General features: G+C 47.3%; 2 protein-coding genes across 3 annotated transcripts; both read right to left on the bottom strand.

Annotated features, from left to right (window-relative positions):
• Positions 1 to 4,546: 4,546 nt before the first annotated feature.
• C7H1orf216 (chromosome 7 C1orf216 homolog) lies at positions 4,547 to 10,070 on the bottom strand. 2 transcript variants are annotated; one of them, XR_011390785.2, is made up of 3 exons: positions 9,833 to 10,070; positions 5,086 to 7,205; positions 4,547 to 4,966 (listed from the first exon to the last, which is right to left on the bottom strand). XR_011390785.2 is itself a non-coding variant. In XM_002720692.6 (2 exons), exon 2 carries the CDS (start codon positions 7,198 to 7,200, stop codon positions 6,526 to 6,528), a length of 675 nt encoding a protein of 224 aa, XP_002720738.1. In that variant the 5' UTR covers positions 7,201 to 7,205; positions 9,833 to 10,070; the 3' UTR covers positions 4,547 to 6,525. The 2 variants fall into 2 exon arrangements, 1 of the variants encoding a protein (XP_002720738.1); XM_002720692.6 differs by having other exon boundaries at positions 4,547 to 7,205.
• Positions 10,071 to 25,465: 15,395 nt separating this feature from the next.
• CLSPN (claspin) lies at positions 25,466 to 63,443 on the bottom strand. Its single transcript, XM_002720690.6, has 25 exons — positions 63,284 to 63,443; positions 58,425 to 58,530; positions 57,479 to 57,921; positions 56,061 to 56,222; positions 55,335 to 55,412; positions 54,966 to 55,038; positions 52,762 to 52,870; positions 52,014 to 52,585; positions 46,751 to 46,942; positions 44,665 to 44,930; positions 42,526 to 42,704; positions 42,360 to 42,424; positions 40,304 to 40,500; positions 39,813 to 39,967; positions 38,991 to 39,217; positions 38,328 to 38,439; positions 36,345 to 36,423; positions 36,036 to 36,139; positions 31,256 to 31,420; positions 31,028 to 31,149; positions 30,652 to 30,779; positions 30,234 to 30,339; positions 28,553 to 28,635; positions 28,144 to 28,302; positions 25,466 to 27,841 (listed from the first exon to the last, which is right to left on the bottom strand). Exons 1-25 carry the CDS (start codon positions 63,305 to 63,307, stop codon positions 27,731 to 27,733), a joined length of 4,017 nt encoding a protein of 1,338 aa, XP_002720736.4. The 5' UTR covers positions 63,308 to 63,443; the 3' UTR covers positions 25,466 to 27,730.
• Between the last annotated feature and the right edge of the window lie 7,280 nt (positions 63,444 to 70,723).

The following is a 70,723-nucleotide window of genomic DNA, read 5'->3' as shown; positions in this document are numbered from 1 at the left end:
CGCTGATCCGAAACCAGGAGCCAGATGCTTCTCCTGGTCTCCCATGTGGGTGCAGGGCCCAAGCACCTGGGCCATCCTCCACTGCACTCCCTGGCCACAGCAGAGAGCTGGCCTGGAAGAGGGGCAACCGGGACAGAATCGGCGCCCCAACCAGGACTAGAACCCTGTGTGCCGGCGCTGCAAGGTGGAGGATTAGCCTAGTGAGCTGCGGCGCCGGCCACCCCTTGGGATCTTATGCACTGGATCTTCTCAATGCCTGCAGGGCACCGGAAGATTGCAGGGTGAGGAAGGTGGAGTGTAGACCAGGTCTGCCTCATGCAAGAGGCCTAGCAGTAGCCGCAGCACATCCCACAATCGGGAACCAGCAGAACTGACGGGAACCGCAATGCTAGATGGCGTTGCCTCAGCCACCGGGGTCCTGCCTCAGTTGCCCTACCCCAAATCCTGATGTCCTGGCTGAGGCTCTGACTCTCTGCCCATGCCAGTCTCCTTCCAATCCCCTATCCCAGGGGCTGGGCTTAGCCTTGGACCCTCAGAGGCTAGCAGGGGTCCTGTGGACATCCAATGCAGCACACTGTTCCCTGGGTCGGCCTGCCTGCCTTCAGCTCAGTTCAGAGAGCTCTTTTATGGAAAGGAAAAATCAGGCAGCTTTATCTTTTTAAAGGTTCTTAAATTTTTGTTTGTTTACTTTCATTTTATTTGAAAGGCAAAGACACAGATCTTCCATCCACTAGTCTATTCTCCAAATGTCTACAACAGCCAGGTCTGGGTTGGGTGAAAGTCAGGAGCCAGAAATTCAATCCAGGTCTCTCACATCATTGAAAGGGACCCAAGTGCTCGATCTGTCACCTGCTACCTCCTGGGGTCTGCAGTATCAGGAAGCTGGAAGTGGACAGAGAGCCAGGACTCGAACCCACACTCTGATGTCAGAAGTGGGGCTCTCAGGCAGGGTCTTCATTGCCACACTAAATGCCTGCCCCAAAACTCTTTTTTTTAGATGCTTTTCAAATTTTAGATTCAAACTCCTTAACGAAAAATTAGATGAATTTTCTATGAAATAGTTAAATGTGCATCACAAAAGCACTGTAACAATAATAATCAGAAGTCTCATCATTATAGCTTACTCTGTCAGCACAGTTCTAAATATTTTACACATTATATATTCATTTAATCTTTGCAACAACCCTATGAGATGATAACTACCATCCCCATTTTTAAAAAGATTTCTTTTATTTATTTGAAAGATTTCTTTATTTATTCTACAGAGAGAGGAAGAAACAGAGAGAGATGTCTTCCATCCACTGGTTCACTCCCCAGATGGCCACAATGGCCAAAGATAAGTTGATCCAAAGCCAGGAGCCAGGAGCTTCTTCTTGGTCTCCCATGTAGGTGCAAAGGCCCAAGGACTTGGCCCATCCTTTGTTGCTTTCCCGGGCAAGTTAGCAAGGATTTAGATCGGGAGCGGAGCAGCCGGGACTTGAATTGGCACCCATATGGGATGCCGGCACTGCAGCTGGGGCTTTAAACCATTGCACCACGGCACCAGCCCCGACCATCACCATTTTAAGATGAGAAAACTGAAGCATAGAGAAGCTAACTGACTTTCCCAAGGTCACAGAAACAAGAAACGATGGAGCCAAGACTCTAATCGGGGTGGTTTGGCTGCAGTCTGTGCCGTAAGCAGCCGTCGTGCTCAGAAGAGCCCTCACAGTTTAGGAAAGGGGCTCCTTCAGAAGCGTCACTTTCTCATGTTCTGAGAGCTTGGTGTTTCTTCATTGTTAGGAATCTCCGGGGGCCAGCGCTATGGGTTAAAGCCCCAGGTGCAGTGCCAACATCCCATATGGGTGCCGGTTCAAGTCCGGGCTGCTGCACTTCCGAGCCAGCTCCCTACTAATGCACCTGGGAAATCAGTGGAGGATGGCCTGAGTCCTTGGGTCCCTGCATCAGTGTGGGAGTCTCAGAAGAAGCTCCTGGCTCCTGGCTTCCGATCAGCTCAGCTCCAGCACTTACAGCCATCTGGCAAGTGAAACCAGCAGGTGGAAGACCTCTCTCTCTGTGTAACTTTCTTTCAAATAAATAAATTAAAAAAAAAATCTTCATAGGTAACTTAGCCACAGCCCTTTGCCAGAACATCCCGTAGTAAGTGATTCTAGTAAGTATCACATATGTTCTGGGTCACTGTTTCAGATTTCGTGAGGCTTAGAATAAATATGCCTGGGGCAGGCATTTGACCTAGCATTAGGACACCTGCATCCCCTATCAGAGCGCTGGGGTTCGAGTCCCAGCACCAGGTTCTGATTCCAGCTTTCTGCTAATGGGGACCCTGAGAGGCAGCAGTGATGACTCAAGTAGTTGGGTTCCTGCTACTCATGTGAAAGACATGGATTGAATTCTGGCTCCTGGCTTTGGACCCCCAGCCATTGTGGGCATTTAGGAAGTGAGCTAGTGGATAAGATCTGCCTTTCAAACTAATTAATTACTTAAAAGAAAAAAAAAAAGGAGCTTTACCTGCTAGTGCACTTGGGAAGACAGATGATGGCCAACTACTTAGGTCCCTTCCACCCAAGTGGGAGACCCAGATGGAGTTCTGGACTCCTGGCTTCAGCCTGGCCCAGCCCCAGCCATTGTAGCTATTTGAAGAGTGAACCAGCAGATGGATCTCTGTGTCTCCCTCTCTCTCTCTAATGCTGCCTTTCAAATACATATACATATACATATAATTATTTTTTTAAAGGGACTCAGGGCAGGTATTATAGCACAACAGGTTAAGCTGGCTCTTGGGACACCCGCATTCCATATCAGAGTGCAGATTTGAGTCCTGGCTGCTTTGCTTCTGATCCAACTTCTTGCTAATGCATCCTGGGAGGCGGCAGATGATGGCTCAAGTGCTCATGCTCCTGCCACCCATGTGGGAGACCCAGATGGAGTGTAGGCTCTGAGCTTCAACTTAGCCCAGGCTTACATGTTATATGGCATTTGGGGGAGTGAACCAGTGGATAGGAAATCTCTCTTTCTGTTTGTCTCTCTCTGCCTTTCAAGTAGATGGAAGTAAATAAACTTTAAAAATAAAATACAAAGAAGCCCGTGTAAGAATTTTTAAAATTGGGTTGGCACTGTGGCTCAGAGGGTTAAGCCACCACCTGCAATGCTGGCATCCCATGTGGGTGTGCCTGGGAAAAACAGAAGACGATCCAAGTGCTTGGGCCCCTGCTACCCACATGGTACATGCAGATGGAGTTCCAGGCTCCTGGCTTCAGCCTGGCCCAGTCCCAGCCATTGCAGTCATTTAGGGAGTGAACCAGCAGATGGAAAATTTCTCTGTTTCTCCTTCTGTAATTTTGCTTTTGAAATAAATAATCTTTTTTAAAAAAGGAGTTTTTAAAATATACAATAAATACACTTTATTGGAAGGCTAAAAGAGAACTTAGATTGCTCTGAAATGTTTAAATTCTTATAAGTAGAATATAATCATTTGTAAGACAGTTAACCAGTAAAATGTACCTTTACTTAACCAACATGTGCCTTCAGTGGTGGGTAGCCCCTGCCTCCCGGTACCCATAGCCTTGCATAAGAGCCTCAAGGGACGGGCTGCTAGCCGTGGGACCCTGAGGGGTGGCACTTCTGTGACGAGGCTGCAGAACACTGGGACTTCTGTCCTACTAGCTGTCACTTGGCCCTTTCACGTGCTTTCAGGAAGCAAGGGGATATGCTGGAAGGGCCCACGCGGCCAGGCACTGCAGCACACGGCTGAGGGCGAACAACGGAGACCTTAGGCTGACACCTAGCCAGCAGCCCTGGGATAGACCGCGACCCTGCAGACCCAACAGCTGTGCTCCGGCGCCCAGCACATGTCACATGTGTGTGTGACATCACACATGTGGACTGTTTTAAGTGCTCCCTAAGTTTGAGGGTAAGTTGTTATGCAGCCGTAGATAATATACTTTCTTTATCAAAATAATGATTTTTTTTTTTTTTTGAGAAGAGGCCAGACCAGCTATGGTGAAAGCTGGCTGGCCTCGGGGTCTGGGGGCTCCAAGCAAGGCTGGGGCCAGCAATGGCCTTGGACCTGGAAGATCTCAGACTTGGGAGCTGAGAGTGCTGCAAGCATGGGGGAAAATTAGAAATTATTAAACCATATGCACTAGCGTAAAACAGGAGATACACTCTCTGGTTCCTACCTCAGTCTCTCCCAGTCCAGGACCCTTAAGGGCAGTGGGGACTCCAGGCTATGATTGAATAGCAGTGTTGTGTATGTGATGGTGGGAGGCCGGGTGGGCAGAGTCACACACCTTACAATCTATTCGGCTCCAAGGCGACTTAGGACAAGGACAACCTCATGCAGAGCTCTCTCAGGCAGGGCCAAGGCACCCTCATCAGACTGGGAAGCTGCTGAGACACCGCCATCAGATCGCCAGGCCCAGGAGGCTGAACTCCTCCCCAGTGTCTCTCCTGACCACCGCCCCCTACCTCCCAGCACAGGCCCCTGCCCAAAGGGAGGTCGGTGAAGAAGAGGACACCAGACAACAGAACAGAGACACACACTTGCGAAGTTCCACTCTTGGCCCCAGTTTATTCATCCTGGGTTAGGCCAGGCAGCAGGTTCACGCTCAGCATGCAGGAGCTACAGACACCAAGAGCCCAGGGTCCACATTTCACGCCCTCTCCCTGTACCTTTCCCCCACCCACTCCTCGGGATGGAACTCTTTCGAGATGGACAGCAAGATCCTCTATGCACGGCAGACATGGAGACTGAGGGCCCGACGGCGTAGCCTCACCCACAGCAACCTCACATTCTCTCGGCTCCCAGGAGCAGAGCCGAGAGTTCAGCTACCTCAGTCGTTGGTCCTGCCCAAGACATGACCACTCAACAGCTCTCGGAGCCTCTGCTGGAGCCTGTCCCTGTTGAAAGGCCATCCAAGAGCTGCCCGAGGCTGGGCTGATGCTGCCTCCTGCCCACAGTCTCGCCCTGCAGAAAGGGACCAACCCAATTAACAGGCAAAACTGCGAAAGCCAGAGACGCACAGCAAGGCACAGGCACAGAGGGGGCAGGGAGAGGTTTTTCCCCGACTGCCTTGGAACACCCACCTATTTCTTGCAAGCTTGTGAGCGCACGTTCCTTCTCGGCAGAAACTTAAGTCAATGCTTCGGTCGGTTAGGGACCTGCTATGTTAGAATTTCCACTCTCCTGTTCCTCAAAGGGCTCTGCCACTGTCATTTCCCTATCACCATGTCCAGTGTGTCCAATGGCAGAGCCCAAGAGGAATAGTCCCCAACCTTCCCTGCCACCTCCTGCCATGAGCTGCACCTTCCCGCTCCCAATTTCCTTCCCTCAAGCCAATTCTCCACCAACTGCTCTGAAAAACTGTAGATAACATGCTATGGCAGGGGGCTGGTGTTGTGGCGTGGCGGGTCAAGCTGTTGCCTGCAATGCTAGCATCCCATACGGGCGCCGGTTCAAGTCCCAACTGCTCCACTTCTGATCCAGCTCCCTGCAAATGCACCTGGGAAAGCATCAGAAAAACGGCGCAAGTCCCTGGGGCCCTGCAGCCACATGGGAGACCCAGAAGAAGCTCCTGGCTCCAGACAGGCGACTTAGGACAAGGACAATCTCATGCAGGGCTCTCTCAGGCAGGGCCAAGACACCCTCATCAGACTGGGAAGCTGCTGAGAGACCACCATCAGATCGCCAGGCCCAGGAGGCTGAACTTGCCTTATGGCCATTTGGTGAATGATTCAGTGCACGGGAGACCTCTCTCTCTTTCTGTAACACTGCCTTTCAAATAAATAAATAAATATTGTTACAAAATGCTGTGGTAGGCCAGAACAGCCTCTAAACCCCTCACAGCAAAGCCAGCATCAAGGACAGTGAGCGAGAAGAGCAAGGTATAGGATAAGTGAGGGGAAGAGATGAAGAGAAATGGTCTGGAAAATTCTAGGAGAATGGATCAGCCACAGATAGATGACAGCAGGGTACATCCTTCAACTGACAGCAGGCCAGCCATTTTTCATTGGGGGACAGTGAGACCCAGAGGAAAACAAAGGCTGGTGTAGGCCACGGGTAACACAGGATGTGTGCAGATGAAATCAGTAGGCACCTGCTCACCAGTCTGTCTGCAAATACATATGCACCCCGACATATAGGCCTGCACACACAGGGGTTCACTCACACACACCTAGCACATGCCTACACATTCACACACACACACACACATCTTGTGCATAAACATCCTCACTTATGCACATACACACGCTGTTGGGTACCTGTCCACACTTGCATATACAAATTCACTCCATTACATACATGCTACATACATGTTCATTCTTACATACTCACATGTAACAGCACACTCAAGCTCATTCACACATACCTGCACACACCCGTTTTTATGTTAGCACATACACACTCATTCATTATGCTTACCCGCACTCAAGCTAGCAAATAATCATATACTTATTTGTGCACAGCCACACACATGCCTGCAAACATACACATATATACCCTCGCACACTTGTGGGGGCACAGCCTTAGCCCTGGTCCTGGGGCCTAGATGGTGCTGCCTTCTGCTGGAAACGCCGGATAAGCTCCTTGCGATTGTCTAAGATGGTATCGAAGCTGTCCTGCAGCCGGGCCTGCTGGTCAACCAGCTGGTGCTGCAGGCCCCGGATCCACTGGAGCAGTGCCAGGCGCCGGTACATCACCAGGTGCACATGGTGCTTCTCCTTCTCCCGCTCTTTATAGCGCTCCTGAGCCTGCAGCTGTTGCACAGCCTGGGCCACGGAGGGCAGAAGAGGATCCGGGGGGCCCAGGCCTCGAGGGGTCCCACAGGCAGACTCAGGACTGCTGCTGCGGCTGTCGATACTCAGGGAGCTGCTGGTATAGCCGTTGTCCTCCAGAGGGGAGCAGAGTGTGCTGGTGCCCCCCATCTTCTCAGGCTCAACCCCGGGAATCTCTGCTCCCTCCGGGGGGCTGCGGACGCCCTCCTCGGGGGCTCTGGGAGCCTGGTTGTTGGAGGGCTGCTCGGGGGAGCTCCTCCTCAGGACGGGCTCCACGGTGCCTGGCATCCCGTGCCAGTTCTCATTGGCGTCCCTGGGATTTGCCATGAAGTTGGAGTTGCTGTCTGGTTGGGGCTGGCATACTCCGGGGGGCGGGCCCCCCAGGAACGGGCCCCCCTCAGCTAGCCCTGGCTCCATGGCGAACATCTGGTCTGCAAAGGGGAAGCAGAAGAGTCACACAGGACAGAGCCACAGCAGCCTGGCCACAGGGCAGCAGGCACACGCCTGGCAGCTCCTTGTCATCCCCTCCCCTTGGCTGGGCTCGCACTGCCCCTGCTGGTCCCCACCTCCCTCACTGCTCCTTTGCAGTAGCCTGCACAGCGTGTTTTTCAGCGCTCCGAGGCAGGCTGCCTTTTCGTTCTACACGCTTCTCCCCAGATGACCCGGCTGTGGGCTGCAGCTTTGGGAATCATCATATGCTGGTGACTCTCCAATCTGTCTCCAGCCCAGATCCAACTGTTACCCAGCCCTGCAGCCACCCACAGGCCCCTGGAAATCTCCCAGTCCCAGCCAGCTCCCATCTTCGTGTCCTCAGCAAGACGGCTCTGCTCCCTGTTCAGCCACCCCAGCCAGAGCCCGGAAGCATCCTGGAATAAGCATTTTCCTTCCGTCCCTCATCTCTTATCAATCACCAAATTCAGACAATTCTTCCTCTTCAATTTCGTTTGGCTCAGGCCATTTTTTACCTGGACTAGTGCCACAGCCTTTTCACTAATCTCTCTTCCTGTGGCTAAACATGTAAATTTGGGGGCTCAACGTGGTTGCACAGCAGGTGAAGCTGTTGTGGCAATGCTGGCATCCCATATCAGAAAGCTGGTTCAAGTCCCAGCTGCTCTACTTCCAATCCAGTTTCCTGTTAATGCATCTGGGAAGGCCGTGGAAGATGGCCCAAGTACTTGGGCCCCTACCACTCACATAGGGACCAGGATGGAGTTCCTGGCTCCAGGCTTCAGCTTGGCCCAGCCCTCGCTGTTGCAGCCATTTGGAGAGTGAACTAGTAGACAGAAGATTGGTATTTCTCTCTTCTCTCTGTCACTGACTTTTTTTTTTTTTTTTTTTTTTTTTTTTTTTTTTTTTTGGACAGGCAGAGTGGACAGTGAGAGAGAGAGACAGAGAGAAAGGTCTTCCTTTTGCCGTTGGTTCACCCTCCAATGGCCGCCACGGCCGGCGCACCGCACTGATCTGATGGCAGGAGCCAGGTGCTTCTCCTGGTCTTCCATGGGGTGCAGGGCCCAAGCACCTGGGCCATCCTCCACTGCACTCCCTGGCCACAGCAGAGAGCTGGCCTGGAAGAGGGGCAACCGGGACAGAATCCGGCGCCCCGACCGGGACTAGAACCCGGTGTGCCGGCACCGCAGGCAGAGGATTAGCCTAGTGAGCCGCGGCGCCGGCCATGTCACTGCCTTTCAAATAAATAAATGAATTTTTTAAAAAAGATTTATTTAATTATTTGAAAGGCAGAGTTAGAGAGAGAGAGAGAGAGAGACACCTTCCATCCGCTGGTTCACTCCCCAGATGGCTGCAATGGCCGGAGCTGTGGCAATCTGAAGCCAGGAGCCAGGAGCTTCTTCCAGGTCACCCATGAGGGTGCAGGGGCCCAAGGCCTTGGGCCATCTTCCACTGCTTTCCCAGGCCACAGCAGAGAGCTGGATTGGAAGTGGAGCAGCTGGGACTCAAACCAGCGCCCATATGGGATGCTGGCACTGCAGGCGGTGGCTTTACCCGCTATGCCACAATGCCAGCCCCATAAATAAATGAATTTTAAAATGCAAATTTAAAAATTGAGTGAGTACTGTTCCTGAACTCCTCTCAAAGATCTACATGGCCTAATGGCCCTGAGCACCCGCACCCTGCCTCCCATCACATCCGACTGCTCCAGGAGCTCAAGATCCACTATTGTTGCGCTCCACTATGGCTCTGGCCTGCAGTGCCTGCCTCTCCCTTCCCCTCTAAGCTCCTCCCTCTCCACCCGGCAAATGCTCTGAGGCCTGCCTGAGAATCCCCCCTCCATCTGCCCCGCCCTTAATAAATGTAAACACAGTTCCTCATGCCTTCCTCCAGCTCCCCCCATCATGCTCCTGGAGCAAGCACTGAGGTGCCGCGCCCGATGCGCCATCCCTCTTCCCCCACCACCTGCATCCTGGCCCTAGTTTGCCCCATCCGGAGTTCCAGGAGGGAGTGCAAAGGGCATCCCTCTTCCTAGCAGGGCTTCCACCAAAATCCCGGTCTGAACTGAGAAGAGGTTTCTCCCGACCACGACCACACACTTACTCCCAGGACAGGGAAACCGGAGGGTCACTAAGGGGTACAAGGTAAGGGCAGCAGGCCCCAGGGGGACCCCTAAGGTGGCACAAGCTCTTCCCACAGTTGGGAGAGGGCAGAAGGCCTGGAAGGATCCAGTGGGAACGATTCCCGCGGTGACCTGCGGACCCCCAGGCCTCCCACCAAAGTGTGCACTTAGGTGCCTGGAGCCTCCCCCGAGTCTTTTTCCTAAGCAGGCTGGAATGGGCTGGTGGTGGCGCTGAGGATCCTGGGTTCTCAGCGATAGTAAAATGGGGATCAGACCCCGGCCCCACCCCCAGTTAATCCGCAATTTGCCAGGGCCGGGAGCGGCGGCTGCCGCCCTTCCTTCCTGGCGCTGCCGGAGACGTCCCCGGGGAAACAGGGCAGAGGCCGTCCCCGCAGAGCTCCGCGGAGGGGCCGCTGGGCGCGGGCTGCAGCCCCCAGCCCCCGGCCCCCGCGGCGGGGCCCCCAGTCCTCCCCCTCGGCCCGGACTCACGGCCTGGAGGCGCCCGCTCCGGCGCAGCTGGCTCTGGTTCCGGCGCGCCCCGCTTGGCCTGGAGGTGTCTCGCCCGGGCTTTCCCGCGGCCCGGGCCCTGACTGCGGCTGCTGGCGGCGTCTGCGCGGCGGGGCGGGGTTGGGGCGGCCCACGTGGGCCGGTTCGGTTCTGCGTGAGAGCCTTGCGCGGGGCCCCTGCGCCGCAGCCGCCTCCCCCGCGCCGGCTGCTCAAGGCCAGGCCTTCCAGGTCTGGCTGTCGCCTAACGGCGCTCGCTGGGCCCCTCCTTCCTCGAGGCTGTGGCACGCACCGCAGCCTCTGCCTGAAATGTTGTCTCCTGGCTAGGCTTCCCCACATTTCAGATCTGAGAAACCTTCTGTGATCCCCGAGACAAGACTGGTCCCCCGCTTTGTATCATCTCAGAGCACTTATGTTCCTTTGATCAAAATCTGGAATTTTATATTAATTGTGTGCACATCTGATTCATCATTAATGAAAGCTACTTTAAAAAAATTATTTAGGGGCCTCAGCGGCCATTTGGGGAGTGAACCAACGGAAGGAAGACCTTTCTGTCTCTCACTATCATTCTGTCAAATAAATTTAAAAAAAATTTAAAAAGTGCACGCCCCATATAAAAAATTATTTATGTATTTGAAAGGCAGAGTTCCAGAGAGGGAGAGAAGAGATCCAGCCCCCAAATGGCCGTGGCTACAATGGTGGAGCCAGGAGCCTGAAACTCTATTTGGGTCTGCCACTTGAGTGGCAGGGGTCCAAGCCCTTGGGACATCCTTTGCTGCTTTCCCAGGTACATTAGCAGGGAGCCTGATCTGAAGTGGAGCAGCAGGGACTCCGCCAGCCTTCCTATGGATCTTGGCATTGCAGGCCTGGGCTTACCCCACTGCACCACAAAGCCAGACTGAAGGCTACTTTTTTTTTTTTTTTTTTTTTTAATATGCTGTGGCGTATTGGGTAAAGCCACCGCCTGCAATGCCGGCATCCCATATAGGTGTTGGTTCGAGTCTCCGCTGCTCCACTTCTGATCTAGCTCTCTGCTATGACCTGGGAAAGCAGTAGAAGATGGCCCAAGTCCTGGGCCCCTGCACCCACATGGGAGACCCGGAGGAAGCTCTTGGCTCCTGGCTTCAGATCTGTGCAGCTCTGGCCATTGCAGCAACTTGGGGAATGAAGCAGGAATGAAAGACACACACACTCTCTCTCTCTCTCTGCCTCTCCTTCTCTCTCTGTGTAACTCTAACTTTCAAATAAATAAATAAATCTTTAAAAAAAAAAAAATAGAAAGAGTCCCCTGGGACAGAGCTCAGGTTGCAGAGAATTCCTGCTAGGCACAGACGCCCTCCGTGGCGCCTGCACAGTGGGTTCCTGTGCAGTTGCCCATGTGCACAGATGTAACTGGATAAGAAAGTCCTCGGTCCCAAGCTGGAGTAGCTTGTCAGAGTTCCACTCACTGACCCTGATCCCCGTCACTCCCTTCCTCCTTGTAGTACGTGTGTAGAGAGCTCAGTTTGCAATTAGAGAACAGAGTCATTTCTGACCCTAGGAAGCATCCTCTTCCGGTTCCCACGTGATTCTGACTCACCATTCTACAACCTGGAGACCCGATGGCACATCGCCCGACACCAACAAACCTACATGCAGAAGCAGGGGAACTGGAGAGAAAAAATTATGATCACAACAACTGCAATTTTAAAACAGAATAGGGGATAGAAGGCAAAAGTCAAAGTTTGGGTAACAGCTAAGAGAATATAGGTGGTGACTTCAGCCCCATTCATACCCAGGCCCTAAGGCCATGTCTCCTCCCCTTTCCCTCCCCTTTCCCCTTCCCCTCCCTTTCCCCTTTCCCTCTCCTACTGCAAGATCCCCTTGCCGGGCTGGCACTATAGTGTAGTCGGTAAAGCCACTTCTGGTGCCAGCTTCCCATATGGGTGCCGGCTCGAGTCCCAGCTGCTCCACTTCCAATCCTGCTCTGTGCTATGGCCTGGGAAAGCAGTAGAAGATGGCATAGGTCCTTGGGTCCCTGCACCTGCGCGGGAGACCCGGAAGAAGCTCCTGGCTCCTGGCTTCGGATCCGCCCAGCTTGCACTGATTCAGCCATTTAGGGAATGAGCCAGCAGATGGAAGACCTTTTTCTCCCTCTCTTTCTCTGCCACTCCTTCTCTCTGTGTGTAACTCTTTCAAATAAATAAATAGAAGATCCCCTTGCCATCAGCCATCAGTTTTCTTCCTTATGAAGTGACCCAGACCCAAACTCCTCAAGGCTCTGAGCTCTTGGTCATGAAGTCATCCGATTGTTTGGTCTGCGCAGAATAGCCTCTCCCCACCTCTCCTTGGGCTCTGACCCCCCAGCTCTAACCACGTGAGTTAAACAAGAGCTTCATAAGTTCAAGAAGAAGCACGCAACAATGCTGGCCCCGTAAAATAAATAAATAAAATTTTTTTTTTTTTTTTTAAAGAGTCCTCTCGGGATGCTGTCTGGTTTCAGCCCCGACTCCTACACTTCCAATCCAGTTTCTTGCCCTGGGAGGCAGCAGTTGATAGCTCAAGTACTTGGGTCCCTGCCACTCCCAAGAGAGACCCCAGTGGAATTCCTGGCTCTTGGCTTTTGCCTGGCCCAGCCCTGGCTGTTGTGGGCACTTGAGGAGTGAACCAGCAGATAGAAGACATCTCTCAGTCACTCTGAATTTCAAATAAAAAATACATATTCTTTTCTAAAAAGACAAATAATTATATGTTGATCATTGTCTTAAAGCCTGCAGGGGGGTGGGTATTTGGTCTGGTGGGCTGGGCTGCCTGAGATCACATTGGAATGCCTGGGTTTGGTACTGGTTCCAGCTTCTGACTCAAGTTTCCTGCTGATGTGTGCTGGGAGGCAGTGGTGATGGCTCTAGTAGTTGGGTCCCTGTCACTCACATGGGAGAACTGAATTTGGTTCCTGGCTCTTAGCTTTGGCCTGACCCAGCCTTGAGCCATTGTGAGCATTTGGGCAAGTGAACTGGCAGATGGGAGATCTCTCTCTCTCTCTCTCTCAAATTAAAAAAAAAAAAATAGTTTAAAGCCTAGGCAAGCAGTATTCCAACCTGACATAGCTGAGTCATCAATTCCATTGTGTTCTGTAAATCTAGTTGCATCTAAATAACATAATACCTGATAAGTGAATTCCAAGATCTCCAGACTGTAACCTCTCTTTTCTAAATCAAGGACAGCGTTATGTGGGATACTCTACCACTGCATAATGAACACAGCCAACGCATGGGCAGTGGTCCTGGGCCACTCCATAATTTTCAGAAAGCAGGGAGCCTGGAGAAGAAAAGGCCCAGCAAGGTAGGGCTGTCTGCCTGAAGACAGAGAAGTAGATGCAGAGATGTCTGTTACTCATTCACCAGCCAGGACACCAGGGAACCAGTTTCCCCAAGTGAAGGGGTAACTATGGCTATACCACATATGCCAGAGACTTAACTGGAAGGGACACAGACATCACCAAGGATGGCCAAGCAGGACCAGCCTGCATCGGGCTCTGCACAGGCCAGGCCTCAAGAAGATCCAGCCATAGGCAGTAAACAAGAATCTGGCAGACAGGGGCCAGAGCCAAAAGAGGCTAGCAGTGAGGCCCAGAGCCAGGCCCAGGGTCTGGGGTGTCAGGCAAGGACTCACGAAAAAGGAAAAGAATTTCTACTCCAGGAAATCGGACAGGCAGGAGTTCCTCCTGGGTGGATGATTATGCTAACTCTCACAGGAAGAAAGGATGGGAGGATCGGCCGGCACCACGGCTCACTGGGCTAATCCTCTGCCTAGCGGTGCCGGCACACCGGGTTCTAGTCCCGGTCGGGGCGCCGGATTCTGTCCCGGTTGCCCCTCTTCCAGGCCAGCTCTCTGCTGTGGCCCAGGAGTGTAGTGGAGGATGGCCCAGGTGCTTGGGCCCTGCACCCCATGGGAGACCAGGAAAAGCACCTGGCTCCTGGCTCCTGCCATCGGATCAGCGCGGTGCGCCGGCCGCCGCGCGCCGGCCGCGGCGGCCATTGGAGGGTGAACCAACGGCAAAAGGAAGACCTGTCTCTCTGTCGCTCTCTGTCACTGTCCACTCTGCCTGTAAAAAAAAAAAAAAAAAAAAAAAAAAAAAAAAGGATGGGAGGATCAAGGGGTTTCTTTCTTTCTTTTTTTGTTTTTTAAAGATTTCTTTGAAAGGCAGAGTTACACAGAGAGGGAAAGACCGACAGAGACAGAGCTTCCATCTGCTGATTCACTCCTAGATGGGCTGGCTCAGGCCAAGCGAAAGCCAGGAGCCAGGAGCTTCATCTGGGTCTCCCACGTGGGGAAGGGCCCCAAGGACTTGGGCAGTCTTCTGCTGCTTTCCCAAGAGCATTAGCCGGGAGCTGGATCAGAAGTAGAGCGGCTGGTCCTGGTTTCAGTCTGGCCCAGAACTGGCTGTAGTGGGCATGTCGGGGGGTGAACCAGCGATGGAAGGTGTCTCTCTCTCTCTCTCTCTCTCTCTCTGTAACTCTGCCTTTCAAATATATAAATCTTAAAAAAAAAAAAAAAAAGTAGTGGAGCAGCCAGGACTCAAATCAGTATTCATATGGGATCTGGCATCACAGGTGGCAGCTTAACCCACTGGGCCACAGCACAGTCCCAGGATCATGTGGTTCAGCCTCAAAGCCCTTGCCCCTCGCCAGATTCTGTCCCGGTTGCTCCTCTTCCAGGCCAGCTCTCTGGTGTGGCCCAGGAGTGCAGTGGAGGATGGCCCAGGTCCTTCGGCCCTGCACCCCATGGGAGACCAGGAGGAAGCACCTGGCTCTGGCTTCGGATTGGCGCAGCATGCCGGCCGTGGCGGCCATTTGGGGGGTGAACCAACGGAAGGAAGACCTTTCTCTCTCTCTCTCTCTCACTGTCTAACTCTGCCTGTCAAAAAAAAAAAAAAAAAAAAAAAAAAAGCCCTGGCCCCTTCCCCAAATCCATTCACTCACGTGTAGCACGCAGTTACAAACAGGATGCTTCCTCTGCGCCCAGTCCTGAGATGGGGATTCAGTGCAGAATCAAAATTACAGTTTTCTAAAGGGAGACAGAAGAGGGGGCTCTACAGTGTGACAAGCCCTGCAACAGAGCAAGGGGACAAAACTAACAGACACAAAAGAGGCTCCAGAGAGGGGTGTTTTTGCCAGGTCCCCAGAGCTGACCAGGAGCTCATCAGGAGAAAGCAGACACAGGAGAGAAGCTCTCACACTGCAGGTATTGCAAAGATGTTGTTTAAAGAAAAACAAATTATTCCAAGCCTGAAAAAAAAAAAAAAAAAAGAATCAAGCTTTCAGAGTGAGTTCAAGGAACAGAGTAGGCCAGTGTGGCTGGAGTTTGGGGGGTAATGGAGGCAGGGAACAAGGCTGAAGGTGAAGTTGGCCCAGTTGTGAAAGACCTTGAGCACCATTCCAAGGGGCTTGGGCCTCACCCTGCGGGCAGCAGGGCAGTAACTGAGGAAGGCAGCAGGACCCACATCAGAACAGCACAGGTCCCGCGTTCTGAAGCACGTGGGGTGTACTCCACGGCCACCGGCTTTCTTCTCTTCCTGAGCTCCCAACACATCCCTGTCAACTGCTGCATGTGGCGTTGAGCATGTAGGCAAGTCAGATCATGCTAACCTTCAGGCTAAGTAAAGGTCATCTGCCTTGAAAACTGTCCAGTCACGTTACCGTGGTGAACCTTGTTAGAGCTGGATCAGAGGTCCCGTCTTTGCACAAGAATCTCAGAGGCGAGACAGAGAGTAGCACTAAGCGTGCCAGCACCTGACAGGCCAGGTGAGCAGCTCAGGAAAGAACCCAGAGCCCAGTCTGCATTCTGATTAGTTTCTATAGATACTGGCCCGCCTTTCCTCCTCCCAGCCTCCACCCTCCTCCCTTTCTGGGATATTGCTGGCCAGAGGGCTTTATGAGCATGAAACTCCTCCCAGGACTGTACCAGAACACTGTTCTTAGACCCAATAGACTCCCCTGGTGAAGGCTGGGGCGGGTGGGGGGAAAGTCCCCTAAGGTACCCCATGGAGAGGGCTGCCCCCCCCCCCCAAGAAGGTTGAACACAAGCAAGACTTTGGCTTTGCGAATGCTGGTTGGCTTCCCAGGCACGGGTCCCCATTTCTTTCCTTTTCTTTCTTTTTTTTTTTTTTTTTGACAGGCAGAGTGGACAGTGAGAGAGAGACAGAGAGAAAGGTCTTCCTTTGCCGTTGGTTCACCCTCCAATGGCCGCCACGGCCAGCACGCTGTGGCAGGTGCACCGCGCTGATCCAATGGCAGGAGCCAGGTACTTCTCCTGGTCTCCCATGGGGTGCAGGGCCCAAGCATTTGGGCCATCCTCCACTGCACTCCCTGGCCACAGCAGAGAGCCGGCCTGGAAGAGGGCAACCAGGACAGAATCCGGCGCCCCGACAGGGACTAGAACCCGGTGTGCCGGCACCGCAAGGTGGAGGATTAGCCTAGTGAGCCGCGGCGCCGGCGGGTCTCCATTTCTTATCTCATTCAACGGTGCAGTGTTGCCAGTTGCGCTGTGCACCCCCTCTCACGCACATAGGCTAATGTCTTCCCTGCCACGCATGGTCCTCGGATGTTCTGGAGAGATGAGAAGGACGCTTACTCCCTAGAATCTGCTCATCTCAGGGAACAGGGGCCCAGGAAGCTGGTGACCTACTTGTTTTGTTCATCTGTTTTTCACGGCCTTTTTTTTTTTTCTTTCTTTTTCTTTTTTTGATAGGCAGAGTTAGAGAGAGAGAGGGACAGAGAGAAAGGTCTTCCTTCTGTTGGTTCACATCCCAAATGGCCGCTACAGCCGGCGTGCTGTGCCGATCTGAAGCCAGGAGCCAGGAACTTCTTCCGGGTCTCGGTCTCCCATGTGCCATCTTTGACTGCTTTCCCAGGCCATAGCAGAGAGCTGGATCAGAAGTGGAGCAGCCGGGACTCAAACCGGTGCCCACATGGGATGCCAGCCCTGCAGGCGGCAGCTTCACCTGCTACGCCACAACGCCGGCCCCGTGGACACAGTTTCAAACCCGCTCACCAATGTTCCTAGGAGATGGATCCTGCACCCACCCACCCCCACCACATACTGCAAGGTATAAAGAGGTAAGTGGCCTCTTTCACCAGGAGATGGGAAAAGCCAAGGTCCCCACGCTGTTGAACATCGCAGAGCCCAGGGAGGAAGCAGGCTAGATGGAGAAGCTGAACTGAAGGGGAAATGAGAGAAGGGGGCGCCTACTCCACCCCCTTCCTAGCAGCTGCCTCTGTGGGCTCCATAATCCCCAGGCCCTCTGGCCGCCCACCTCTCCTCCACCCACCATTCATCAGTAGGAGGGCACCGTATCAGCTCAGCCTTTCAGGGCCTGACAAGTCCTTTCTGGGTGCCCCCACATGGAACCACTTAACCCCCAGCACAAAGGGCTGAGCTGAATGGGCTTGGAGCCGGTGGCTCGTGCGCAGGAGGAAGCCTCAATAGGATTTGGGGAGCTGGGTGTATACACCGCCCTGCTCCAGCAGCCCTCAGTGAAGAAGCTGGAGTCAGGGCATGTGCCGAGGGGAGGAGCCCGGCAGCTGCAGCCCGCCCCTGAACAATGATTTATTCATTCTCCTGGTACCCACAGAGAACACCCGCTGCAGAACGCGGCCCCACAAATCGCCCCGGGCCTCAGCTGGGTCCCACTGCAGTCACAGAGGTCCAGAGACTCCTCCCACCCATTAGGGCCACAGGCTTGCCCTTCCTCACCCCTGCAAGGAAGTGGAGTACATAATGGGAGGCCTACAGGGGCCTGTGGGTCAGGCAGGCATCCTGCGTTGAAATGGCTGCACCCAATCTCCATGGCTTTGGTGCAGACTGCTACCACCCCCTAAAGCAATGGAGCACACAGGATGGCCTGTCTCAGGGCCGCCCCAAGAGGACAGGGCCAAGAAGGGAGGAAGGAGCTGGGGAGCTTAGCCAAAAATAATGGTGGGAATCCAAGTAGACTAGATGAATTCGTGGCTACTAACGGAAGAGATCATTCTTGCCCCCGCCTCCTCTTTGTACCCACATCTGACTCCAATTCCTAGAAGAATCTTTGGCAAAACTTGGTGTGTAGGGGACTGAACGAGGACAGGTAAGCAGAGAGGCTAAAACCAGTAGATAAAAAACAGGGCCTTGGGCCGGCGCCGTGGCTCACTAGGCTAATCCTCCGCCTTGCGGCGCCGGCACACCGGGTTCTAGTCCCGGTCGGGACGCCGGATTCTGTCCCGGTTGCCCCTCTCCCAGGCCAGCTCTCTGCTGTGGCCAGGGAGTGCAGTGGAGGATGGCCCAGGTGCTTGGGCCCTGCACCCCATGGGAGACCAGGAAAAGCACCTGGCTCCTGGCTCCTGCCATCGGATCAGCGCGGTGCGCCGACCGCGGCGGCCATTGGAGGGTGAACCAACGGCAAAGGAAGACCTTTCTCTCTGTCTCTCTCTCTCACTGTCCACTCTGCCTGTCAAAAAAAAAAAAAAAAAAACAAAAAAAAAAAAACAGGGCCAGTGGGTGGGTGGTTTCAAGAAGCTAAAATGTGACAAGAATAAATTTGCTCGTGCCCTCCTACCTCCATACCTCATGTCACCAGGGCCAGATCTCACACACGCATGAACACACATACACACACAATCATAAATAAAAACTAAAAATCAATAATGTGAGCAGAACAGGGAGAGCCAGATTGAAATGACCATTCTCAGACTGGCTCCTGGGCCTCCTGGCCCCGAACTCGTAATTACCTTGTCACACAGAAAACAAATCTACTGTGGGCAGTAAGTGTGAGAGGTGGGAGATCCCAGGCAAGGAGGTTGCCCAGCTGCAGGGGTTGGGGGAAGACTGATGGGCCTTCAGTGCTGGTGGTGGGGGACTTTGAGACCGACAAAACTAAGGCCTAGACAGAGTCAGAAAGTTTCCTCCCCTTGGACGTGGGGGTGGCCACACCAAGGGAAATGATCCTGCTCCTAATGGCAGTCGGGAATGGGAGGAGGCCCAGGGAGCATTAGGAGGGCACCTTGCTATGATGCTGCTGCCCTCTGGTGGTCACAAAGAGACACCACAAACACAACACAATTGTGAAGGGAGTCTCTGGCTTTTCCTATGCTACAGCCTTAGCCAGTGGGGCTTGCACTCACAGGTTCCCAGGTTCAGGAAGTGGACTGAGCCAGTTCAGCATGCAGAGTGTTTATTTTATTTATTTATTTATTGACAGGCAGAGTGGACAGAGAGAGAGACAGAGACAGAGAGAAAGGTCTTGCTTTGCCGTTGGTTCACCCTCCAATGGCCGCCGCACCGTGCTGATCCAAAGGCAGGAGCCATGTGCTTCTCCTGGTCTCCCATGCGGGTGCAGGGCCCAAGCACTTGGGCCATCTGCCACTGCCTTTCCGGGCCACAGCAGAGAGCTGGACTGGAAGAGGAGCAACTGGAACAGAATCTGGCGCCCCGACCGGGACTAGAACCCGGTGTGCCGGCGCCGCAAGGCAGAGGATTAGCCTATTGAGCTGCGGCGCCGGCCTATGCAGAGTGTTTATTAAGCAGTGCCTGCCCTTGAAGGGCAGTGTTTAGCCTAGCATTTAAGACACCTGTTGGCCCATACCAGAGTGCCTGGTTTGGTACCCAGCTCCAGTTCCTGACTCTAGCTTCTTACCAATGCAAACCCCAGAAAGCTGGGCTGTGAGCCTCAACCAGCCCCACAGAAAACTCTGAAGTCAGAATGGCCTGGAATGAGCTGAGACGGCCAGGTCTTTTTTTTTTTTTTTTTTTTTTTTTTTTTTTTTTTTTTTTGACAGGCAGAGTGGACAGTGAGAGAGAGAGACAGAGAGAAAGGTCTTCCTTTTGCCGTTGGTTCACCCTCCAATGGCCGCCGCGGCCGGCGCGCTGCAGCCGGCGCACCGCGCTGATCCGATGGCAGGAGCCAGGAGCCAGGTGCTTTTCCTGGTCTCCCATGGGGTGCAGGGCCCAAGCACCTGGGCCATCCTCCACTGCACTCCCTGGCCACGGCAGAGGGCTGGCCTGGAAGAGGGGCAACCGGGACAGAATTCGGCGCCCCGACCGGGACTAGAACCCGGTGTGCCGGCGCCGCTAGGCGGAGGATTAGCCTATTGAGCCGCGGCGCCGGCCCGGCCAGGTCTTTATATGCCTGTTGTCACTGGATGTGGGCTGGGCTAGGAAGATGCCTGCTGTCACTGGATGTGGGCCGGGCTAGGAAGAGGGATGGCCTTGGGCAAGGTGCCCTCGGCAGCTGGGTCAACAAGGTCTTCCTCCAGGGCTCCACCCCACATGCCACAGAAAATGTACAGCAGGTTTAGATGACGCCTCAGGCTCCAGGCTCAGTGGACGGTCCACAGGACTGTTATTTGGGCTGTTACACACTCTGATCTTGGGAATGGTCAGGGGAGTCTTAGTGCTCAGATTTATTTATTTATTTATTTGAAAGGCAGAGTTACAGAGAGGCAGAGACAGAGAGAGAGGTCTTCCATCTGCTGGTTCACTCCCTAGATGGCTGCAATGGCCGGAGCTGCGCTGATGCGAAGCCAGGAGCCTCTTCCGGGTCTCCCACATGGGTGCAGGGGCCTAAGGACTTGGGCCATCTTTCACTGCTTTCCCAGGCCATTGCAGAGAGCTGGATTGGAAGAGGAGCAGCTGGGACTTGAACCGGCGCTCATATAGGATGTCAGCATTGCAGACCATGGCTTTAACACACTGCGCCACAGCACCAGCCCCCTAGTGCTCAGATTTGTGGAGTCTTTCATTCAACAAGCATTCACTGAGGTTTACCATGTGCTAGGCCTTGAGGCAGACACTTTGCAAATGTTTTCTTATTTAATCCTCACCACTGTGGAGCTGGGATTAACTCATGTTATTCAGATGAGATCAAATTATTAAGTGGCTTTCACAGTCCAGTGGTGCTTTAAAAATGACACTCAAAATGGGACAGTGCTGTTACAGCAGCCAAAGATTCTCCAGGCCAGAAAAGGTCTTGGCTGTGTGTGTGTGTGCGCACGTGCATATGTGAGAAAATGGGATGGCCTGCTGTTCTCAGCGAGAACATTTCCTCTGTCACAACCAAGAGTTGTGCCTCTCTTGTCTCCTGCTGCAACCCCTTCCTAATAATGCTGCTGCCTGGAGGGAACAGACACACAGGCTTAAAAGATTCCTGGTGGGAGGGGTCTGCATTTGGCGCAGCAGGTAAAACCGCAGCCCGTGATGCTACCATCCCATATGAGTGCTAGTTTGAGTCCCAGCTGCTCTACTTCAGAGCCAGTTCCCTGCTAATATGTCTGAGAAAGCAGCAGCAGATGACCCAAGTGCTTAGATCTCTGCCACCCACCTGGGAGACTAGGACGGCTTCAGTCTGACCCAGCCATGCCTGCTGCAGCCATCTGGGGAGTGAACCAGCAGAAAGAAGATCTCTCTCTCCCTCTGTAACTCTGCCTTTCAAATAAATAAAATACAATCTTAAAAATAAAATGAAATAAAAATTGTTGCTTATAGCTACGAGCAAGCCCCTGTTACCCAGAAGGGAGCTGGATTTGAGTGGAAAGATAACCCTCAACCGCCCCCCACCCCGGTTCTTTAGCCATCCAGTCGTCACAAAGTTATGAGAGGTTAAATTCTTCCCTAAGTGTTCTTATCTGCTGCAACAATTTCGGTACAATAATATTAAAGGGACAAGAGGAAGAAGTTTCTGTTGCAGGGGCCAGCATTGTGGCGTAGTGAGTAAAGCTGCCACCTGCGACACTAGCATCCTATAATGGGTGCTGGCATCCCAGGTGCTCCACTTGTGATCCAGCTCCCTGCTAATGTGCCTGGGAAAGCAGTGGAAGATGGCCCAAGTCCTTGGGCCCCTGCACCCTCATGGGAGACCCGGCAGAAGATCCTGGCTCCTGGTTTCAGACCAGACCAGCTCCGGCTATTGTGCCCACTTGGGGAGTGAATCAGCAGATGGAAGATCTCTCTCTTTGTTAACTCTGCCTTTCAAATAAATAAATAAATCTTTAAAAAAAAAGCTTCTGTTACAGAAAATCTGTGTACCCAGCACCTCTCACTCACCTACTCACTCTACTGAAGTGGGTAAGAGCTAGAGAAAGCTGTCAGCCACTGTCTTACTTTAGCCGAGATGTTCTCATTGTTGGTCAATTAAAACTTGCAGCACACTCAGCCAGCAGCATTAAATTTAGATTTCTCATTTACAGTCCAATCATAAAGAACTTAAAGGAAAAAGAGGGAAGTGGGATGTCTGGAGGTCATGGAACAGTTTCTGTGTCTGACTGTAGACATTCACTCAACACTCCTAGCTCCCCTACTCTCTCTCTCACACACACACACACACACCCCTCCTGGGCCCCCAGAACCTAATTTTTCACATTTGGAAAACCCAGATGATTTTTGCCTGGGTCCATCTGGTTTTCCAAATAACCTGTCTTTTTGATAAATAACGTAAGTTAAATTAGACAAGACAAACGGAGGGGTAGTCAGTCAGTTTCTTCCCTTGCCTTGGCCTCTGAGAGAGACAAGGGCTGGAAAACCCAAACCACAGCTCCCTCCCAACCCTGCCCCAGCACTCTCCACCTTGCACCAGGCCCAGTGATTCTCCAGCCCGGAGCTGGGAGCTACCTCTGGCCCACTGACCATTAAGAAAACCACAGATTGTGGTTGCCTGGAGAACCCAGGTCTCCAGCCCCACAGCTCCCTCCAATCACCCGTAGGCTGTAGTTACTCCAACCCCTTTTCCCATTATGGATCCCACCACAGGGAAGAACCAAATCAATAAGCTGAAAATGAAAAATCTTTAAGGTGAGAGAAGAGAGGACAAAAAGAGATGGGAAGGACATGGGTAGCACAGGTGACGACGATGCAGCTACACAGGGACCGAGGGATGGGGCGCCTTGGTCTCTATAGGCGAATCCTGAGGTTGATACCAGCCATACACAAAGCAGTGCCTACCTCTCCGGTTCACAACAGCCCAGGCATACAAGCAGGCCTCCATTCCTATTGTTGTCACAGGCTCCAGCACACAGCTGCGACAGTTGGCTGCTGGGAGAGGACTGTGGGCTGGTGGACTGGAGCCTTGTGGAGACTCGGCCTCTGCTTCCCACTCAGCCAGAGCACAAGGAGGCATCAGCTCCACCCGTCCTTAGCAGTGGGTTCGCCTGTTAGTGCAACCTCTTAAAGAGGCACATCATCTCTCCTTCATTTCTACCTTTGATCCTAACCATAATCCTGTAAGCCAAACCACATCATTTCACGTGAGCCTCATCTTCCAGCAAGGAGAAAGTTCAGTGAGAATGACTCATCCAAGGTCATGCCCCTTGTAAGTTGCAGAGAGCACAAGGACTCAAAGCAGCCACCTGTTCTATCACAACAGAAAGCTCTGTTAGAAATTCTGCTCTAAGCTTTTCACCATTAGATTTTATTTAAGGTTTATTTATTTAGTTGAAAGGCAGAGCTACAGAGAGGCAGAGAGAGAGAGAGAGAGAGAGAGAGAGAGAGAGAGAGAGAGAGAGAGAATCTTCTATCCGCTGATTCATTCCCCAGATGGCTGGAACTGAGCTGATCCAGAGCCAGGAGCCAGGAGCCTCCCCCAGGTCTCCCACATGGGTGCAGGGGCCCAAGGACTTGGGCCATCTTCTACTGCTTTCCCAGGCCACAGCAGAGAGCTGGATTGGAAGTGGAGCAGCTGGGACTCAAACCAGCATCCATATGGGATGCCAACACTGCAGGCAGCAGCTTTACCTGCTACGCCACAGCACCAGCCCCCACCATTAGCTCTTCCAGGTTTCCCATCACTCATGGCTCAGAAATACTGACTACTTCTATGTGCCAGGTATGTCCAAAGCATTTTTTAAAAAATATTTATTTATTTATTTGAAAGGCAGATATAGAGAGAAAGAAAAGAGAATGAGATCTTCCATCCACTAGTTCACTCCTCAAATTGCAACAACAGTCAGGACTGGGCTGGGCCAGGCTAAAGTCAGGAGCCAGCAGCATCTTTGGGGTCTCCCACATGATTCAGGGGCCCAAGCACTTAAGCCATCTTCCACTGCATTCCCAGGTACATTAGCAGGGAGCTGGATGGGAAGTGGAGCAGCCAGGACTCAAACTGGCACCCACATGGGAAGAGGCTTAACTTTCTATGCCAGTGCCAGCCCTCAAAGCATATATTTTAAAAACAAAATAGATATGGTCTGTTTTCAGAGCTTATGGTCTAATGGGGAAGGCAGACATTAACATTCAGGTGGCAAACTGATAAAAGACCTAAGAGTTAACAGAGGTTGACTAATTAAGAAATGGTGGTAACAGTCAAAGAAAGCATCTCTAAGGAAGTTAGTTTTAAGATATCTCAAAAATTAAATAATAGACAAAGAGGGAGGTTGGTGAGAGGATTCCAGGAAAATAGAAGGACACTTTTCTTAAAAAAAAAAAAAGACTTATTTATTTTAAAGTCGGAGAGAGGAGAGGTCTTCCATCCGAATGTTCACTCCCCAGATAGCCGAAATGGCCAGAGCTGCGCTGATCCGGAGCCAGGCGCCAGGAGCTTCCTCTCGGTCTCCCATGTGGGTGCAGGAACCCAAGGACTTGGGCCATCTTCTACTACTTTCCCAGGCTATAGCAGAGAGCTGGATTGGAAGAGGAGCAGCCAGGACTAGAACTGGCGCGTGCTTCAGGCCAGGTGTTAACCTGCTGCGCCACAGCCCCTGGAAGGATACTTTAAGAGGCCCTGAGTTGGGACCCAACCTGTGATACAGCAGGTTAAGCTGCCACCTGCAGTGCCAACACTGCATATGGGTGTTGGTTCGTTGTCCTGGCTGCTCCTCTTCTGATCCAGTTCCCTGCTAATGTGCTTGGACCCATGTGGTACAGATGAAGCTCCTGGCTTCAGAGCTCCAGCTGTTGTGGTCATTTGGTGAATGAACCAGTGGATGGAAGATCTTTGTCTCTCCTCCCCTCTCTGTAACTCTGCCTTTCAAACAAATAAATAAAAAGAAAAAAGAGGTTCTGAGGCCAAGTGTAATGAAATAGGAAAACAGATAGCAGGCTGGAGGCAGAGCTGTCAGCACCGCCTTGTAGGTCACAAGGAGTTTGATTTTATTCTGAGTACTATGGAAGATACTGCAAGGGAGTGGCATCCTCCCAATTATGTTAAACAAAGGTCTCCCTCTGGCTGCTGTGGAAGCAAAAACAAGAGCAGGGAGATCAAGTGGCTACTGCAGTACCCACGAAAGAGGAGTCCTTGGGCTCCTGCGCCCACATAGGAGACTGAGAGGCTAAGGAGCTGAGAGACAGGTGTTTCAAGATACAACTTAGAACCACAAGTAACAGGACTTGGAGACTGTGTGATTATGGGAGTAGGCAAGGAGGTATCACGGACGCTCTTTGGGTTTCCAGCGTGAGGGCCAGGGTATGCGATGGAACCTTTCACTGAAACGGAAAACACAGGAGGAGGAAGAGCAGGTTTCTCAGGAAGGCATGAAGTTTGAGATATTTGTGAAACAAAGGGCCTTTAAGGAGTGGACAACACCATACGATGGAACTCTGAAACCAGCAATTTCTTACACCTGTATATAACATTTGACATAACACATTACAACTCAGAAACAGGCACGAATCATTATCGTTATTCTGCAGACATAAACACCCTAAAGGGAATGGCATTATTTATTCAACCTTTACTGGGCACCGCTACATTCCAGGCTGGATTGATCCAAGGAGGATCCACAAATGCTCTCCCATATCCTTAGTGCACAAGTCCCCGGACAAGAAGCCCTAAGAGTTCTTAGACATCCTTTAGGAACTCAAACCAAAAACAGCCTCTAAAGGTCTTCCAGCCTGATGGTTAGGAATTCTCAAAGTGCAGAGAAGTCTATAGAGCCGCAGTTGAGCTGAGGGACCCTGCAGAGAGCTCAGCACCTTGTCTCCGAAACCGTGGTAAACGTGGCCTGACGGTTTGTAGAGCAGATCCTGATGTGGCCTATGCAGCTGCAGAGTAGGTAAGGGGCCTGTTTACATGAGGGCAACGCCATGTGTCCCTACCTCAGTGTGTGGATTAAGGAGGAAGCAAAAGAAGCGAGAGTGTGCACTCCAGTCCCCAGGCCCACCGAGTATGTAATTTTCAAGCTAGTGGAGCTAAGTCCTACCAGGAGCCACAGCACCAGGCCCTGGGGTTCTCACTGTGTCGGCTGCTGCTGCTGGTGCTGCTGACTCGGCGCTTCTGAGTAAAGGACATGTGGGTCCGTTCAGAACTCTCCATTTTGGTCCAGTTACCAAGGTCAAAGCTTAGTTTGCCCAATGGCAGCTTTCATGGCAGTATGAAAAGCAGTCCTGAGTTGAAGACTTAACTTTTCTTTCTCTAAAGAGTGCTTATTTCCTGGAGACTCCCACGGCAACCATGTGCTTCTCAGACTTCTCAGGCACTGATCCTGGGCAGTCAATTCCAATCCTCTTCTTCACCTCTCCCCAAAAAGGCACGTGGAGAAGCAAAAAGGGAGACATTTCTAACCCTCTATGTAAACCCTGCTCCTCACCTACCGGAAGCCAAATCAGCCAGTAAGTTAATCCCATCAATTTGCTGGGGCTGAGAGGCCACTCAGAGGACAACTGCAGTACAATCTCTCGCTCCAGGCCCAGACGGCTTCCCGGAGAGGAACACTTGCTGCCCTGAGATTCAGCACTCAACCTGGACAGCAAACGCTGCCTTCAAGCCATGGATATTTATTGAAAAAACTACATACTTATTAAAACATCTTTATACACATAGTCCCCGTTACAAGATTACAAATATACAACCATGAGTTCTGTCAAAGTCCGCATCTTGCGTATCAGAAAAAAAATCACAGAAAATCTACACCCTCATTTCCATGGAATTCCTCATCCCCCAATGTCTTGACATCAAAAATCCAGCATCCACATGGAAAGGTTTCTGATGCTCAGTTCTGGGAAAGAAAAATTTGCCTAAAGTTCTGAGAGCTCCTTGGTAGTCAGGGAAAATGGGGAGCAATGGTAATGATCTTCAACAGTATTTTTATTAAACTCCATGGTGGTCTTCTCTCAAAATCAGTAATAAAATATTGACATGTCGTCTGATTGGTCAGGGCAACATGCTCAATCTAAGAGAACACAATAAATAACGGCTGTATTTCTTCTTATGAGCTGGAGGAAGGAAGGCTTTGAGCAAGTGTTTCAAAATTTAGTCCCAGGAAAGGTCTCTGCCCAAGGGACCATCCCATGTGGACAGACACAAGGTGTGATCCTTTATGTTCATCCCCACACTCCAGAAAATTTGGGCCAAGGTCTTTCTGACTTGGTTCCCAGTTAAAGTCCTTGTTAAAAAGGTAGCAAGAGTTAACTACAAAGTTGCAGCTGCCTTGGGAAGAAGCATACAGGCAAATGGAAGGGGCCAGACTACTTAATAGCCCACCTGCTGGTTCCTAGTCTTTCATCTGAGAAGTTCCTCTGTCAAGAGTCCTGGTTCTGTGGTAGGGGTCTTATGGGTTTGGAGTCATTCTGGTTCTGACTTTCACTGCTTTCTATAACGCCACAGTTTTCCTTCTTCCTCCTCCTCCAAACAGCTCCATCACAAAGAGGTATTATTACCCCCGGGAGTTGTTAGGATAAAATGTCAAATGTTTAATGGAGGAAGAGAGACTTCACTTCACTGAAGTAATCCATCCATTGTGGAATTAAAATTGGTAGCCAATCCAGGAGCTACTGTTGGGAAAGGATTAGAGCTGTGCAGTAGAAAGAACTGGGATCTCTGTCGATAATCTCAGCACACTGGGTGGGAAGGAAGGCGAGATCAGCAGTGAGAGCACAGATTCCAACCCTCAGTTCCAGAACCTTCTCAAAGCAGTCTCAACAAGGAAGCTGGCGCCCCCGACGCTGTTAGCTTTCCAAGTATTTGAAGATGCTCCGCTTTGGTCCTGAAGTGCTGTCATCTGTTTTGAGGCGTTTAGGTGAAGGCGATGTCATCAAAGCTGGACCCCTTTTCCTCACCTAGAGAGCAGAGGGGGAGTCAGGGTCAGCTCAGGACCCTCAGAGGAGTACTTACCTTCAACTGGTTCTTAAGCAACTCACTTAAGTCATGGATGATAACAGGAAGACTACATGCAAACTTTTCAGGCAAGTTTCAAAGCTGATTACCTACAAGGTAATTATTCCCTTGCACCTCATGCGAGAGTACAGGATTAGCACTGTAGCATAAACTGTTAAGCCAGAATCTTTGTTTTTTCAATCACATAAATAAATCAACAAATTTCACTTTGGGAAATCACCATAACAATTCTTAAACTGCCCACCTGAGGTTTAGAGGACTCCTTTGTCTCAGCTTTGACGGGAGAAAGTGTATGAAAAACAAAGTTTCTTGAATTTCGCGGGGCACTGGGGTTGAGGTCAGAGAGGGCAGCCAGTTTCTGAAGCACAGCTTTGGGCTGGTTTAGCAGGGACCCTGTCTTCCGCTGAGGAAAGAAGAGTCATCTGGTATCAAACACCAAGCGCTAAGGGAAGAATGAAGTCAGTCCCTCCTGCCTCCCCACAGGTATGGGGGGACATGTTCTCACCTACTCAAGTCAGACATAGCTCCTTTGCCATCTCCTTCCCTCTCCTTCAGCCTCCTCCCTCCTCTAATAACAGACAGGTTCTTTACCTTGATCTGGGCCCTTACAGCCTGTAGACCATGACAGCAGCCTAACAAGGTCCCCAACCAACCTGGTGAGCGCTTCCTGCTGTGATGGCTTCAAAAGGGTTTCTGAGAAGAGACTTTGATTCCTGAATAACCACAGGACGATTGGCTGGAAAGGAAAAAACAGACCTGTTCTGTGCAAAGCTGGGTAGAATTGCTTTTAAATCTAACGAAGCTAAGAAATCTTACAGTTAAACCAGTAAGCTAAAGCCATAGGGATTGAGTATTTTATAATGGTGACTCTGAAGCTATAATAAGTGGCTTCAAGCAGACAGACAACTTGGGGCCAGCGCTGTGGTGTGCTAGGTTAATCCTCCGCCTGCGGCACTGGCATCCCATATAGCGCCAGTTCTAGTCCTAGCTGCTCCTCTTCCAATCCAGCTCACTGCTGTGGCCTGGGAAAGCAGTAGAAGATGGCCCAAGTGCTTGGGCCCCTGCACCTGCATGGGAGACTTGGGGGAAGCACCTGGCTCCTGGCTTCAGATCGGCACAGCTCCAGCTGTTGAGACCATTTGGAGAGTGAACCAATGGAAGGAAGACCTTTCTCTCTGTCTCCTCCTCTCACTGTCTGTAACTCTACCTCTCAAATAAATAAAAAAACAAATCTCTAAAAAAAAAAAAGAAAGAAAAGAAAAAAATGAAGACTGACAACTAAGAGCTGGTGTTGTGGTGCATCAGGTTAAGCTGTTGCCTGCAAAACCAGTATCCAAAATGGGTGTGTTTGAGTTCTGGTTGCTCTAGTTCTGATTCAGCTTCCTGCTAATATACCTGGGAAAGCAGAGGAAGACAGCCCAAGCCCTTGGGTCCCTGCACCCACATGGGAGACCTGAAGGCATTCTGGGCTCCTGGCTTTGGCCTGGCCTAACCCTGGCCATTGCAGCCATTTGAGGAGTGAACCAGCAGATGGATGATCTCTCTCTGCCTTTCAGATAAATAAATCTTTAAAAAGAATACAACTAAAGTTGAACTTACTGATGAGTCATTTACAGTAATAGTTTAAGAAAAACCAAGAACAAGACAGGTAGGAGTGAGTTAAGAGCTTTATTTCTGAAGTTAAATATACCTGGGTTCAAATCCTGGTTTTAATACTTAAGATATATGGGACTTGCACTGTGGTGTAGCGGGTAAAGCTGCCGCCTGCAGTGCCGACATCCCATACAGGCACTGGTTCGAGTCCCGGCTACCCCACTTCTGATCCAGCTCCATGCTATGGCCTGAGAAAGCAATAGAAGATGGCCCAAGTCCTTGTACTCCTGCACCCACGTGGGAGACCCGAAAGAAGCTCCTGGCTTCAGATCGGCACAGCTCTGGCCATTGAGGCCAACTGGGGAGTGAACCAGCAGATGGAAGACCTCTCTCTCTCTCTGCCTCTCTTCCCTCTGTGTAACTCTGACTTTCGAATAAATAAATAAATCTTAAAAAAAAATACTTAAGATATATAATGCTGGTCAACTAAATAGAAAGGCCAGAACTTACTACTCTAAGCCTAAGAACATAAATAGCAAAAGAAGCTACATATATTCACCCATGTAACCTCTACTGTCCAGTAGTTTAAGATCTCAGCACACTTCTCTCCCCACTTCTGCGGGACAGTTATAGACACAAGCTAATGATTAAGTTGCACCCACCCCTAAAGGTTGGAGTCGCCTCTGAGTCTCCAGCACTAAAAATCCAGGGGCTGACCCCTGAACAGAACCAAGAGCTCACCATTCTTCTGCAGTGCTTTGGCTGTAACCTTCTTGGCTAGCATCATAAACTGACTGTCTTCTCCAATTTCTTCCTCTTCTTCAGTTGTAATTTTCCCCTGCTGTGCCTGAAAATAAAAATCATACAGCATTAACAGAAAAACCTACAGCTTTCCTATATAGTTAGCATAGACCTGGTTGTGGGCCTGGGATACCTGGTTAGTTTGTTGTCCTTTTACAACCTTTATTGCTTAAGACAAAAAAATTGATTTTGGACAAACAAACCTGAAGCGAATTTTACCCATGATAATCTTCTCAAAGCACAAAGAAATACTCAAGGAGTAAAAGGGACAGGCAACTATTAATACAAACAAGTGGCCAGGTCCTCTTGTTCTCACAAAGTAGGTGCAGCATAGGTGATCTTCTTGCAGACTTCTTACCTGGTCCCGAAGCCACTGCTCTCGTTCAATTCGCTCCTTCCTCCATCTGGCTTCTGTCTCGTCAAGCTGTTCTTCAATCTGATCATCATCAGAGTCTCTGTGGAACAGGTCCATCTGGGAAGCATCATCTAAAGCCAAGAGTTAAGTCTATTAGCATTCTGAAATTACCACAGGAGAGAATACTGGGACAGACACAAAATAAACCCTTATCATTCGCTGTAGATTGACAACATTTTCCTGCCCAGTAACAGAAAACAATGGCTACAGCCAGGACCTCCACAAAGCCTGTTATCATTTTGATTTCCATTTATCATCTTCAACTGGACAAATATGTGCATTAAAAGGTGTGTGCATCTAAAAGCAACAGTCAAGATACCTATGTTTTTCCATCGGAATTTCCTCATTCGCCCAGGCCCGTCGCTATGCAGATCACCATCAGCAAGGTACCGCTCTTGGTATAAACGTAGCTGTCGCTTATCATCATCCAACATGGTTTTCCTAAAACGGGAGAAATCAGGTGTCCAAAACCAGGATGACTCCACGTGCCGTAAGGCCCACCTTAACATGTGCTCTACTATTTAGAAGGGTCTGCTGAGATACTGACATGTGTATTTTCTTGATTTGACTCTGCAGCTCCTCATCAGAAGGAAGTACTTCATCAATTACGTCCTCTTCATATTCATCAATTTCTTCCCCATCATACTCGTCTTCACTTCCCACGTCACTTCCTGACACCTCTGCCTCGTCCTCCAGGTATTTCTTTAATCTCCTAGGAAGCAATTTTAAAGATTAGAAAACATAACAATGAATATACACATATAATATGAACACAATGAGAAAAACAGAAGAGTTCTAATAACAATAATGCACTTAAATTTACAAATACATTTTAATAATATTTAAATCATTTTTTTTCAAGGGTAAGCTTTTGGTACAGTGGTTAAGACTCTGCTTGGAGAGTCTGCTTCACATATTATAGTGCCTAGGTTTAACTCCTGGCTCTGCTCCCAGTTCCAGCTTACTGCTAATGCACACTTTCAGGGCATCAGGTGACAGTTCAAGTGGTTGGTTTCTGCCACCCACACGGAAGACCTGGATTCATTCTAGGCTCCTGGTTTTGGCCTGGCTCAGCTCTAGATGTTATGGGCATTTGGGGAGTGAACTAGCAGGTGGGAGGTATCTTTCTCTTTTTTCCTCTCTCTCCTTCAAGTAAATAAATGAAATCATTTTTAAATATTTAAAAGTTGATCACTTAATACACACCATATGCCAATAATTGTGCTTTATAGGCATTACCACAGTATCTTAGGAGTAGGTACAATTATTCCCTTAATTGTACAGTTAAAGAAGCTGAGGCTCAGAGAGAGTAAGCAATTTGTCCAAGGTTACACAAGAAGGTAGCAGAACCCACATTCAATCTTGGCTGGATGATTCTAAAGCAAAAAAGTTTTAATCTCTTCTACATTTTTAGGAACACTTGCTGGAAAATTCAAACTCCTGTTTTGCATTCAAGCATACCAAATTTAGGAGACAGATTAAAGATGGCAACGTATAGAAAGATTATAACAGAATGGGATCTTCTTATAGCCCATTAAATCTTGCTCCCCACCTCCTACTCCCAAATTATTGGCAAGACTGTAGCTCAGAGCGCTTGGTAATCAAAACTACCACTAGGGGGCTGGTGTTGTGGTACAGCAGGTTAAATGGCCACTTGCAATGCCAGTGTCCTATACTGTAGCATCAGTAAGAATTTCAGCTGCTCCACTTCTGATCCAGCTCCCTGCTAATGGGCCTGGGAAGACAACGGATGATGGATGGGCCCCTGCCATCCATGTGGGAGACCAAGATGGAGTTCCTGGTCCTGGGTTAGGCCTGGCCCACATCTGACTGTTGTGGTCATTTGGGGCGTGAACCAGAGATGGAAGATATTTCTCTATCTGCCTTTCAAATAAATGAAATATATAAATTAACAATTTTTTTAAAAAAAAACACCAATTATTTTTGTGACTTTAGCTCCTCTTGAAAACAAATTTGCTGTCACTCAAAGTTCAAAGTCCTTTATTATCACAAACAGCAAAAGTTTGATAGTCTTATGAAAACTGATTTTTTAAAAAGGATTTATATATTTATTTGAAAGGTAGTCACAGAGAAACAGAGAGAGAAAGGGAGAGACAGAGGGAGAGAGAAAGAGAGAGAGAGAGAGAGAGATTTTCTATCCACTGGTTCACTCCCAGAAATGGCTGCAATGGTTGGAGCTGGGCTAGGCTGCAGCCAGAAGCCAGGAGTTTTTTCCAGGTCTCCCATATGGGCGTGAGGACCCAAGTACTTGGGCCATTCTCTGCCACTTTTCTCAGGCACATTAGCAGGGAGCTTGATCAAAAGTACAACAGCCAACAGGTTTTACCCTTTACCCAACAGCGCTTGTCCCCTATCCACCTTTGAGCACTTCAACTTTTAGCTGTCATTCTTCAAAAGACTTCATTTTAATCAAGAGCTATACAATTAAGCAAGGTTTAAGAACCACTGCCTTACGGGGGCAGTTTGAGACTCAGCTGATCTACTTTCAATCCAGCTCTCTGCTATGGTCTGGGAAAGCAATGGAAGATGGCCCAAGTGCCTGGGCCTCTGCACCCACGTGGGAGACCTGGAAGAAGTTCCTGGCTCCTGGCTTCAGATCAGCCCAGCTCCAGCCATTGCAGCCATTTGGGTAGTGAACTAGAAGATGGAAGACCTCTCTGTTTCTGCCTCTCTGTAACTCTGCCTTCCAAATAAATAAATCTTTTTCTTTCCCCCAAAGAAACTTTTTTAAATAAATAAATCTTAAAAGAAAAAAAAAAAAAAAAAAAAAAAAACAAGAACCACTGCCTTAGAAAAATATATGGGATGCCCCAAAGTGGTATGATAGTTAACTTGATAGGTGACATATTAGAATCCAAAATGGATCTTAACAGAATGGAATGATGGACTAAAAACAACAATATAAATCTAATAGAGATCAATATAATGTTCTACATATAATTATGTCATTCACATATGATATAAAATGGTAAAACTGAGTACCTATTACAATTATCTTTATGAAACTTTTTAACATCATAAAAATGCTTTTAGACATGTAAAATGGGGAAAAAAGCAAGATGCAAAATTTTATATAAAAATTGCACAAATCTCCAGTATATAAAAATAAATGCATTAAAAAACATCAAGAGGTTTACTTAGTGTAGGGTTAATCTTATGAATATAAAGTAAACTAAAAGTAGATCATTGTGAAAGTTAAGAGAGGAAGCAGGAGGAAGGGTAGGAAGTAGGAAGTATCACTATGTTACTGAATCTGTATATATGAAATATGTGAAGTTTGTTCTCACCTTAAAAACACACATCACGAGGAGGGTGGACATTTAGCCTAGGGGTTAAGACCCTGCTCTGATAACACAGTCCTTGGGTTTGATACCCCGTTCTGGCTCCTGACTCTAGTTTCCTGCTACTGAAGATCCTGGGAGGCAACAGTGATGGCTCAAGTAACTGATTCCTGCCACCCTTGAGGGAGACAGATTGTGTGCCCAACTCCAGCTTCAGCCTTACCTAATCCCGACTGTTGTGGGCATTTGGGGAGTGAACCACCAGATAGGCTGTCTCTCTCTGTGTCTTTGTCTAACTCTCTCTCTCGCCCCCCCTCCCTTTTTTTGGAAAAGATTTATTTATTTACTTGAAAGACAGAGTTATAGAGAGGTAGAGGTAGAGAAAGAGATAGAGGTCTTCCATGCACTGGTTTACTCCCCCAGTTTGCTGCAATGGCCGGAACTGCACTGATCCGAAGCCAGGAGTCAGGAGTTTCTTCCAGATCTCCCATGTGGGTGCAGGGGCCCAAGGACTTGGACCATCTTCTACTGCTTTCCCAGGCCATTGCAGAGAGCTGGATTTGAAGTAGAGCAGGCAGAACTTGAACCCGCGCCCATATGGGATGCCGGCACTACAGGTGGTAAATTTATCTGCTATGCCACAGTGCTGGCCCCTCTCTAACTCTCAAATAAAATTTTACATCTTAAGAGGAAATAACCACCATCAACAATTTCACATATATTCTAGATAGTGGATACAGATGACTTTTACTTTTATTTTCCTGTTTTTTTTTTTTTTTTTGACAGGCAGAGTGGACAGTGAGAGAGAGAGAGACAGAGAGAAAGGTCTTCCTTTTGCCGTTGGTTCACCCTCCAATGGCTGCTGTGGCTGGTGCGCTGCGGCTGGCGCACTGCGCTGATCCGAAGCCAGGAGTCAGGTGTTTCCTCCTGATCTCCCATGCAGGTGCAGGGTCCAAGTACTTGAGCCATCCTCTACTGCACTCCCGGGCCACAGCAGAAAGCTGGACTGGAAGAGGAGCAACCGGGACAGAATCCGGTGCCTCGACCGGGACAAGAACCCACTGTGCCAGCCGCAGGCAGAGGATTAGCCTATTGAGCCACGGTGCCGGCCATTTTCCTGTATTCTTTTAAAACTAAAATAAACATCTAAAACATTTAAAACAATTTAAAAAAGTCATTTGCCCAAGACTAGGATGAGGAGACTAGAATGATGTTAATTCACAGGAAAAAAAAGCCAGGAATCCCAGTCACTATTAGATCACCAGGATCTAGAGTATGACTCAGCTCTGATGATCTCTGGTTATATTTTAAGTAGCTTGAACCCAGTACAAGGGAACAGTCAGACCACACTTGAGGATAGAGAATAACAAGGAAGTGAGGAGACTAGAAGCAATGCCAGTGCAGCTAACATTCTCTGATACCCATGTGGAAGGCCTGGATGGAGTTCTGGGCTCCTTGTTTTCAGGCTGGCTCAGCTCTGGCTGTTGTGGCCATTTGGGGAAACAATCAACAGTTGGAAGCTTTTTCTCTCTCTCATACTGACTTACAAATATATAAGGAAATATATATATATATATATATATATTTTTTTTTTTTTTCCTTTAGTAGCAAGTTGAGGGTTGGCACTGTGGCTCAGTAGATTAAGCCATCAACCTACAGTGCCCACATCCCATATAGGTGCCAGTTCAAGTCCTGGCTGCTCCATTTCTGATCCAGCTCCCTGCTAATGCACCTGAGAAAGCAGCATTAGATGGCCAAAGCCCCTGGGCCCCTGCCACCTACTTGTGAGACCTGGAAGAAGCTCCTGGCTCCTGGTTTCAGATCAGACCAGCTCAGGCATTGAGGCCATTTGGGGAGTGAACCAGCAGATGGAAGATCTTTCTCCCTGTCTCTCCCTCTCTATCTGTAACTCTGCCTTTCAAATAAATTAATTAATTAAAAAAAAAAAGTAGCAAGCTATAACTAAATCATTTGGGAAACTTTCTTGCAGTAAAAAAAAAAAAAAAAAACAAACATAATACCTACATTTGCCTTTTCAGCTTCTCAGATTGCTTCAAGAGTTCTTCTTCATCATCATCTTCATGGTCCTCCAGGGCCAGATCTTCGTCACCAGAGTCACTCTGTTCATCCTGCAAAATCACAGTATCTCACCTGACATTGAGTGGAATAAAATTGTCCTTAACGAAAACAGAACTTACAACTTCTGCCCAGGCATCTCAAATTTGCTTCTGATAAGATGCCAAACTTAGAAGTCTCAAGAACTCAACCAAGACAAAAGCCCCTAAGGGTAGCAACTGAGTTCAGTAATGATCACTTTGTTCCCTTCAGACTCACCTCATCACTATCAAATTCATTATCATTTGGGACGAGCTGAAAGTCCCCTAATTCTTCCTCTTCACCTTCTTCTTCTTCCCTAAAATGCAAATAAATGAATCAATAAATAAGCAAGCCATAAGCAGTTGGCCAAGTGAAGAATCTGAAATACTTTATTAGCACTGATAGTCTCTTCAAGGAAACTGGGGCCGGTGCTATAGGGCAGCAAGTGGAGTTGTGGCTTGCCATGCGGGCATCCCATGCTGGAGTGCAGGCCTGAGTCCCGGCTACTCTGCTTCCAATCCAGCTTCCTTCAAATGTGCTTTGGGAAGGCAGCAAAAGATGGCCCAAGTACCTAGGCCTCTGCCACCCACATGGGAGACCAGGATGGGGTTCTTGGCTCATGGTTTTGGCTTGGCACAGACCTGGCTATTGTGGCCATCTGGGGAGTGAACCAACAGATGGAAGATCTCTGTGTCTCTCTCTATGTCACTCTTTTTTTTTTTAAAAGTTTATTTATTTGAAAGTCACAGTGACACAAAGAGAGAAGAAGAGGCAAAGAGAGAGAGGTCTTCCATCTGCTGGTTCACTCCCCAATTGGCTGCAATGGCTGGAGCTGTGCTGATCCAAAGCCAGGAGCCAGAAGCTTCCTCCAGGTCTCCCACATGGGTGCAGGGGCTCAAGGACTTGGGCCATCTTCTACTGCTTTCCCAGGCCATAGAAAAGAGCAGGATGAGAAATGGAACAGCCAGAACTCGAACGAGCACCCATATAGGATGCTGGTACCGCAGGTGGTGGCTTTACCCTCTACACCGCAGCATCAGCCTCTGTATTTTTTGTCACTCTTTCAAATACATAAATTAAAAACAACCCCACAACAAACAAGATATCATGCTTTTTTTTTTTTAAAAAAATTTAACTGTGGTAAAATATACGTAACAAACAATTTAGCATCTAAACCACTCTTAAGTACGCAGCTCAGTAGTGTTGAATACATGTATTTGGTTATATAAGCAATCTTCAGAATTCTTCTCATCTTTCCAAACTGCAAGTCTTTTTTTTTTTTATGAGAATCATTAGTTAAATGCAGTTAAAATTTTTTTAAAGATTTATTTGTCTATTTGAGAGGCAGAGTTACAGAGAGAGAGAGAGAGAGACAGAGAGAAAGGTCTTCCATCTGCTGGTTCACTCTCCAAATGGCTACAACTGCCAGAGATGGGCCGATCTGAAGCCAGGAGCTTTCTTAGGGTCTCCCACATGGGTGCAGGGGCCCAAGCATTTGGGCCATCCTCCACTGCTTTCTCAGGCCATTAGCAGGGAGCTGGATCACAAGTAGAGTAGCCGGGACTCGAACCAGCACCCACATGGAATGCTGGCACCACAGGCAGAGGTTAAACCTACTATACTACAACACAGGCCCCATTTCCTTCCTTTTTGTGGCTGAATAATATTTCATAGGATGTATATATCACATTGTTTATTCACTCATCTGTAAACAAACACTCAGGTAGCTTTCACATTTTGACTACTGGTCTGAACACAGGTATACAAATAGTTGTTTCAATTCCTGCTTTCATTTCTTTGGCTACATACTAAGAAGTGGGATTGCTGGGTCATATGGTAATTTTAGAAGAACCACCATACTGTTTGCCATAGCAGTTAAACCATTTTATAGTCTCACCAACAATATACAAGACTCCCAGTTTCTCCACATCCTCTCCAACATTTCTAACAAGTATAAGGCAATATCTCATTGTGGTTTTGATTTGCATTTCCTTAAAAATTAGCGATGTCAAGCATATTTCATGTACTTATTCTTCCCTTTTTTTGTTTTTCATCAAAGTATTTTAGTTTCCTTACTTTGCAAATATGAGGTCCAAATCCACTCCAAGACCCAGCCAAGATAGGGAACCTCTAAGATAGTTATTGCTAAGTCCAGAACCTAATACCAAGATTTTATCCAAAGGTCAAGCCTTCTCAAGTTCCCACTGATCTGAGACTCACCTGTCTGTCGGGAAAGAGCCTGAGCAAAGAGCAAGTGCTTCCTCCATTGGATCACCCATACTGCTCTCCTTTTCCTGCTTGTTGAACTCTGATGGAGCCAAGCTGGAGGGATCTACATCACAAGGAAAAGATTTGTCACCAAGGAATGACAGCTTTATCGTCTTTTCCCAGCCATCCAATGACATGCCAGCTCAATAGAATTCTAAGGTATGCTTAGCAAAAAGAGCTTTCTGTCCATTCATTCAACAAATCCTAACTTAGTGCTTAGCTTGCGCCAAACACCAGATACAGCAGTGAACAAAACAAAGATCCCAGGTCTCACAGAATCGAATTCTAGCAGGTGTGTGTGTCAGGGGAGGGGAGGATACAGGTGGAAAGAATATTTATATGAAATTTGTTACATACCAGACACTGTTCTAAGCCCTTGTACATAATATATCACGTGACCAAAACTAATAGTCTTGAGTTGATAATTTACCAATCTAAGGAAGTAAGGGCTCTAAATGTCAGGGAACTCAGCAGTGAATTCAGTTTACATGCAAGATTCCCTCACAGCCTTTCTTTCTGTAAACTTTTCACATGAGGGTAAGGGGCTTTTTCCCCCGGAACACTGATTTAAGATATTTGGCTGTGGCGACCCTTCGTTCTCTGCTTCATATTTACCCTGAGAAGTGAATTTTCCTGAACAGAGATTCAGGAGTTCTTCCATGTTCTCTTTCTTGTCACTCTTTGTGGACAGATGTTTTTCAGTCTGAGTTGTAAACTTCCCAGTACACAAATCCAACAGTTCATCCATGTTGGCATCCATGGCATTCTCATCCATACTGGCCAATGGCAACCGAGGTTTCAAGGCTTGGTACTGATTCCTGTGGTTCCTAACATTTAAGAACCTACAAATACAATGAATAGAGTAGGAAATTCTCCAGAGAAGCAGAAAAGTCGTGGGTGAAAAACTCTGGATTTATTCCCAACACCAAAATTAGAAGCTGAAACTCAAATTGGAAAACAAAAGATTCAAACTTAGCCTCATGCTAATCTGAAGTGGTTGAGGGAAGTTATGCAAAAAAAAGAATAAAACGATATTCAAAAGATCAGATGAAAAGAATGATTTTGACTTCACACAATGCTAGAGTCTGGCTCTGTGTTACATCCTGTAATGTGCTGGGGCCTGTGAATCCTCAATCTTACTCAACAATTATAATGTAGTAGAGATGGATATGGGGAAATTTAACGCCGTCACAATACAAGATCAATGGAGTTCAAAGAAGTGATTAAGGGATCAGACAGTCAGCAAGAACTAGTTATATTTTATTTTCTGAAGACTTTGTTCAAACTTGTAGAATATAATACTAATGATCTGTACACCTTCTTTCTCTTTCTCAGAAGAGAAAGCACAGATGGAGTGACAGAAGCTCACTTTATTTTTAAACAAAATTAAGCAGTACCCAGCACCATTCCCACCCACAGAAACACAAAACTACCTACCCATCTGCATCCAACAGTTGGCTCTGAGTGTCATCTTCTAAACAGAACTGGAAGTCTCCTGCTCCTAGGAAAAGTGTCTTAGGCTCTGGGGAGGCGTTATACAGATCCTGGGAATCTTCAATGGGAAGTGAAGGCTCAGACAGCTTCCCTGAACTCTGGCACCAAAGCAAAAACAAACAATAACAAAACATTTTGCAAATGTCATTCAGTGTCATGAAAACAACAGAAGTTGCTGTTTGCAACACTGAAAGTACTCCCAGGCAATTGCAGTCGAGGACAATGCATAGCCAAGAGAAGCACAAAGAAAAATACCACCCAGAAGTAGGAACACTGGATGAAGCTTGTTTTTAATACACAAAGAGGGTGGATTTTTCAAACTGAACACACATAAGCTCAGGAGCATGGTGGTAGGAGTGGGTTGGCTGGAACACACTTTATTTAGCAATGTGGGAAGCAAAGGGAGGAGATTAGAAAAACTATTACCAACCTACCTTAGAAGCTGAGCTGACCAAACTAGACCGAAATAACCCAGGGGAAGGAGATCGGAATCCTCCTGCAGGAAAAAAGCTGGTTCCTCGGCCTGTTTGTCTGTTGCAAGGCTGATAGGATGGAATGGTGGAGCCAATCAGCTCAAAGCTGCTATTGTGGCTGCTCTCCTTTGTCAGCAATGAACATGAATCATCTTCCTCTAAAGAAAGAGAAATACCTTTCAAGTATGTGATTATAGAAAGAAGGTGGGTTTGTTTAGGAAAAAGTTGAGAATGAAACTGTGAAGTAAAATTCACAGGCAAACTCCTCATGTTCTATGTTCCAAAACATTAAAAGTAAATGATGGGGGTGGGTGTTGTGAAGTGGTTTAAGTCAATGCTTAGGACACCTGTACCCCCTATCAGAAGGCTAGGTCAAGTCCCAGCTGCTCTGCTTCTGATCCAGCTTCCTGCTATTGCGCTTGGAGGCAGAAGATGATGGATCAAGCACTTGGGTTCCTGCCACCCACATGGAAGACCCAGATGGAGTTCCTGGCTCCTGGTTTTGGCCTGGCCCAGCCCCAGCTGTTACAGGCATTTGGGGAGTGAACTAGCAGATGGAAGATATCTCTATGTCTCTCCCTCTTTCTCTGTCACTCTGCTCTCAATTTTTTTTTTTTTTTTTAATTAAATGACTGTACTAAGATGGCATTATGGGGGTCAGTGTCGTGGTGCAGCAGGTTAAGCTGCTGTTATGACACTGGCATCCTCTGAGTGCTGGTTTGAGTCCTGACTGCTCTGCATCTGATCCACCTCCCTGCTAATGCGCCTGGGAAAGCAGTGGAAAGCAGTGGAAGATGTCTCAAGTACTTTGGTCATTGCCACCCACATGAGACCTGGATGGATTTCCTGGGTCCTGGCTTCCGCCTGACCCAGCCTTGACGATTGCGGCCATTTGGGGGGTGAATGAGTAGATAGAAGATCTCTGTGTCTTTCCCCCTCTCTTCTTTTTGACAGGCAGAGTGGACAGTGAGAGAGAGAGACAGAGAGAAAGGTCTTCCTTTTGCCGTTGGTTCACCCTCCAATGGCCGCCGCGGCCGGCACGCTGAGGCCGGCGCACCGTGCTGATCGGATGGCAGGAGCCAGGAGCCAGGTGCTTTTCCTGGTCTCCCATGGGGTGCAGGGCCCAAGCACCTGGGCCATCCTCCACTGCACTCCCTGGCCACAGCAGAGAGCTGGCCTGGAAGAGGGGCAACCGGGACAGAATCCGGCGCCCCGACCGGGACTAGAACCCGGTGTGCCGGCGCCGCTAGGTGGAGGATTAGCCTAGTGAGCCGCGGCGCCGGCCCCCCCACTCTTCTTGTTACTCTACATTTCAAACAAAATAAATCTTTTTAAAAAGTGGCATTATATAATCAGGGTTTATTACTTTGAGCTAAGTGATATCTGGAAGTTCTTTTCTTTCTCGCACCCTGACTAATGCCATTGAGCACCCCTTTCATTATCCAATCAACTAGATATCTCCCTTGGAACTAGATATAGAAATAGTTCAGGGTTAACTCAATCAACATGTGCTCACCAAGGACCCACTATATTATGCCCAGGATCCACTACAAAAAAAAAGTGCATGTAAGTTGCTACATGTAAGATGGGGAAAAGTTACCAGATTACAAAAATGTAAACTTGGAGCCAGTGCTGTGGCACAGCGGGTTAAACAGTGGCTTGGGACACTTGCATCCCCTGTTGGAGTGCCTGGTTCCAGTCCCAGCTACTCTGTGCTTCCAATCCAGCTTCCTGTTCCTTAGGAGATAGTGGATGATGGCCCAAATTCTTAGGACTCTGCCACCCATGTGGGAGACCCAGATGGAGTTCCTAGCAACTGACTATTACAATCATCTGGGGAGTGAACCAGCAGATGGAAGCTCTCTCTCTTTGTATCTCCTTTTCTTTGTCACTCTGCCTTTCAAACAAATAAATACATACATCTTAGAAAAAAAAAATAAACCTACAGAATTGTAATCCTTAAACATCAAAGCTAGAAGATAAATAAAAGTCTGGTTCTGTGGTAGTTACTGCTTACCTAGTTTGCTAGGCTGTTTGCTTGAGCTTTCATCTGTTTCTGATTTTTCTTCAGAAGGAAAGTAACTACAAAATAAGAAGGTAAATCGTTTGAACATCTGTTCCTACTTCTTCCTAGAAGGACAAATCCAAGTAAATTTCCTATTTCCTTAGAGAGAATTGCTTACCCCATCTTTAAAGAGCTGTCCTTAAATAGGAGTAAGGTAGAATCTGATGAGAGGGGCTTGGGATCAGAGAGAAGGCCAACTGCTTTATCAATTTCACTACTGCCCTCATTATTTTCTTTATCCATTTCTTTCTCATCTTTGGTTTCTATTTCTTCATTACTAAGAAGAAATTCTTCAATCTTCATCAATCGTAACAGCCAAAAACAAAACAATCCAAGTCAAAAGATTTAAAAGCAAACCCACTGTTTAGTTAGAAACACTGCTGCATGGTTAAAGGTCACATCTTAAATCTGCAAAGGTAAGCCTGAAGGAACTCGGTCTATTACATACTTTCCCTAACACTTTTAGAGAGCTCTTTTATACTTATTTTCCCTTCTATCCTCCCCAAATTGTTAAAACATAATGAAAAAAGACTGGATTATCATTTGAGTGAGGCAATAACAGGTTAAAAATTACTCTAAGAGAGTAGGCTACGTCCTAACCTCAAACCCAACACAGATGTGATATGATGTCCAGTTATTGCTTTGTTTTTTCCTTTTCACAGGGGCAAGTATTAACCAATTCCTTCAAGTGATCTCAACATAGAAACAAAATACCTAACAACCACATCACTTGCCTTCCCTAGGCAAAAAATAATACTAGAGGCCGGCGCCGTGGCTCAATAGGCTAATCCTCCACCTTGCGGCGCCGGCACACCGGGTTCTAGTCCCGGTCGGGGCGCCGGATTCTGTCCCGGTTGCCCCTCTTCCAGGCCAGCTCTCTGCTATGGCCAGGGAGTGCAGTGGAGGATGGCCCAGGTGCTTGGGCCCTGCACCCCATGGGAGACCAGGAAAAGCATCTGGATCCTGGCTCCTGCCATCCGATCAGCACGGTGCGCCGGCTGCAGCGGCGGCCATTGGAGGGTGAACCAACGGCAAAGGAAGACCTTTCTCTCTCTGTCTCTCTCTCACACTGTCCACTCTGCCTGACCAAAAAAAAAAAAAAAAAAAAAAATACTAGCAAACAAGGGCAAAAGGTCCTTCTACCAATATCTTCCTCAAAAAGAATCAGATTAACTGAGGAAGGCCTCTGCTTGCCTGGGAATTTATTTCATATCTTAACCTGGCCAAAATTAAATTTAAAAAAAAATTCTGGCTGGTGCCACGGGTCACTAGGCTAATCCTCTGCCTGTGGCGCAAGCACACTGGGTTCTAGTCCTGGTTGGGGTGCCAGATTCTGTCCTGGTTGCTCCTCTTCCAGTCCATCTCTCTGCTGTGGCCTTTCCAAGGCAGTGGAGGATGGCCCAAGTGCTTGGGCCCTGCACCCACATGGGAGACCAAGAGGAAGCACCTGGCTCCTGGGCCGTGGCGGCCATTTGGGGGGTGAAACAATGGAAGGAAGACCTTTCTCTCTCTCACTGTCTAACTCTGCCTGTCAAAAAAAAAAAAAAAAAAAAAAAAATTCTGATGAACATGTGATGCTTGTAATTAATATTGCTTTTTAATCTGAATATACAGCTAAATAAGCAGTCCCTATTAATATAAAGCCATTTTCAATATTAGCATTATATTTAAATGCAATCTAACACGCAGAAGCCAGGACAATGGTTCTATGAACTGTGGGGATCCAATAGTGCTGACAGAAGTGAATATACTGGGGCCGGCCCTGTGGCACACTAGGTTAATCCTCCGCCTGCAGCGTGTCATCCCATATGGGCACCGGCTTTAATCCCAGCTGCTCTTCTTCCATTCCAGCTCTCTGCTGTGGCCTGGGAAAGCAGTAGAAGATGGCCCAAGTCCTTGGGTCCCTGCACCCACTTGGGAGACCAAGAAGAAGCTCCAGGTTCCTGGCTTTGGATCGGCACAGCTCCAGCTGTTGTCGCCATTTGGGGAGTGAACTAGCAGATGGAAGACCTTTCTCTCTGTCTCTTCCTGTCACTGTCTGTAACTCTACCTCTCAAATAAATAAATAAAATATTTTTAAGAAAAAAGAGAAATGAATGTACTAAGACTTAGACACATATGAGGCAGCTCCCTTTGTCCATGGCCCAACCAACAACTCCTATACAACTGAACATGCTGATTATACTCTTATTTCAGTTGGATCGCCTTTCTCCTATTCATCATGACTAAGTAACAAGATTACATAATTCCCAGAAACCTCCTCATTGCCTTCTTCCTCCTCTTCCTCTTCTTTCTCCTCCTCTTCCTCTAATTCTTCCTCTTCTTTCTCTTTTTCTTTTCCTGCTTCTTCTGTCTCCTCTTCTCCATCTTCCTCAGACTCATCTGTCATTTCTTCCTCCTCCTCCTCCTCAAACCCATCTTCATTATCTAATTTAAATAATGCTTGGCGCTTTTGGCGCTCTTCAAACCTTCGGAGTTTCATTGCCTCTTGAAGCTTAGCTTTCAACACCTGAAGCTTTTCACCTGTACAGACAGGAAGAGAAACAATCCAGGAGTAAAACTGGAAAAAGAGATGAACTGGGAGTTTTCAGAAAAATAAAGACATGTTAATAAGCAAATTAAAAATAAGCTTAACCTCATTTCTAATGAAAGAGAAGCAAATCAAAATAACAAGATAGCATTTTTGACAAATTACTTTGATGATATTTATCAAAATTCGATTCAGTGATTCCACTTCCTCTATAAGGGATTCTGCGTCCAGATTATACCCATCTATATCTGGTTCTAGGCTACTAGAAAAAAACTGGAACAGGCCGGCGCCGCAGCTCACTAGGCTAATCCTCCACCTAGCGGCGCCGGCACACCGGGTTCTAGTCCCGGTCGGGGCGCCGGATTCTGTCCCAGTTGCCCCTCTTCCAGGCCAGCTCTCTGCTGTGGCCAGGGAGTGCAGTGGAGGATGGCCCAGGTGCTTGGGCCCTGCACCCCATGGGAGACCAGGAAAAGCACCTGGCTCCTGGCTCCTGCCATCGGATCAGCGCGGTGCGCCGGCCGCAGCGGCCATTGGAGGGTGAACCAACGGCAAAGGAAGACCTTTCTCTCTGTCTCTCTCTCTCACTGTCCACTCTGCCTGTCAAAAAAAAAAAAAAAAAACAAAAAAACAAAAAAAACTGGAACAAACAGCATGTCCATCAATACAAGTATGGTTAAACAAGCTGTGTTGCATTCATTCAGTAGAATAGTATGCAGCTGTTAAAAGGAAGCCTCAAAGGTAATGTATAACTGAGCTTTAGAACTGGGTGGTCTGGATCAGCTGCTGGCCCTACCGCTTATTATCTATGTAAACTTTTAAAAAAATTTATTTATTTGAAAGAGCTACACAAAAAGAGGGAGAGAGAGAAACAGATATTCCATCCATTGTTTCACTTCCCAAATGGTTGCAACTGCCAGGGCAGAGCTGGGCTACGGTGAAGCCAGGAGCCTGAAACTCCTTCTGGGTCTCCCACTTGGTTAGCAAAGGCCAAAGCACCTTGAGCCATCCTCCACCGCTTTTCCCAGGTACATCAGAAGGGAGCTGGTTCGGACATGGAGCATCAGGGACTCCAACCACTGTTCATATGGGATGCCAGCATCACAGGCAGCAGCTTAAGCCACTGTGCAACAACACTGGCCCCTCAAAGATAACTATTAGCAACTTCTTGGGGCCAAGGTTGTGGCACAGCAGGTTAAGCCACCACTTCTGATGTTGGCATCCCATATCAAAGCCCCAGTTCAAGTCTTAGCTCTGCCTCCGCTCTAGCTGCTAATGCACCTAGGAAAACAGTGGAAGATGGTCCAAGTACTTGGACCCTTGACAACACACATGGGAGACCCAGATAGAGTTCTGAGTTCCTAGCTTTGGCCTGCCCCAGCCCTGGCTGTTACAGCCGTTTGGAGAGTGAACAAGTGAATGGAAGATCTGCCACTCTGCTTTCAAATAAATAAAATGAACCTTTAAAAAAATGCATGTAAGGAAGAGAGTTTAAGGATAGATACACAAAATGGTTATAGAACTTGTCTCTGATAGAGGACTGAGGTTTTTTGTTTATTTTATATGAGGGGAGCTTCAAAAAGTCTGGAAAAATGAAATTTTAAGGTAAGATGACTTCTCCATGAACTTTTAGAAGCACCCTCATTTTCTATGGTATTGGCTGCTTTTTATAATAATACTGATAAAGTCATCTTACCCACGCCAGACATTGTGTAGCACACCAGAAGCGCTGCTATCCAATCTCTAACATCTCCAAGGGAAAAAATTCATTGAATTCTCACTTTAGGATCTTTAACAGCCATAAAGATTCAAATACCTGGTTTTGTGTAGCTTGCTCCATCCAGCTTCTCAGCTGCCAAGGTCACAGGTACCACATCTGCCTTTAGCTCTTCCTTTCCCTCCGTGCCCACATCTTTCACTATGATGTTCACATTCACCGTCTGACCAGCCCTGGGTTTGGCTGCAGGATTGGCATGTTTCCAGAAACGCTGCTTCAAGGCTTCCAGTTCTAAACCCAAACACCAACAGTCTGTCAGTTTGCCATGCTCAAACTCTTTACAATTCCAGTTAATTATAAGCTTGTAATTATAAACCATGTTTTTAGTTCAACAGTGTTGAGGAAAGAAACACAAACAGAAAAAAAAAAAAAAAAAAAAAGAACCCCAAAATCCCTTTGCTACTAACGCCTGCATGAAAGGCATACAATTTAACCCAAATTAATGAACTGTGCAACTCTTCTTTCTCAATTTCAAAAATCAGACTTTAAGACAGAAATTTATAACCCAACTTTCCATATGTACAACTCTTTAAAAAAGATATTAAACCAGGGGCCAGCGCCGTGGCACAGTGGGTTAATCCTCTGCCTGCGGCACCAGCATCCCATATAGACGCCGGTTCTAGTCCTGGTTGCTCCTCTTCCGATCCAGCTCTCTGCTGTGGCCTGGGAAAGCACTAGAGGATTACCCAGGTCCTTGGGCCCCTGAACTCATGTGGGAGACCAGGAAGAGGCGCCTGGCTCCTGGCTTCGGATCGGCACGGCTCCAGCCGTTGCAGCCATTTGGGGAGTGAACCAACGGAAGGAAGACCTTTCTCTCTGTCTCTCCCTCTCACTCTCTGTAACTCTAACTCTCAAATAAAATAAATAAAATATTTTTTAAAAAAGGTATTAAACCAACTTTAAAAAACCTACAATTTTCAACTATTTAATTAATTCTTCATGGGTTTCAGTTATGTTTTTTAATTCCTTCTTTTGAATATTTCATTATTGACAATCTTACTAATATGAGCAAGGTCAAATTTAAAAAAGGAAAAAGAAAATGACCTTCAACCCAGTGATCTAACTCCACAGTCTTGTGGTGGAACTATTAACTAGTACAATTGGTACAATCAGAAAGGAAATGCAATTTATATGTAGCTCCTATATCACACACCCAACTTGTATACAAATAGGAACATACTGGGGGCAGTTAGTACAGTGGTCCAATGGCAATAGAGCCTTTTCCCTCTTTCTCACTGCTGTAGCTTAGAACTCTTCCATGATGAACTGTCTGAGATACTACAAGTATGGCTCATTTTAAAAATGCACTCAAATCAGCCGGCGCCGCGGCTCACTAGGCTAATCCTCCGCCTTGCGGCGCCGGCACACCAGGTTCTAGTCCCAGTTGGGGCGCTGGATTCTGTCCCGGTTGCCCCTCTTCCAGGCCAGCTCTCTGCTGTGGCCAGGGAATGCAGTGGAGGATGGCCCAAGCGCTTGGACCCTGCACCCCATGGGAGACCAGGAGAAGTACTTAGCTCCTGCCATTGGATCAGCGTGGTGCGCCGGCCGCAGCACGCTGGCTGCGGCGGCCATTGGAGGGTGAACCAACAGCAAAGGAAGACCTTTCTCTCTGTCTCTCTCTCTCACTGTCCACTCTGCCTGTCAAAACAAAAAACAAACAAACAAAAAAAAAAGCACTCAAATCATACTTTAGCATCTAGATGTGATTTTTCTTTTCCTAGAAGGTCACAGTATAAAAAGAGAACTGAAAGAAGTTTTACCCAGAATCCCTATATTATAGAAGCAAAAACCCAACCCTACAGGATGGTATATTTTCATAAAAAAAAGAGGCAAAATCTTTAAGTTTACCTCCTATTTTGTAGTGGAAGCAACAGGTGATGGCGGGAGAAGGGAACAGAAATTAGTGCCAACAGAATGAAAGACATGGTTGAGTAGGAAGATTACTCAGAACACAAAATAATAGCAAGGAAGAAGGTACCTTCATTTATAAACAGAGAAAACTAGATTCCTAGAGCCCTTCATATCCCAATCTACTGGAGCACACACTTTATTACATGACTCCAGCATCACCCTCCTCATTTTAAAATCCCTATTGAAGGTCATCTCCCTCCATCAGTCTTTTTCCAGCAACTCCCTTTTCCTACTAAGTGAAAAGTCTCTGCCTTAGTTCAAGTCTCTGCCAGTACCTTGGATCTAAAACAGTTCTCATTCTCACTGTTCTACCATTAAACAGAGGAAGGGCAGAGATGAAACTATATGCTATCACAAGGCACAAGAGCACTGATTCCAATACAGGTTGTTCCCTCTGAAATTCATGTTGAAATTTGTGAGAGAATTGAGAGGGGCATTTAAGGGGTGTCGGGATGGTAAAGAGGGATTAATGGCTTTCTGAAGGGAACTGTCTAATTCTCATGGCAGTGAATTCTCACTCTCTTGGGATTGCATCACCGTGAGAATGGGTTACTAGAGTGGCTGTTACAAAGCAAGGCTGCCTCTCATGCTTTGTCTCTTACATCTGCACATGCCTACTCGTTCTTCCACTTTCCATCATGAGGTGAGGCAGCAAGGGCTCTCATCAAAAACCAGCTTTGGCCACCCAATCGTCAGACTTGGTGTCCAGAGCATAAGGCTAAATAAACTTTCTTTTATAAATCATCTAGTCTCAGCTATTGTTTAACAATGTAAAATGGATTAAGATAAGAAGTAATATATTTCTGATACCACAAAATTTAAATCTATATGCATGTGTCATGGAAACCTTACCCTCTATGAGATAAAGAAATTGAGCTATTCCTTCCCACTGCTTTCACTGGGGCAGCCATTTGGGAAGCGAACCAGTGGACAGAGGATATCTCTCCCTCTCTCTCTCTGTAAATCTTCCAAATAAAATAAATAAATTTTTAAAAACAAAAAGAGGGAGGGCAGTGCTGTGGCTTAGAGGGTAAAGCCACCACCCACAGAGCTGGCATCCCATATGGGTATCAGTTTGAGTCCTGGCTGCTCCACTTCCGATCCAGCTCTCTCCTATGGCCTGGGAAAGCAGTGATGTCCCAAGTCCCTGGGACCCTGCACCAACATGGGAGACCCGAAAGAAGCTCCTGGCTCCTGGCTTTGGATCGGTGCAGCTCTGGCCGTTGCAGCCATCTTGGGAGTGAACCAGAGGATGGAAGACCTCTCTCTCTGTCTCTGCCTTTCTAATAAATAAACAAAATCTCTTTTTTTTTTAAAGATTTATTTATTTATTTGAAAGAGAGTTTCACAGAGAGAAGGAGAGGCAGAGAGAGAGGTCTTGCATCTGCTAGTTCACTCTCCATTTGGCAGCAAAATCTGGAGCTGCGTCGATCTGAAGCCAGAAGCCAGGAGCTTCTTCCGGGTCTCTCACACAGGTGTAGGGGCCCAAGGACTTGAGCCATCTTCCACTGCTTTCCCAAGCCATAGCAGAGAGCTGGATTGGAAGTGGAGCAGCCAAGACTTGAACTTGCCCCCTCATGGGATTCCAGCACTGCAGGCGGCGGCTTTACTTTCTACATCACAATGCCAGCCCCCAGTAAATAAATCTTAAAAAAAAAGTCTACTCAAAGTGATAATGCTTGATTTCAGTGTTGAAAGATCATTCCTGGGGCTGGCGCTGTGACGCAGCAAGTTAAAGCTGTGGCCTGCAGCGCTGGCATCCCACATGGGCACCGGTTCTAATCCCAGCTGCTCCACTTCCAGTCCAGCTCTCTGCTATGGCCTGGGAAAGCAGTAGAAGATGGACCAAGTCCTTGGGCCCCTGCACACACATGGGAGACCCAGAAGAAACTCCTGGTTCTGGCTCCAGATCAGCTCAGTTCTGGCCGTTGCGGTCATTTAGGGAGTGAACCAGTGGATAGAAGACCCCTCTCTCTCTTCTCTCTCTCTCTCTCTGGCTTTACCTTGCTCTGTAACTCTGTCTTTAAATAAATAAAAAAAAAAAAAAAAAGAAAGAAAGAAAGATCGTTCCTTCATTCAATAAATACAAATGTCTACAATGTGTCATTACTGAGGAAGGACTAGTGATGTGTAGAGAACACAGGAGATTCCACATCACAGAAGGGGTCTTCAAAAGGTCTGGGAAATGCACATAATGAAAAACATGTGCATTGCCGGCTCCACGGCTCACTAGGCTAATCCTCCGCCTGTGGCGCCGGCACCCCAGGTTCTAGTCCCGGTCGGGGCGCCAGATTCTTTCCCAGTTGGCCCTTTTCCAGTCCAGCTCTCTGCTGTGGCCTGGGAAGGCAGTGGAGGATGGTCCAAGTGCTTGGGCCCTGCACCCCATGGGAGACCAGGAAGAAGCGCCTGGCTCCTGGCTTCGGATCGGCGCAGCATGCTGGCCATAGCAGCCATTTGGGGGGTGAATCAATGGAAGGAAGACTTTTCTCTCTGTATCTCTCACTCTGTCTGTCAAAAAACAAAACAAAACAAAACAAAAACATGCGCATGGATTTTAAAATTTTTTTTGTGTCAAAAATAAACTTATCTTTTAATTCCATTTTCTCACAAACTTTTTGAAGTTCCCTTGTAGAAAGACATCTAATGTATAATCACATCCATCTCCTTTCAAGTCTTCCTTTAACAACCCACTAGAAGACACTTATCCCTTGAACTCCTGTAGAACTTAATGGTAAATGTTTTCCCCTCTCCGCAGAAAAGAATATTTCCCCTTTTCTTCACATTTTTTAATTTTCTTGATTGTCAATGACAAGTTCATCATGTCACTTACCACTCTCCCTTGCATTACTGTAACTTGCACATTTCTTACCACCGCTACAATGTACACATCGAAAGTATAGGATAAATGTGATTTGTCTTAGTATGCTCTACAGTGTTTTGCACACAGCAGACACATGAATATCAGTTGGATGAGTGAAAAAAAATTCAGCATTACAGACAATTTAAGGGAACCAAAATGTTTAGCTATGAAAAACTGAACATTGTCTTTGTGAAGGTCTTAATAAGATTTAACAAGGATCATAGAAAAACTTAAAATTTCAGGGTGCAAAGACAGAAATAAATTCCTAAATACCATAACACAACAGCAGTGTGCCTCTTCTGTACATTAACTATCAACTATCAACAGGCTTCCATTAGAAACAAGGTTTAGATCATCCTGACACCCTGTCAAATTTATCTCAATGGAACCCCTCCTATCTCTGGCACAACTGGAGTAAGAGCACGTGTGGTTATTGGTTTCTCTTGTGTTCCCTGTCCTCCAACGTGGCAAGTAACTGAAAACTGCCAGGACAAATCACTCCAGGGAGGCGCCCCGCAATTTCAAGATTACCTCTGTTGGTTTCAGGTTCATCAAGTATCACAAAGGAATCTTCATCAGCACCCAGCTGTGGTTTAATGGAAACATCAACTCCCAGCTGCTTAAGTCTATCCAGAGTGAACCGTCTCGCTTTTTCAGGTGGCACAGCGGCTGTTGATTTAGTCTGCTGCCCGGGCTCTTGCACTTTCTCCTCTGCTTCTTCTGCTTTTTTCAGGTTGTCTTCTCTCTTCAGGGCATGAGGTTCAGATGTGATGGGACTTCCAGCCTGACATTCCTCACTGTCATTCCTACTGGATTCCTGTTGCGACACTACGCTGTCCCCAGGTAAAGGTCCAACATCACTCTGCTTCTGTTTCTCCTGAACTTCTGGCTCCTCACTTCTCACCAAATCGTTCCTGGAAGACTCATCTGATCTAGTAGTGATCTGAGGTTCCTTTGAAACCATGGGGAGTGCATTAATTTCCGTTTCAGATTCCGTGCCTGTTGTTTGTTCAGAACCTTTGCATTGGCGGTCACAACCCATTTCAGTTGCATTTACAGTGTCTATGATTTCTTTGTGATGGCTAGACTGATATTTGGATGACCTAGAGCAGGGAAAAGGAGGTAGAGTTGAAAATTATCTTCATTGTGAAATATTCACATTCCTTAGTTCATAATCTGTTTCAATGGAGTTAGGGATCTGAACTTTTTATTATGACACATCTTGCTATAAAACCAAGAGCTCACAAAAATTATAATCACAAAGAAAGAGGGTTCTTACTTCAGGAGTGTCATGGGATTTCCCTGGCAAGTGGGCCGGGGTTTACGTTTGAAAAAGTCATGAATGGTTTTATTCTCAGGCATGTGATATGGAAGATTCAGTGCAGACTCTATAAAAATGAAACAAAACAAGCAAATACATATACAGTATATTCTGAAATATCACTTCAAATAGTCACCAAATAGTATAACTGAAGATAACACCAAAAATAGAATAATCCTTCCTTCAACATAGGTTGGAGATGGGGCCTGTATTGTGGCTCATTAGGTGAAGCCACAACCAGCATCCTGTATGAGCACCATTTCAAGTCATGGCTACTCTACTCCTGCATTTCTGATCCAGCTCCCTGCTAATGCACCTGGGAAATCAAGAAAGTGCTTGGGTCAGGGCTGGTGCTGTGGCGTAAGGTAAAGCCGCCACCTGCAGTGCCAGCATCCCATATGGGCACTGGTTCGAGTCCCTGCTGCTCCACTTCTGATCCAGCTCTCTACTATGGCCTGGGAAAGCAGTAGAAGATGCCCCAAGTCTTTGGGCCCCTGCATCATCTTGGGAGGCCTGGAAGAAGCTCCTGGGTCCTGACTTTGGATTGGTATAGGTCCAGCTGTTGCAGCCAACTGGGGACTGAATCAGTGGATGGAGGACCTCTCTCTGCTTCTATTTCTCTTTCTGTGTAATTCTGAATTGCAAATAAATAAATAAATAAATCTTAAAAAAAAAAAAAAAAAAGTGCTTGGGTCCCTGCCACCAATGTGGGACACCCAGATGGAATTCCTGACTCCCAGCTTCAACCTGGCCAAGATCTGGCTGTTGTGGCCATTTGGGGTGTGAACCAGCAGATGGAAGATTTCTGTCTCTGTCTGTTTCTCCCTCTCCTCTCTGTTCTGCCTTTCAAGTAAAATAAATAAATCTTAAAAGAGAGAGAGAGAGAGAGAAAACCTCCCAAAGGGATACTGATACAACCAGTCCATAAACCCTTTAAAAATTCTTGCAGGACTGGCATGCTGAGGCATAGTGGGTAAAGCTGCCGCCTGCAGTGCTGGCATCCCATATGGATGCCAGTTCGAGACCCAGCTGCTCCACTTCCATCCAGCTCTCTGCTATGGCCTGGGAAAGCAGTAGGTGATGGCCCAAGTCCTTGGGCCCCTGCACCCACGTGGAAGGCCCAGAAGTTCTGGCTCTTGGCTTTAGATTGGTTCAGCTCTGGCCATTGTGGCCATTTGGGGAACCAGCAGATGGAAGATCTCTCTCTCTCTGCCTCTGTCTCTCTATAGCTCTGCCTTTCAAATAAATAAATAAATCTTTAAAAAAAAATCTTGCCTCCACTACAATTCTGAAGTTTTCTCAGTTTATACTAATGTTCCAAGGGCTTTAGAACAATGGCAATTTCCCAAGATCAAATCTAAACTTAAACTTGATATTATAATTTTTAGAGATTTATTTATTTATTTGAAAGGCAGAGTTACAGAGAGAGAGAAGGAGAGACAGAGATCTTCCATCCACTGGTTCACTCTCCAAGTGGCTGTACAGGCCTGGCCTGGGCCAGGTCAAAGCCAGGAGCCAGGAGCTACTTCCATGTCTTCCACATGGGTGCAGGGGCCCAAGCCTTTGGGTCCATCTTCCACTGCTTTCCTAGATGCTTTAGCAGTGAGCCGAATCAGGAGTGGAGCAGCAGAGACATGAACCAGTGCCCATATGAGAATCCAGTATACCAGATGATGGCTTACCCTGCTGTGACACAGCGCCAGGCACATATATTGTAATTTTTTAAAAGATTGATTATTTATTTACTTGATAGGCAGAGTGACAGAGAGAATGAAGGGGAGAGAGAGAGATCTTCCATCCACTGGCGCACTCCTCAAATGGCCATAACAGTCAGGACTGGGCCAGGCTGAAGCCAGGAGCTACAAACCCCATCCAGATCTCCCACATGGATGCCAGGGTCCCAAGTACTTGGATCACCTTCTACTGCCTTTCCAGGAACATTAGCAGGGAGCTCGATCTGAAGCAGGTAGCCAGGACTCTGATATTTGATGCCTGCATTGCAGATAGCAGCTTAACATGCCACCACAATACTGGTAAGATATTTTAACTTGAATTCACATTAAGAATGTTAAAAAAAAACCAAAAACCTCCAACATCCCAAGTTCAGCGTACAAAGAAATATTGCGATTTGCCTCCGAGTTTACTGTGCCAGTTTGCATTACCTCGAATAAGGCGCTGAGTCTCACTGTGCAGTTTTTTCAATGCTTCTTTACTTAACTTGGCTGCTTTCCTTTCCTTAAAGACAAAAAGTGAGACTGCATTAAAAATATTATCCAGAAAGAGCTTCATCTCTCATAAGTTGTTCTCTCCATGAAAACAGGAGATGGGATATAAGCACAAATAAACTCAATATAAATATGAACTCAAGGAGCTCATTTATTTGTCTCAGAGAATTAATTCAATCCGATCAGTATTTATGTACCTGCTATCTACAAAGCAATATGATGAGTACCAGGAAAATATAGCAAAGTAAAATATTTGTTCCTAAGAAACACAATCTCCTGTGAAAGACACCAATGTGACTATCTCACCTTCCTCATGCCACCTTTTGATAACTCACTTTCTTCTTCAAATGAACAGACCCCATTTGCCAACGATGGTTCCTTTTTCTAAAAGAGATTGCAAATTGATTAGGACAAAAGCTATACTCACAAAGAAGCTGTCTTTGAAGATGACTTTTGTACTCCAACATCACATTAACAATAAGTCAATAATTTAATAGAAAATTTTAAACACAGCATCCTACTACACTTAAAAAGCAGATGATCTTACTCAAATGGAGCTTGAACCCTCATTTCTTACATCTCCACTTACATCTTTCCCTAAAGAGGGAACAATGGCTCAAAAGGAGCTAAAGAAAAATCTTAGGAAGAGAGGCTTCCACTCAGGACAACGTTGTGATGATGCCTCTCTTTGATACACCCCCAAGATCCTACTGAGTTCATTTCTCAGGGGCCACAGAATTGTAAAAGTTACATCTCTGCCCCAATATTTATCTGCTTCTTATCACAACACAAAGTATCTTACTTTCCACCCCCCATCATTCCTAGAAGAGCAATAACAAAGTACTAGTCTCCAAGCAAGTTAACATGTCTATCACTTGTACTGCAAGTTTCCAAAATTAACAGCTGAAAAACTTAAATCAATCTGTACACATTTTTCTTCAGTTAAACAAAATTAAGGTTGCAACAGTAAATCCAAAAAAATCAAGATCAGAAGCAGCTGGTTAGCTCCTATTGCAATCACGCTTCACTTGCCTTGTGCTTTTTCACTTTGTTTTTCACAGCTGCCCTTATTGATTCTAATGATTCTTCATCCTCCACTGGAGAGTTATTCTCTTCCTCCAATCCAGTTTCAAAAAGGTCTTTATTTGCAAGTACACAGCCACTGTCATTAAATGGCTGTTCCACATCATCTTCCTGGATAATACGTAAAGACAAAAGCGTAAGCGAATCATGTCACAATCCAATGCTTCACAACATATATGGCAAACTGGATCAGCCCATGTTTCATCAACAGACAAGTCTAGGGCAGCTAGAACATTCTCAGTGGTTCCTAACTCATCGTTAGCCTTTGAAGTCCAAGCTGTGATTTTATGCAACTGTCCAAAATTAACAGTAAATTTTTTAAAAAGTCAATTAAATACTTATTAAGCAATAGCATATAAAACTTGTGGGTGTTTTTTTAGTTAGCAAGTAAGACTTCTGACTGATGGATACACTAAAGGATTATTTCAAAAGTTCATTTTCATCAGGTCAGAAGCAGTGAAAAATTAATTCACATCCTCACACAGAAAATAAGAACCCAGGGTTGGTGCTGTGGTGTAGCGGTAAAGCCACCACCTGCAGTGCCAGCATCCCATAGGGGCGCCGATTCGAGTCTCGGCTGCTCCACTTCCAATCCAGCTCTCTGCTATGTCCTGGGAAAGCAGCAAAAGATGGCCCAAGTGCTTGGGTTCCTGCATCCGCACGGGAGACCTGGTAGAAGCTCCTGGCTCCTGGCTTCAGATCAGAGCAGCTCCAGTCCACTTGCAACCATTTCGGGAGTGAACCAGAAGATGGAAGACCTCTCTCTGTCTCTCTGTAACTCTGCCTTTCAAATAAATAAATAAATCTTCAAAAAAAAAAGAAAAAAGAAAAGAAAAGAAACCCATTTGGAAGTGTCCTCTACATATCCAAAATGAAAACTAAGCCCAGGGAGGTATTGTGGTACGGTGGGTTAAGCTACTGCTACAGACATCCACATCGCATATCAGAATGCCTGGTCTGAGTCCCCATTACTCTGCCTCGGATCCAGCTTTCTCTGTCTGGGTAGGCATCAGGCGATGTCTCAAGTACTTGAGTCCCTGACTCCACATGAAAAGCTCAGATGTAGTTTCTGGACCCTTGCTTTGGCCTGGCCTAGCCCCAACTTATGTGGCCATCTGGGGGAGGGGACCAGAGAATGGAATATATTTCTGTCTCTCCCTCTGTCACCTTGCCTTTTGAACAAGTAAATAAATAAATAAATCTTAAAAAAAGAAAAAATAAGACCAATACGTTTTAAATCACACTCAATGCAAAATGGCCTATGCAAAGCTCTATTCAGGATGCAGAAAACACATCAAGAGTGAAAGCAACTTTTACTAAAATGTTAATCTACTTGAGAAATAGCAAATCATCCTTTAAGCATGTACCTCATGTTTTGTCTCCTTCTTTTTCAGCCGCCTAATTTTTTCCATCTTTCTCTCCTCTTTCTCAAGCCTTCTCTTTGACTTTACTTTTGCTTTTCCTCCAGTTCCTTCTTTATCACGTATCGATTTTCTAGAAACCTTGCTGTCAGCCATGAAGTCCACAGAGTTTCCAGACTGGAGATTCAGCTCTAAGCAAGGTGTCCCTTGAAGATTTTCCTGAGACAAAGACTCCTCTATGTCACTGTCCTCACTGTCTGCCAGAGTTTTGTAAGTCCTTTTGATTTTTCCATTTTTCCCAGTATATACATTCTCTTTATTTTCCTCTTCAGCACTGTCATAGGTAGCTTTCTCTGGAGAAGCAGTTTTATTCTCTAGTTCAGAATCACTGTCCTGCAGCACTTTCCTGCTTTTCAATTTCTTACTCACAAACATCTCTTCATCTGAATCTGGAGGAAACATAAAATTTTTCAAAGGTTTACAATCATTTGGCTTTCCTCCTAGCTTCATACTCCTGGAAAATATATCCAATTATACAAGCGTTACATCACCTTGTGAAATTATGTAACTACCATTAAGAACTGATTGTAGCAAAGAAAATCTAAAAATACATTTTGAAAACATTTTCCCTGGTAAAATGTGTCTTACTGAGAAAAGCAATTATATATATTTACAATGTGTAAAGTTGTTCTAATCCCTCTGGCAGGTGTTAAAAATCCTTTTATTATAGGATGAATGCATTTAACCAGGCCATGTGGTGGCTGTTAGACATTTTACATTTTATACATTCAGTAATAGAATAGAAATGGATATTATCAAAAAGATGTAAGTACTTGCTTTTATACTAAACAAAAGCCAAGCTAAAAACAAAGAGATTAAAGAAATTAGTTCAATTAACTTACAACCCAGGCCTCTTCTACTTCTAAAAACAAAAGTAATGCATATTACAAACCTCTTTCACTGAAGGTGCCAGTGGTTTCACAGCTACCCTGTCCACTGTCTACAGGACTGCCTGCTTCTTGTGGAAGGAGTTTTGGGTCACTGATTTCCAGGTGTACCTAGAAAATGAGAATATGAGCTAACAGAAAGCTCCAAGTATTGATACACAAAACATCATGGGATCATCAAGCTGAAAGAAGGAATGAACCAATACAATGGATCAATGAAGAGATGATATTTAGAATTACTGAAACAAAAACCAAAAATTTTTTGTGAGGACACTGTAAAAAGTTCTGGGGAAATCCAATTTTAAAAAGTTTATTTTGGGGCTGGTGCTGTGGCTCACTAGGCTAATCCTCCACCTAGCGGCGCCGGCACACCGGGTTCTAGTCCCAGTCGGGGCGCCGGATTCTGTCCCGGTTGCCCCTCTTCCAGGCCAGCTCTCTGCTGTGGCCCGGGAAGGCAGTGGAGGATGGCCCAAGTGCTTGGGCCCTGCACCCCATGGGAGACCAGGAGAAGCACCTGGCTCCTGCCATCGGATCAGCGCGGTGCGCCGGCCGCAGCGTCCCAGCTGTGGCAGCCATTGGAGGGTGAACCACCAGCAATGGAAGACCTTTCTCTCTGTCTCTCTATCTACTCTGCCTGTCAAAAAAAAAAAAAAGTTTATTTTGGCACAAAAAATTTTGAAAACCATGAACTTTTGAGCTTCTCAGACACTTTTGTAGGACCTAATATAACCAACTCTTTCAGTAACAGTAAATAAATAAAAGAATCAAGCATTTATCATGGCATCCTCAGTGTACCTAAATGATTGATAAAGGGAAGTTTTTTTTTTCTTTTTTTCAGTTACTTTTTCATTCTCAGGGTTACAGCAAATGTATGATAATCACTACAACACAATTCTCATGTTAATGTGATATTCATATAACAGATTCAATGTAGCTCATAGATACAATTCTAGAAATATGCAATTCTAGAACTGTAATGATACTACCCTTCTCCCTTTCTTTTTAAATTTTTGATATAACTTTTTTTTAATTTTGTTTTATTTATTTGAAAGTCAGAGTTACACAGAAAGAGGAGAGGCAGAGAAAGAGAAGTCTTCCATCCGATGGAAGCCACTGTGCTGCTTATTATCTTTTTGCCTCTCTGGGTCGATTCTCCTTTCTTTGCCCTGGTCTGTGTCCAGGCAAGGGATGCCAGCTCTGTGGGTGGTGGCTTTACCCTCTAAGCCACAGTACTGCCTTCCCACACAGGGGCAGGGGCCCAAGGACTTGGGCCATCTTCTACTGCTTTCCCAGGCCATAGCAGAGAGCTGGATTGGAAGAGGAGCAGCTGGGACTAGAACTTGCGCCCATATGGGATGCCGGCACTTCAGGCCAGGGCGTTAACCCACTGTGCCACAGTGCAGGCCCCTGATATAACATATTTTTAATTTACCTTATAATCAAAGGCTTACTGCTTGACTAAAGAGTTCAACAAGTAAAAAGTAAAATGACCACAGTTCAGCAGGAATATAGGCAACGATTATAAACAATATTCAAACAAAAAGATGTCCATTTCACTCACAGTAAATTTTAAAAAACAATCACAGATCATTAAAACAATAATAGTATATCTAGATATCTATATTAACTACCACAAATAGAAAATGTGATATTTTTCTTTTTGGGTCTGGCTTATTTCACTTAGTACAGTGATCTCTAGTTGCTTCCACTTTGTTGCAAATGTCAGAATTTCATTCCTTCTTATGGCTGAGAGGAAGTTTTTCTTAAGAGAAATATCCTAGTTAATCAAGGAAGAAATCATGGACTTAGGCTATCACAGTTTTTAGCAACCTTCAATTAAATAACAGAGCTAGGCAATGACATTAATGTCTGCTGATTTTACCAAAAAAGGAACAACACATTGTATACAGCCTAATAGAAGTACCCAACACCATCTATACAGCATTCATGTCAGAACACTCACATCTGAATCTGATCAAGTCTGTAGATCCAAAAGAGAGAGCTGAGGAGCGTGTTCAAAAATACCAGACATACAATCTGGATGTGGGAAACTCGGGGCTGTGTTGTGGCACAGTGAGCAAAGCCACAGCCTGGGATGCCAACATCCCATATGGGCTCCAGTTCGAATCCTGGCTGCTTCAGTTCTGATCCTGCTCCCCTGCTAATGGCCTGGAAAAAGCAGCAGAGGGTGGCCCAAGTGCCTGGGCCCTGGCACCCATGTGAGTGACCCAGAAGAAGCTCCTGGCTTTGGCCTGGTTCAGCTCTGACCGTTGTGGCCCTTGTGGGGTGAACCAGCAGATGGAAGACTTCTCTGTTTCTCTCCCCTCCCTGCAACTCTTTCAATTAAACAATATACAACATAAAAGATGGATATACATATATACCAAGAATTGCAATTGTAGACTGAATCCTTATTCAAATAAAAATCTGAAATATGCATGAGTCAAAGAAATCTGAATACTGACTAGATATTTTGCATAATAATATGGTCGGTTATCCTTTTGTGGAAAGCTCTTTGTCTTCTAGGAATGTGCACTGAAATATCTGTAGATTAAATATGTCATGGGGGTGTTTGGTGTAATAGTTAATACACTGCTTGGGACACCTGCATCCCATATTCAATGCCTGGTTCAAATCCTGGCTCAGCTTCCAATTCCAGTTTCCTGCTGATGTGTAGTCCAGGATGTAGTAAATGGTAGCTCAAATAGGTCAGTCTCTGACACTCATGGGGGAGACCTACACTGAGTTTCCCAGTTCCCAGCTTCAGCCTGGTCTAGCCCCAGCTGCTGCACGCATTTGGGGAATCAGTGGATTGGAGCTCTCTCTCAAAAAATAAAAACAACTAAAATTTTAAATAAATATGTTGGGATTTTCTTCCAAATAATCCAATGAGGGAAAAGAAGGTAGGGTATAAATTGATCAAGATCGGCCATGATTAGACAATAATCAAAATTAGGTGAAGGGATTATTACATACACCTCATTTGTATAGATGACATTTTCTAAATGAAACATTTTTAAATGTCACAAGTAAAAAAATCTAGGTGTTAGTGACTTGAACAGTTAGTGACCAAATTGACCCAAGATGCCAGGTCTCCTATCTCCTCAGTGTTCTCAGGGATCTGAGTTAACTTATTCATAAGGGAGGAGGGGGGCTGGCACTGTGGTTAAACCACCACCTATGACACCTGCATCCTATATGGGCACGGTTCGCATCCCAGCTGCTCCACTTCCGATCCTGCCCCCTGACAATACACCTGGGAAAGCAGCAGCAGATGGCCCAAGTGCTTGAACAATTGCCAAGCACATGGGAAACCTGGATGAAGCTCCTGGCTTCCTCCTGGCCCAGAGCTGGCTGTTGCAGCCATTTGGGGAATGAACTTGCAAATGGAAGTTCTCTCTCTGCCTCTCCCTCTCTGTAACTCTGACTTTCAAATAAATAAGTAAATCTTTTAAGAATGATAATAATAAGCAAGGAGGCCCCAGTATTGCAGTAAGGGAGGTTAAGCCACAGCTTGGAATGACCATATCCCATATCTGACTGTCAGTTTGAGTCCGAATACAGCTTCCTGCTAATGTACCTGGGAAAGCAGCAGAAGATGGCCTAAGTACTTGGGTCCCTGCTACCCATGTGGGAGACCCAAATGCCATTCCTGGCTCTTGGGTCCAGACTGAGCTATCCCTATCCCTGGCATTTGGGGAGTGAACCAGCAGATGGAAGCTCTCTCCCCACCCTGCCTCCTGAATAATCTTTTTTTAAAAAATATGAGAGAAATTACAAACAAATGTAATGTAAAAGGGTATAAGGCCTTACTCTAGTGGTTTATCAAATTAGTTCGTTGATTTCAATGTCTAGCTCAATTATTAAAAAAATATATAACACGGGTTGACGGTTATCATGTATGTGCTGATGGTCCTCTCAACAAACCAAAGCAGTAAGACTGTTAAGTTCTGTCTGTGGATGTGGACACTGACTTCAGGTAAGCACACAGCTCAATCCATGGGCATGCTTTTAATCTCAGTTCTATTCTCGGCCATTCGCAACAGGACCAGCCATGTCCAACACTGGAGCCAGAAGAGACAGAGGGGTTTCAAGAACTCCCTGATCAATTAGTATCTTTAAAAAAAATCAAATCGGCCAACTATGACTCATGTCAGCCTCCTGCTGCGAAGTTTTCCGGGAACCAGAGACAGGATTAGGGTAAAGTGGGTGAGGCAGGATTGGATCTTGTCCTTATTTAAAATGTCCCTATTCTGTTCAATACCAAGTCATGAAACTTTTCGCAAAATTTTGTTTTTTAAATACTGCATTAAAATGTGGGTTGCACTGGGTGACTACTTTTTTTTTTTTTTTTTTTTTTTTTTGCGTCCTTTTAAATCTTGCTTCCAAGGCGAGAGCGTCTTGCGCTCCCGGGACCCAGTCGGAGAACACAAGGCGGCCTTCCTGGCCCAATTTCGAACTTCCTAACACCCCGCGCTCCATTTACCAAGAATCCCGCCCCGCATCCCCGCCGCGCGTTCGCCTGGGCCTCCTCTCATTGGGGGCGTAGTAAGAGGAGGAGCTAACGTGACAGGAAACGCGCCAAAGGGGAAGGCGGGCGGCAGGGACAGAGCCAGGCGGCAAGGACCGACCACCGGGACCACCGGGACCACCGGCCCGAAGCTCGGGACGCCTCGCGCCAGGACCCCCGGGAGAGGTCGCGAGCCCCTCTCAGCGGAGGCGCGCGCGGCAGCTGGCGCCCGCGCGGTGCACGCCGGGAGCTGTAGTCCTCTCAGCCCCGGGGCACCGGCTCTACCCCTGCCCCAGTCCACCCCACGGCGCCCGGCCTCCGCAGCCCATGTAGGAGGCCTGTGCTTAAACCCACCTCAGAGCCTTCCTCGCCCGTCATGGTTCCGGCCTCCGCAGCGGTCCGCGCCAGACGAAGCAGTGCCGGGTTCCTGCAACCTCTGGCGCAGCGCCTCTCCCGCCGTCTCCAGCCTGGCAGCGGCGTTCGAGCTTTCGCGCCCAGCCGGGGTGGAGGACCCGCCCTCGATGATTTGCACCAATCCGAAGCAGACCTTCCATTCTAGGCCCCGCCCACTCCCGTCCCACCAATCACGAAGCTCTTGCGGCCGGCTCCAGGATGACGGTCAGTGTTGGCTTGGCGGGTCCCCGACTGCTCTTGTCAGCTGGGCTTGGGGCGGAGGCTGTGAGTGCTGGGGCGGGGTGCCAGGCGGCAGGGCCCACCGTCCTTACCAGGAGGCACCTGGCGAACAGTGCTTTGACTCTGGGCGCCGCCACAGCTCGGCGACTCACGTCACGCCCAAATTTAAGAGTGAGCTGGTCCCCTCGCCCCCTGCAGGATGTCCTGTGCGTGAATCTTTTCAGATAGAGTCCTGGGCCTCCATAGGGGTTTCTCCACTGACCGCAGCCTTGCAGCTGCTGGCGACCCTGTCTGGCCCTTCTTGTACCTGACACCATTGAATAAAAAACGTTTCTCCAGGGGCCGGCACAATGGGTGGTTCACTCGCATCCCACTCTGGAGTGCCTGGGGATGGACTCCCACCTCCAGCCCCCTGCTAGTGCACTGCGGGGGGGTGGGCAGAAGAGGATGGACCAAGTGCTTGGGCCTCTGCCACCCACCTGAAAGACCCGGATGGAGGTCTTGGCTCCTGGCTGATGTGGGCATTTGGGGAATGAACCAGCAGATGAAAGATTTTCTCTCTCTCTCTTTGTTGCGCTTTCAAAAGAAAAGAAAAGAAAAAAACAACAAAAACACGTTTTGCCAACTGCTTAGATACCAAAGAACATTAATGGGTAATCTTTATAAATTTTATTTGGGGCTAATTTGAACGTGCAGACGGGACCCGCCTCAGACCTAGAGGGCTTTCTACTTTTTTTTTTTTTTTAGTAAATATTTTATTTATTTTTATTTGGGAGGTAGAGTTACAGAGAGAGGGAGAGACAGAGAGACAAACATCCTCTGGTTCACTCACCAAATGGCCACAAAGGCTGGAGCTGGGCTAATCTGAATCCAGGAGTCAGGAGCTTCCTTCGGGTTTTCTTATGTGGGTACAGGGGCCCAACCACTTGGGCCATCTTCTACTGCTTTCCCAGGCCACAGCACAGAGCTGGATTGGAAGTTGAGCGGCCAGGACTCGAACCGGCACCCATATGGGATGCCGGTGCTGCCAGTGGAAGCTTAGCCCACTGCCACAGCGCTGACCCCAGGGCTTTCTACTTTTGAACAAGACTAGAAAAGGAGTAAAAGCTCTGGAGTCCACCTTCCCTAGGCCCTTCTAGTGCATTTTGCCACTGTGCTGCTTATTATCTTTTTGCCTCTCTGGGTTGATTCTCCTTTCTTTGCCCTGGTCTGTGTCCAGGCAAGGCTCACCCTCCGAGACTATTACCCCAGCTCCCTTGTCCTCTGGCATCTGGCTGAGTCAGGGCCCCTTGCAGGAGAGGAGGGGCACCCGGAGAGAAGGGGCAGAGCACTTACTGCCTCACTTAACTCCACAGTTGTAACCTCTGATAAGGAGACCAGCTCAGTCCAGTGTTCCCAGGCCTTTCCTGATTTTAGCACTGAAAATCCCACAGCCCAGGGCCCTCCTTGGTCATTGACATACCAGGCTGGTTGGTGCCCCTAGGCACTGCACTGGTTTCCTCTTCCAAGCGTCTGTCTTTAGCTGGGTTCAGTTAAAAGCCCTTTGCTCAGCTTTACTTCTTCACCTCCTTTCCACCTCTCAACCTACTTCTGCCCCCACCCACAAGACCCCATCACCCATCCTCTTCCTTGCATGTCTCAATCCATCTGCCTTTTCATCACTTTACTATCTTCTCAAATGTATTTCTTTTATTTATTTGAGAGACAGAGACAGAGAAATTTCCCATCCCTGGTTCACTCCCTAAATGCCCACAATAGCAAGCTAGGCTTGGCTGAAGCTGGGAGCCTGGAACTCAATCCAGGTTTCCCGTGTAGTAACAGAGACCCAACAACTTGTCACCTTCTGCCTCCCCGGGTGCACACAGGCAGGAAGCTGGAATCACGAGCAGAGCTGGTACTTGATTCCAGACACTCTGATGTGAGATGCGGATGTCTTGGCCAGGATATGGGCATCAACTACTGTTCCAAATGCCTGTACACCTCGCCCACCCCAGAATGTGTATTTCTAACGAGTTACCAGGTGATATTAGGGCTGCTGATCCACAGACCATACTTTGAGAACCAAAGACTTAGAACAATCCTGGCTCAGAGTGGGGAAATGGATAAACATCCGTTTACAACTCTATGATTCTTCTTGAACTGCCTCTAAAAGTGAATAAATGAAATAATATTCCTTATATTAGTATTTTCTAATGTCTTTTGAGAGCACCTCTTCACTTACTGGAGAAACTAAGAGAGAAATCTCCCATTTGGATGATGGGTAGACAGGAGTGAAGAAGGCAAAAGAAACCTTTATTTATTTTTTATTGTGGTAAAATATACATGAGATAAAATGTGCCGCATTAATCATTATCACCTTATACAGTGTGTATGTACTATACTATGTACATTCACTTTGTTGTGCCATAAATCTCCAGAACTCTCTCCACTTGCAAAACTGGAACTCTAGACCATGATAAAATTCCTTATTTCTCCCATTCCCACAAAACATTTTGTTCTACACATTAGCTTGCACCCAGCTAAAGTGAGTCATCTTTGGAATTAGCACTTTGTATTCTCAATTTTGATGATTGGCACCACCATCCCTCACTCACCAGCTCAGAAGCTGGGCAGTGACTCTTCACTTGATCATAGCGAAAAGGCCAAGGACCAATGGGCACTTACTCTTGACTCCTTGTCCCTTTCCCCCAAGGTTACTCATCCAACAACCTCTGTTGATGAAATCAAAAGGTAACTGGCATTGTGGTGTAGTGGGTTAAGCTACCACCTGCAATTCTGGCATCCTATATGAGAGCCAGTTGAAATCCTGGCTGCTCCACTTCTGATCCAGCTCCCTGCTAGTGCACCTGAACCAGTGGATGGAAGAGTCTCTCTTGCCTGCTCGCTCGCTTTTCTACCCCACCCTCATAACTCTGCCTTTCAAATTAATAAATAAATCTTTTTTGAAAGATGAAGTTGATAGATGGCAACAAGAGAAACATCTAGAATGTTCATTTTATAGGAATTAGCCTGAACCCGTTCCATGCACGGCTTTGTGGTCTTAGATAAGCCATTTAGTATCTCAGAGCCTTGTTATCCTGGTGACTAGAAAACACTGGATCCAATCATGCTTCTCAAATGGATTTAATTGTAGAGAATCTGGGAGTTTGGTACTGCACAGGAACAGTTTTGCAAGTCCTGGTACTTTTCATCTGGTCATATCAGTTAGGAAACATTTTCACTTATAGGATCTCTAATTATACCACAAAGAATCAATATGAAAAAAGCACTATGATATTATATGGCCATGAGAAAAACGAATCATGGAACATAACATGCCTAGCTCATTCCAGTGTTCTGCTTACATTTGCTCCTTTACAGACCAACCAAAGAAGATATCAGAGGCTTAGGGAAGTTTGGAGGGAGATGTTTGGCTAAATTATATCTTCTACTCCTTTCTTTACAACTTGAGAAAGGCTACCCTGTAATGTATTGTGTACTAATTAGTACAAAGGAGTAGTTCTTTGGAATAAAGTTTGAGACCTTACTTTTCTCATCTGAAAATATTCATCCTTTGAGAAGCACTGCCACCAAGTGGCAGGTCCTGGTCATGTCATCTCACCCATTCCCTTTAGCCACCAGGGAAAGAGGTCATTTTAAGATTAGTTACTTAAACTTTCCTTTGGTGGGGTGAAACAGCTGCCTCTTCCAGCATCTGATTTCAAGAATAATTTCACACTGTCACTCAGAAAAAATTTCAAAGCTTCGCTTGGAGAGTGCCCTGTTTGAAGATCAGAGCTGTTTTTCTTGCTCAATGCACTATCCCCTGATCTTCAAAAATGACACAGGATTGGGACCAGCATTGTGGCACAGCAGGTCAAACTGCTGCCTCCGACACAGGCATCCCATCTGGGCGCTGGTTCGTGTCCCGGCTGCTCCATTTCTGATCCAGCTTCCTGCTAATGTACATGGGAAAGCAGCAAACGATGGCCCAAATACTTGGGCCTCTTCCACCCACATGGGAGACCCAGAAAAATCTGGCTTCATCCTGATCCAGGCCCAACCACTGGGGCCATTTGGGGAGTGAACCAGAGGAATGGAACCTCTCTCTGACTCTCCCTCTCTCTGTATAACTCTGTCCTTCAAATAAATAAAATAAATCTTTTTGAAAAAATGACACAGGACCTAAAACATAGTGAGTACTTGGCCGGCGCTGTGGCTCACTAGGCTAATCCTCCACCTAGCGGCGCCGGCACACCAGGTTCTAGTCCCGGTCGGGGCGACGGATTCTGTCCTGGTTGCCCCTCTTCCAGGCCAGCTCTCTGCTATGGCCCAGGAGTGCAGTGGAGGATGGCCCAAGTGCTTGGGCCCTGCACCCCATGGGAGACCAGGAGAAGCACCTGGCTCCTGCCTTCAGATCAGTGTGGTGCGCCGGCCGCGGCGGCCATTGGAGGGTGAACCAACAGCAAAAGGAAGACCTTTCTCTCTGTCTCTCTCTCTCACTGTCCACTCTGCCTGTTAAAAAAAAAAAATTTAAAAAAAAACACACATAGTGAATACTTAGTAAGTAACTGTTGAATGACGCATTAAAATACTATGATCTAAAATTTAAAAGCAACCAGAGCCTTCACCCAAGGCATAGCAGCATATATATAACATAACTACTTTGTGTACAGAAGCTCCTTTATCACAACTTTGGGGAACTTCAAATACCTACATGAAAATATTCATCCACTTCTCCCCAAACCTCAAGCACCTATTTTAAGCCTATGCTAGACACAGAGAATATCCTGATCAATGAAAGGCAGGCTTGTTCTCAGAAAGCTTCCCATTGCCAGCTGGAGACAGGCACACAGACAAGTATGTGCAGCATGTGGTGTGTCCAGGAAGCTATGGGATAAGGGGAGAGAAGCTGATTGTGGCCGGGGGTGGGGGAGGATGGGGGAGGGTAGAGAGTGGGGGTTGGAGGGGAATGATTCATGAATGAATTTCAATCAGGCTGGCACAGGGAGAAAATGGCATTCCAGGTATGTGTAGGGGCTTGATAAGGCAGGTTGTGCTTGGGGAACTGAAAGTAGGTCAGAGTACAGGGTGAGAGGTGCGGGGAGTGGCCACAAAGAAGGCTGGAAGTTGAATAAGGAGCAAAAGGCCTTGAATGTTACATTCAGAGTTTAGCTGGGACGAACGGGCAGCTGGGGAGAGAGGGGGGTTGTTAAACAGGAGGGTGATATGGTCAGATAGACGCCTGAGAAAGATTATCCTAGCAGTGTGTGAAGGATGAATTGGAAAGGGATTAGGCTGGACACAAGAAGACCAGTTGTCTGAGTGGGAGATTATGGGAAGCTGAATTAGGTCAATGGCAGCAACACTGGAGAGGAGGGAATGGATTGAAAAGAAGAGGCAACATTGACAAGGCTTGTTGGATGATGAACTGTGACAGGCAAAGGAGAGTAGGCTCAGTGTGATGCCAGTGCCTTCCACGTCTGTGGACCAGTGAGTGATGGATTGTGATGCTATTCCACACAACTGAGAATACAAGTCATTACTTCCAGTTATGGATTCATTTTAGCTCAGCACAGAATAAAGGGTTTTTCCCTTCATAGCTCACCCCTGTCCACCCAGTGTCCAAACTGGAGCCCTCTTAGTTTTTCTGGTATAAAACCAGGTATTCCCCAGATCCAGGCAGGCATCTCCATTCCATTCCCCAGCTGCCTATTCTTGCAGTACTCAAAAGCTTCACTCAGCAGTTTATTTTGTATTCCATTCACATATTTTCCCTTCAATGCCCTTTTCCTTCCTGGCTGCCTACCAGGAAAAATTTATAAGGGAAATAAGTCCCTCTGCTCTGCTGTATTCAATTTTTCCTCAAGCTTTCTACTTTGCTTTTTGTAGCGACCCAAGTCTTTTTTTTTTTTTTTCCTTTTTGACAGGCAGAGTGGACAGTGAGAGAGAGAGAGAGAGAGAGAGAGAAAGGTCTTCCTTTTGCTGTTGGTTCACCCTCCAATGGCCGCTGCAGCCAGCGTGCTGTGGCCGGCGCATCGCGCTGATCCGAAGCCAGGAGCCAGGTGCTTCTCCTGGTCTCCCATGCAGGTACAGGGCCCAAGCACTTGGGCCATCCTCCACTGCACTCCCTGACCACAGCTGAGAGCTGGCCTGGAAGAGGGGCAACCCGGACAGAATCCGGAGCCCCAACCAGGCTAGAACCTGGTGTGCCGGCACCGCAAGGCGGAGGATTAGCCTATTGAGCCACGGCCCCGGCCCCCAAGTGTTTTCATGTCCCTTCCCTGTCCAAAGTCCATTAGAAACTTAATGAGTTGGTGATTCAAGTAGTGTTTATTTAGACGTTAGCATCTATAGAACTTGGCCAAGTACTTCAATCAAATATATCTCAACTGGTTTATGAAAACTCTACCCATGTATACATGTCTGGGGGAAAGAATCCTACCATAGAAACACAGTCTACTCTGTCCCTATTTTGTATTAAATTTCAGCACCTGCTTATGGATTTGCTAATGCCCAAGCCCCTTCAGTTTTGACAGATAAGTCAACTATTTCTAAAAGGGCTGGGAAACCTGTCAACTGGAAGTAGATCATAACAAACCTTGAACTTTATTTATTTTTTTAAAGACTCATTTATTTGAAAGAATTACAAAGAGAGGTAGTGACAGAGAGAGAGGTCTTCTATCTGCTTGTTCACTCCCCAGATGGACACAACAGCTGAAGCTGAGCCAATCTGAAGCCAGGAACCAGGAGCTTCCTCCGGGTCTCCCACGTGGATGCAGGGGCCCAAGGACTTGGGCTATCCTCTACTGCTTTCCCAGGCCATTGCAGAGAGCTGGATTGGAAGTGGAGTAGCTGGGACTCAAACCAGTGCCCATATGGAACGCCAGCGCTCCAGGCTAGGGCTTTAACCGGCTGCGCCATGGTGCCAGCCCCAAACCTTGAACTTTAGACTTCACCCCACAAACCTTTATTGGGCATTGTAGTAGATTATTAGAGCAGTTGTGGCTGTTTGTGTCCTCTCCCTTTTCCAATATGATTTTGCTGCACCTCCTACTTAATCCTTAATTTCTGGGTTACGCCTGTTACTTGCATTGATCAACAGAATGTAGTGAAAGAAACGTTGTATAGCTTCTTATTTATTTATTTGAAAAGCAGAGAGGCAGAATGAGAGAATGAAAG

The sequence above is a fragment of the Oryctolagus cuniculus genome, chromosome 7 (genome assembly GCF_051225735.1).
Source record: "Oryctolagus cuniculus isolate XC-2025 breed Fujian yellow rabbit chromosome 7, ASM5122573v1, whole genome shotgun sequence".
Classification (NCBI taxonomy): Eukaryota; Metazoa; Chordata; class Mammalia; order Lagomorpha; family Leporidae; genus Oryctolagus; species Oryctolagus cuniculus.
This window is presented reverse-complemented; position numbering and strand designations above follow the sequence as displayed.

Coding starts and splice junctions, on each gene's coding strand:
- C7H1orf216 (XM_002720692.6), bottom strand. CDS start 7,200: ATGTTCGCCATGGAGCCAGGGCTAGCTGAGGGGGGCCCGTTCCTGGGG.
- CLSPN (XM_002720690.6), bottom strand. CDS start 63,307: ATGACGGGCGAGGAAGGCTCTGAG. Junction 44,931..46,750: donor AGCAAGCTACACAAAACCAG/GTATTTGAATCT, acceptor CTGTCTGTACAG/GTGAAAAGCTTCAGGTGTTG. Junction 36,140..36,344: donor ATGAATTTGATAGTGATGAG/GTGAGTCTGAAG, acceptor GTGATTTTGCAG/GATGAACAGAGTGACTCTGG.